The 60948-nt window shown below is 47.5% G+C and overlaps 1 long non-coding RNA gene and 1 pseudogene across 1 annotated transcript; one reads left to right on the top strand and one right to left on the bottom strand.

The window, feature by feature from the left end:
* Positions 1-408: 408 nt before the first annotated feature.
* On the top strand, positions 409-27996 carry LOC146172132 (uncharacterized; annotated as a pseudogene).
* Positions 27997-46406: 18410 nt separating this feature from the next.
* Positions 46407-47367, bottom strand: LOC146172131 (uncharacterized). Its single transcript, XR_014702518.1, has 2 exons — positions 47020-47367; positions 46407-46531 (listed from the first exon to the last, which is right to left on the bottom strand). It is a non-coding gene; the product is annotated as an uncharacterized LOC146172131 (long non-coding RNA).
* Positions 47368-60948: the final 13581 nt, after the last annotated feature.

Genomic DNA, 60948 nt, shown 5'->3' with positions numbered 1-60948 from the left:
GTGCTGCATACGCTTAGGACGCTGTTATGCTGAGTAATCAAAACGATAAGATGCGCCAACCCAGCCAGCGCTCTCCTTCCGCGTCGTCTGCTTGTCCGTGCCGGCGGCGTCTTGTCCTGGAGTGGTGGCGCCCCCGCGGAGAATGACGGCGGAAACTGTAACTTCTCCCAATACGCGCTTCCCCAGCCATTGAGGCTCGACGCGACGGGCCGCACCAAGTGCGCCTCCATTGAGCGGCCGTGGTTTCGCCCTGGGCGCCGGCTCGACGACAGCGTCTTCGTACTGACGCAGTGTGCGGAAATCGCAAGGAGAGAGGGGCGGTCCCTGCTATGTTGCTTCTTGGGCGTTGAAAAAGCTTATGATTATGTGCCACATACAGCCCTCTTTGAGCGCCTTGAAGCCTTGAATATGCCTAGCGTGGTGCTGAATACCCTTCGAAGATTGTATGCTAACAGCACGGTAACGGCGCGGTTTGGATCCGTGGAATGGGAGTGCATTAGCATCACCAAAGGCCTTCGACAGGGGTGTCCGCTATCACCGCTGCTGTACATACTCTGTGTGGCGGGTCTTGAGCGGGCGCTCATCAGGTCCGGCATTGACTTCAGCCTGAATTTCACCACCGAGGGCGTAGATGAAAGCCGCCGCCTGCCAGGTCTATCATTCGCAGATGATCTCGTGCTGATAGCGGAGTGTCGGAGGGACCTGCAGGCTTTGCTGGAAATTTGCTACGATGAGATCACCAGCCTTGGTCTCAGGTTCAGCGCCAAAAAGTCGGCCGTGGTGCAACTTGCGGGTGAAAGTGAGGGTAACGTGGATTTGACCCTTGGCGGAGGGTGTCTGAGCGTGTGTACAGAATACTAATACCTCGGCGTGCTGCTCTGCACACAACCAGAGATGTACAGCCTGCACGAACGCAAGCTCCGACAGGCAGCGGTCCGCGCCCAGTGAATCCTCCGACGCAGGAGCTTGTGGGGGTGTAATCGATACCACATGGTGCCTCCCGCACCATGTGGTATCGATTACACCCCCACAAGCTCCTGATATGGTTTGCTAATACGCGTGCGGGAGTTGTGGAAGCTGGTCCATGTGCCCTTGTTGACGTTCGCAAACGCGGTGATCTGCTTCTCGGCTGGCACACGTGACTACTTGGAGCGTCGACAGCGTGAAGTGGGACGTGTTGCGCTCGGAGGCCATGGCCGAGTCGCAACGAGGCTGTGCAAGGCGATATGGGCTCGTCGTGCTACGAGGCCCGAGAGGCCTCTGGCAAACTAGCGTAACACGCCCGTCTCCGTTTCTTGCATTGCGACAGGTGGGCACGCCGCGTCTTCGACTACATGGCCGCAACGTGCATCCGCACCTCTTTGGACTCGCCGGATTTACAACCTAGAGCGGAAGTACGGGTTCTTCAAAGAGCATGTGGTAGCAGACACCAGCTCGCGATGGAGAGCTGAGGTGCGGACTCGAGTAGCGGCAGCTGAGGAAGCCATGTGGCTCTCATATGCCAAGGAGCAATCCTGCCTCACAGAATACCCTAGCTAAAAGATCTAATAGAAATCTAATAGCCTATCAGATTATTGATATTGGTTTTATCGGTCTGCCAGAGTATTGGTCGTATGGGTATCCTAGCCTATTGGTTTTACAGGTCTGCTGGAGTATTGGTTTTATAGGTCAATTGTTTACTGGTCGTATAGGTTATGGTTTTATCGGTCCTATGGCATCTGGTAAAACAGATAGGTCTGTAATGCTAGTACACCCATAGCTGTCAATAATCTGATAGACCCACAAAACCAGTAGGCTTCCTATTGGTTTTGTAGGCCCATGGAATATTGGTCTCATCGAGTACCTGCGTGTGTTTACCTCTCCGGACACCTGTTGGGAGAGGGCAGCTATGTTCCATTTTATAGGGATAAGTTACGCAGCAGGTGCATGTATGCACACATTATTCCACAATGACAGTGGCAACGCATACTGGCACATAATCCAAACATTGACTGCATCCAGGTAGCCCTCGATTCCAAGATTTCGGACTTCGGCCCGATGATGTAGTCTCTCCAATAGTAAGGCACCTGAAAGAAATAAACAATTGCGGTAGAGCTTGAAAAAGAAGCGATTTCAAGAGCGCGACACCACCACGACTTCAAAAAATCGGCGCACATATATACCGGCAACCGCGATTGCGCGCGTATTCATGCGGAGGCAGATAGGGGATGCGCCGAGGTATCTGCTGAACCAACATTCCGTCTTGCGCCTCACCACAGGTTCTGTCACTTGAACACAGTCTGCACAACATTAAAAAACAGATTAACGCTAAAAAGTTCCATCAATACTTTCAAGAAATCGTGCCGACAACTTTCAAACTCGGCGCTGCGTTATATCACGCGATTCAAATTCCTTTGTTGGCGTGCAGGCAACGGCATTCTGCAACGCAAAGCCACATCATACACTGACAAAGTATAAACGTCAGCCCGAAGTTGCAAGTGATGCACACGCACCTGATCAAAAGCTGAACGTGCGCTGGAACGTTGATATCCTTGAGAAGCACCCCGAAAAACGGCGAAAACTTATAAACACAGGGCACCGACCGAACTGCCGCCAGCCCGATCAGCGATCGCGCCAGCGCCAATGCCTCTACGGAGCTGCGCATGCGCGCCCAAAGGAGAGGTGGAGAGGAGGATGGGAGAGGCCAGCACGGGAACGCTTGCGCGGGAGTAGGAGTGAGAGAAAGAAAACCTACCTCTCCGCTGCGAAGCACCGCCGGCCTCGCGCTACCGCGGCGGCAGCTGGAGCCGTATTCGGCGCGTGCTCGATGTCGACTCCTCTCGCTTCGGCGGCGGTTGGACTAATATAGAGGCTAGAACATTTGCGCTAACACCGTGGTTGCAGTTGCTTGGACGCGCGCCTCTCAGTCCATTTCACTGCCATTCAGTGATCCAGTAGCAACAGCGTCGCGCGTCTTGCGGCTCCAACCGTACGTAGTTTGTTGAGACCTCGCGCAGAATTAAGTGAGAATATTTTGTGTCGCGGCGTCCTCAATTGTTATTACGGCTAATATTGTACGTTACGGCAACACTCAATAAACGGGATGAATGCGTGAGTTTTGGGGATGTGTCCGAGATGGAAAAGGAAACAATGAAAAAGACCTAAAATCTCCAACTGACTGATCCTGCATGTAAGACCCATAAACAAAGGGATACTGATGTATCAGACACATGAAATAATATGTAGTGGTCTATAAGACAAGCATGTGTCAGCCTATAAGTTGTATGGGCTTCTGCACTGGTCTGATACTTTTCTTATACAACCCACAGATAAACCTATGAAACCAATACTATTGCAAATATGTGCCAGTCTATAAGATTTATGAGTTTCTGCATAATACAGATACAACACATAGAATACCTACAGAACCAACACCGATTCTTATAGAACCAATAACGCTCCCTATTGGTCTTTTTGCTAGGGTATGTGCAGCACAAAAAGTCGATTAGCTGCATCGGGTGGCACAATAACACTGTCGGCAGCAGCCTCCTCTTTGAGGCACGAGCAGGTGCTCTCTGGACCCTGTAGTACTGCACACTGCAGCAAGTATGACCCGCCAGTGCAGTGTGTGTTGTGTAGGGTGTGCGGCAAGGAACGCGAAACAATGACGCACATCGTGCAACAGTGCACGAGCCTCCGGACGCCGCCGCTGGAGACCGCCACGTTACCGCAGTCGCTGGGTTTTTGGCCGCGCTCGGCGCCCAACTTCGCCACTGCAGAAGGTGGTTTAAGTAAGTCCAATGGCAGTGACAAAAAGGCGTCTAACTGAGTGGATGACTGTGGTGCGGCGTGGTGTAGGAGTGCAGTGGGGAGCCAGCTACCCCACCCCGAACTTCACCTGGGAGGGTGTGGCATCATCCTAGTTCGTGCTTCTCTTCTCCCAGTCCTGTCTTTTGTTTGTTTGTTCTTCCGTTTTTTAACTTTCTTCTTTCTCCCTTTCACTTTTGGCCTGCGCACCAGTTTTGGTGCCGACCCGTTTGAAAGGGTATGGCCCTGAGCTTCATCATCATCATCAGCTCCACGCCGACTACGCGCCGATACGGCAGCGCGGCCGATGCTGCGGTAGCATGCGTGCACCAATTTAGTTTTTTTTTTCGTACAATAATCTTGTTTTTCTGTGTTAGTGTCTGCGAATCCTCAGCTGTACTGCACATGTTACCTTGCAGTTCAATGTGGGCGCCGGCATTGGTCATGAATTATTAATCGATTTACAATTACCGCGCGCTGCCAGACGTTTATTGAGCGCAAAAATTTCAAAATATTCATTCAGAGGGTAGGTGGTGATTTTCAGTTATTTTTTTTTCAGAATGTGTCAGGACTGAGAAAACATTATAATGCGTTTTGAGCCATAATATTTCAGCAGGAACCGCCGTAACTGGGAGAAGAGAAACTTCTCTCCGCCGCCAAATGACCGTGTGTCATGCAACTGGGAGACAACGGTACCGCCTAGAGCGAAATTGTTGCGAACAACATGAAGCGTGTGCAACACATACTTCTGGGAAGAGGTTATATTACTAAATTCTACAAACATGCGTTCACCGAAGAAGTGGTCAAAACCTAGCGACCGGCACGGTCCCTCAGGTGTCATAAATTTCCTAGCATATGACCTAATCATCTATATTATACATCTGTCTACATCAGGAACGGCAAAAATTTAAACATAAAAACCACCAAAGTTGCACTCAGTGACACAACACAAAGCGATGTGCGAAAGATAACGAGTAAATCAGACGAATGAAATTTAATCAACTAACTGGGAAAAAAATTTGCATTTTATGGTTACATAGAGATCGGCAGCTCTGGACGAAAATGTGCATTGATCATAGGCTGTTTTTTTTTCATACAGGAATATTACTAAGAGCTAGCGCCGCAGTCCGTGAAGTCAGTTGTGGAATATCTGGCCGCGGGTGTCGACATTGCCCATATAGATCTGACAATCACTTCGCTAAGAGATGAAGAGGCGATTGTGCACGTGTTGGAAACTATGTAAGGCTCGTTGGACCTTTACCAGCAGAGGGACTGTCTGCTACAAACAGGACGAATTTTTTTTTAAAGATAAAAGGGGTCTAAAGCTTTTCAAAGGGATGAAAGTTCAGAAAACATAAAGTGCACTACGTGAACCCATGAGAAAAGTGCGCTTCGCGGCTGTAATTTGAAGAGGCTGGCTAATTCGTGCTGTTTTAGCAAGCAGAAAAAACAAGCAAATTAACCACCTCAGAAAAGGGGCGAAGAAAGCGCCAAAAACCCTTATGAAAGTATACAAGACCTGTCAGGTTAAAATATATACCAATAATAGGAGTGTTGTGTTGGCCGGCGCACGACCGCGGGAATAGATCACTCAGCTCATGCCACACGAGACTTTTTATTCAAGCGTGCAGCAGTTTATATACAAATCTTAGCGCCATCTGTTGATGGTTATTGACGACACTTATTAACTAAGGGCACCTAGTGTTGTCCATGAACACTACATCTATTCCTCCCTAAAAGGAAACAGATATATGTACAAGTATTAAGGAGGTGCCAAGCATATACAGATATGTACAAGCAGAAAAAGTCACTGCACATAGTCTTGAAATCTTGCGGGTGGCCTCCGATTTCTTGAAGATCCGACGGAGTGTTGGTAGCTCGGCATCAGGCTCATTACAAGCACTGTAACTACCAGCACTATCGCCACTCTCACCATCAGCACCAGCACTATCACCACCATAACCATCACTTGAATCATGTCGCGTGTGTTGTGAACTCTGTTGTAGTTGACCTGGTGATGTTGACTGACGGCTCAAACGGCAGTGATGTTTCGACAGATGTCTGTGCAGTTCGGTCACTGTGGGCCTCGTCTAGCACCGCATGCTGTGGCGATGCCTCCATTGGTACTGCGGTCAACTGCGTGGCGTTCCAGGTGTGCCCATCCTCCAGGACGAAGGACCAACGTCCTATTCGCTTGAGGATTTTCAGCGGTGGTCCATAACTTGGAGATCATTTCGGGCCGGGGACCGATTTCTTAACTCTCACATACTTTCCGACTTGGAACTTTGGTACTCGGGCCCCTCTTCGTTGGTCAGCATACACCTTATTTTTGCGCTGGTACTCCTTTACCCTCTTCCGAAGCGAGCACATTTCCTGAGCGGGGTCTGCGAATAAAGTCGGAGTGGGATGTACAATCACGTCCAAGGATGTCCTCATGTGCCGGCCATGCAGAAGCGCAGCAGGAGAGACTCCAGTGGCACTATGAGGGGTGGCTCTATAGATGCCCAAGTACTGTGTGACAGTTGTTTTTACTGGTTGCTGTTTCAATATGGCAACCTGGACATATGATTTGAGCACACAGTCTAACCTTTCCACCTGGCCATTTGCTTGCGGGTGATACACAGCAGAAAATATGTGCTTAATTCCTCTGTCTTGAAGAAATGACTCAAATTCTCGAGATGTAAACTGTGGTCCATGATCTGAGACCAACTCATCAGGGTATCCTTCCCGGGCAAATATCGATAGGAGAAAATCCACTACTGTACGGGAGGTCACATCCCTGCAGAAAGCAACTTCTGCCCATTTAGAAAAGTAATCAACTAAAGATATTACAAATCGACAGTCTGCTGATGCACGCTCAAATGGGCCAGCAATGCCAATTGCTATCTTGCTCCATGGTCTATCTGGAAGGGGCACTGGTTGCAGTGGAGCAAAATACGTTTTGACACTTTTGTCTGCGGCTTGGCAGATCATGCATCTGCGGATAGCAGTCTCAACCTGTTTGTCTAGGCCTGGCCACCAGTACTTCTCCCGAAGACGTTGTTTTGTCTTCACTATTCCCGGGTGCGATTCATAGGCCAGCTGAACAAGCGTAGCTCTGAGCTTCGGTGGAACTACAATACGTTCCGAGCGCATGAGGAGGCCGTCGGCGATGGAGAGTTCCTCACGAACCTCATAATAAGGAGACAACTCTGTTGTCAATCTTTTCTTGGGTGGCCATGATGTCTGGACAAAATGAGCAACTTCTTGTAGCTCGCAATCCTCGGTTGTAGCAAGTTGAAGGTCATTTTTGTGAATCAAGGATGTTACGAGGGACACTATTTCCTCTTCAATTTGAACGCCATTTTCTGTGTCTGCAATAGGTAACCGGGACAAGGCATCCGCTATCGTGTTGTGTTGCCCACGTCTGTACTGAACAGTGAAGTTGTAACGTAGCAAACGAGCAGTCCACCTTGTGATGCGAAGTGGTCGCTGTCCTGTGCTTTGTGTCGAAAGCAAAGACAATAGTGCTTGATGATCCGTTACTAAAGTGAATGGTCGTCCCCACAGATAAATATGCCATTTCTCACACGCCCACAGACAGGCCAAGGCCTCCCGCTCTCCTGCCGAGTACTTTCGCTCTGTCTCTGTGAGCGTTCGGGATGCGAAAGCAACAGTCCGAATATGTGGGCCGTCAGCTTGCTATAGTACTGCCCCCAAGCCATACGCAGACGCATCTGTAGCCACAATAACTGGGAGCGTCGGGTCGAACATTCGCAGAACTTTTTGTGAAGCAACAAGCTTCTTTATTTTCTTAAAACTCTTTGCGGCAGCGTCATCCCATTCAAAACGAATGTTCTTGCGAAGTAGCCTACGCATAAGTTCTACCTCTTCAGCCAGGTGAGGGATAAACTTGGCATAGTACTCTATCAGACCCAACAACGAACGCAGCATGCCTGCATCTGTGGAGGTTATTCCCTCCGCACTGATTCGATGCCCAAGGAACGGTAGCTCAGATGCATTAAAGATGCACTTTTCATTAAGTTTAATTCCAGTTTCGGATATACGCTGGAGAACTTGCTCCAGGTTCCTCAAGTGTTCTGCCTCAGTTCTGCCAAAAACGATGATATCGTCTAGATAGCAGAGGACACCTTTGCATCCTTGCAGGACTGTCGTCATGAGTTTCTGAAACGCAGCTGGAGCCGATGCTAGTCCGAAGCACACCCTTTTAAAACGAAAAAGGCCATCGTGCGTTATAAATGCAGTGAGGTCTCTGCTGTTGGGGTGAAGTAAGACTTGATGATAGGCAGAGGCCAAATCGAGCTTCGAGCGTGCTCCATTCAGCGAGTGTAATAGCTCTTCCATATGAGTCAGCGGAAAGCTGTCGACAACAATAGCTTTGTTTGTCTCCCTCAAGTCAACGCAAAGGCGGATGCTGCCGTCTTTCTTGCGGACTACAACGATAGGAGAGATCCACTCAGAGGCATTAACCCTTTCGATGACATCGTCAGAAAAAAGGCGCTCAAGCTTGTCGCTAACAGGTTTGCGCAGAGAAAGTGGCAAACGTCTGAGCTTCTGCACAACTGGAGGGACAGAAGACTTCATTTTGACTTCGTGTTGAACGCCCTTGGCCAGTCCAAGGCCTGGTGAGAACAAATGATAAAACTTTGACCATAACAGAGCTGGCATACCGAATTTTGGAGGGCCTGCCATCTCATTGCTGATAGGTTCTGAACCTTCTTCGGCAGCCATGTTCAGGCAACGTAGCTGCGTGCCCAGAATACAAAGTCCTAAAGCTTGCACAGCGTCCAAACGAACAAGGGAAGTCCGCCCGGGTGTGACATGAATTGTTATCCCAGCTGTTTTTTTCTTGAAAGACACGCTAGCCCTAAACTGGCCCAGTACAGGAATCTTCCTGCGTTGGAAGTCCAGCAACGTAAGTTTTGAGCTAGTCAAGGGTATTTTGTCTTCGAACATGCTTTGAAATTCTTCCTCTCCCATAATTGACACAGCTGATCCAGTGTCGACTAAAAAATTCACAGCGCCCGGTTGCGAACTGGAAGTGATTGGCGCGACTGTCACGTCAATGTAAACACCAATGCTCTTGTTTCCGTGAACAGTGAGAATGCTTACGAGTCCTGGTGCATCTTGTTCAAGTACCACTTCGCGGACCTGAGCTGGGCGTCGTCCTTGTGCGCTGCGGGGATTACGGCAGACTTGCATGAAGTGGCCACGGCGGCCGCATGCGAAGCAGGTTTTACCGCGAGCGGGACAAACTGACGGATCGCAACCAATCATGTAATACCAATTGAACAATTGCCTAATTTCCTTTACATTAACATCAGAAGTGTTGTATCGAGGGTCGTTGCAATATCTTCCCTGATCGACTCCTGCTCTGCATCAGTAATAGCGATCACCAAAACATGACGCACTGACTTAATTCCAGATAACACCCTTTTTGTCACCGAAACATGTTCCAGTATCTTTCAAAATGACAGACAAAATCGTAGAGGAGGTAGTGCACTCTTAGCGGTAAATAGTTGTTGGCTGTGCCTGGGATGATTAGTTCTTTACTTGAATGTGTAAGGGTTTCTTTGAAGTGTTCTTCACTTGATGTAATCATTGCTGCTCTCTACCATCCTCCTAATATGAATGATTGCTTTTCTTTTGAATTTAATCGAATATTGTGCTAAATTTCTACGTGTTTCTTTAGGTCTGTTCTACTCATATTTGGAGACTTCAAATTCCCTAGTATAAGCTGGTTCACACAATCCGTCACAGCGAGTGAAACCGAAGCTGATATGTTTCTTCAGTCATGTCTTGATTTCACGTTATCACAACTTATCACCAATCCCACGTGTCGCACATCGAGCACCGCCAACATTCTTGAAATAATAACAATTTTTTTAGTCGATATTTATTGCCTCAGGGCATCAGTAGGTTATGAGATGAAGGATGAAAAAATGATTAAATGAATGGAAAAAGGTTGGCTGATTTTATGAAGTCCAGAAGTGAGCGATGATGAGGTCCCTGCGTCCAAGTGACGTATGAGGCAGAATTGGTTGCTGAAAGGCCAGCTATGCTCAGGTGCCGGATTCGTGTTGGCTTGAGTACTGGGCAGTCCCACAGCAAGTGGTGGATGTCGGCCTCGACATCTTCGTTGTTACAGATCGGGCATCCTGGGCGAGGATATAAGTGTTGGAAGTATGACCACGTCCTAGTTACAGCTGGTGTAAGGGCAACACCGACCCGGATCCTCCTAAGCGCAACCTCCTCTGCACGGATGAGACCGCGGGGAAGGGATATCGCACACGGAGGGATAAGTGCACGTGTGCGGCGCCGGAGGTGCTCCTTTCTTGACAAAAGGAGGGTAGCGTCGTCGACTTCGAGAAGCCGTGGGATTGATGCGTCTTGGTTCACGAGGCGGGTTGCAAAATCTGCTTGACTTTGGGAAGGCAGCAGATCTCGTGGGACCCACTCAATGCGTATTGATTGTGGGATGCGCGCCGCAAGCTGGTGGATGTCCTGGCAAATTTTAGGGCAGCGGCTGACACGTCGGAGCAGACGTACTGCTTGAAGTGCGTCAGTGCGGATGACAACGTGGGCTGTAGGGAGCATGGTTATAGAAGTCACGGAGCAGAGTGCCTCCTGAACTGCCACAAGCTCAGCGCAGAAAGATGTAAGTGGTTCCGAAAGCTGAAACGTAGTTGTCTGATTCAGGCGAGGTCTCCGTGGACAGTAGATTGCCGTTTTGGCTTCACAGCCTTGCAGGCTTCCATCTACGTACACTACTATGGATTCTTGAGGCGGGTTAGTATCTTGCTCTTCAAATCTCTGGCGTAGCAACGATGCCGAGTTGGCAGACGTCGGTCTGCGGATGTCAGTTGGCTTGTTGTCTCCTAACTGTATAAATTTCCAGGGAGGGAGAACTGGCGCAGGTGGCTGAAGAATAATGTGTGACGTTGCATACGCCCTCAGTGCTTGCGTGGAATGTGACAAAGTGGCCTTGAGTCTGCGAGCATCACGGCGCTGCTGCATCAGTTCATCGATGGTGTTGAGCTGCGCATTCTCCTGTAACGCTACGACCGGTGTGATTCGTGGAAGGCATGTTATGGCCCTCATAGCTTCTCGATTTACGGCTTCAAGGCGATCCCATTGTGACCTTGTAGGATGCTGGAACTGGGCCTGATAAACAATACGGGGCTGCAGAACCGCCCTCACTAACTGGCGTGCAACAGACGAGCCAGCGCCACCCGTTTTAGGTGCAATTCTTCTTATTAAACTTATAGTTTGAAGTGCTTGCTTTTCTGCCTGAGAGAGCCAAGCAGTCGCTGATCCGGATTGGTGAATTGTTAAGCCCAGAATTTGCAGGCTCGAACTTTCTTGTATTGGGGTGCCTGATAGAGAGAGACGAATTGGATTTGAGGCAAGTTTACGGCGTCCCCAGCGGTTGGCGACTGACGTGTATGAAGTTTTACAGACAGAAAGTTGAAGGCCAATGGAGGATGCGTAATCAGAGGTTACGTCTAATGCTGACTGAAGGGCGGCCTCTTGAGTGAGAAGATCATGGTGAGTGCTCCATACCGTGATATCATCTGCGTACTGCAAAAACTTGATTTCAGGAATATCATGTAAGCGCCACGCCAATGGGATGAAAGTAATATTGAACAACGTCGGAGACAATACTGATCCCTGGGGCACGCCACGTAGTGAAACGAATGAGCCAACAGTGTCACGGCTGAGGCGTATTGCAAATTTTCTTCCGTCCGAAAATGATGCGACAAAAGTGCGTACTCTCGGAGGGAGATGAAGCATGTCAATGGCATTCAGGATTGCAGCATGACTGATGTTGTCATATGGCTTTTCAACATCCATTGCTAATATGGTACGTACATTGCGGCTGCGGGTAGATGATAGAACTGCTGATGCCAAGACAGCCAACCCGTCCTCTGTACCTATGTATGGACGAAATCCAATTTGAGCAGGGTGATAAAAACCGTGCTGTTCAAGCCATCAAGAAAGTCGTGTGGCTAGCATTTTCTCTGCAAGCTTGCAAAGCGTTGATGTTAAGGAGATTGGTCGTAAGTTGGCGAAGTCCATTGGAGGCTTCCCAGGTTTGCGAATAGAGATCACGACAGCGGTTTTCCAGCTCTCGGGTACGACACCATCAAGCCACACTTTGTTTATGGTGTCTAGTAGTTGAGGGAGTGCAGCAGTACTGAGGTTCTTGTAAACCTCATACTGAATTTTGTCCAGGCCGGGCGCTGTTTTCCGTTTCGCATCGTCAATTGCAGCCAGCAGCTCGCACATCGAAAAGGGGCTCGCAATTCCATCTGCGTCGGCAGCAGATGGTAGTTTCCATGCGTCTGCAGGGATACCTGCCAAATTAAGGTTTACAGCTGAAGGAGGCAGTATATCGTATTTTGGGAAAAATTTTCAAGCAGCTTCTTTGGCGAAATCGCCCGGCGACAGATTAGCCGCAAAGCATGCTGTTGCTGCTGCGTCAGTAGAACGACGACCATGTTCCATTGCACGAAACGTTCGCCATAGTCAGGCATTCGATGATTTATCAGAAAACTGTTCACACCATGCATGCCACTGGCGTCGCGAGAGATCGCGTTCATATCCCCGAGCCTTCGCGGTAAGATAATTCAGTCGTGTACGTGCCTGCCCCGAAGTAGGGTCTCGCGTAGCAGCCAGCTCAGCTTGACGGCGGGCTGCCCACAAGTTAAGCAGGCCGGGATCTTGTGCCGGTCGACCTACATCAATCCAGGTAGTAGTCGTAGCGCTGTTTAGTGCTCTCTGTATACGGCCAACAAGGAGTGACGGCGAATCTGTAGACATACTGTCGAGACATGAGCGAAAGCTGTCCCAGTTTATCACAGAACATTTGCGGCGTAAAGGGCGGAGACGGGAGGGATGGAGACCGATGAGGATAGGGTGGTGATCACTTCCCCAGCAGTCCGGCTCCATGTGCCATGAGGGAGTTCCTGCGCCCAACCACCACGTCAAGTCTGGAGCATAGGCAGCACTACGTATGTGACGCACAGGCCGTGTTGCTGTCCGAGGGTGATTAAGCAGAACTAACAGGGCATCAGTGAAGGCGTCCCGCACACGCCTACCACGAGGGCTTGCAGTCGGATACCCCCAATCTGGGTGAGGGGCGTTAAAGTCGCCTCCGACTAAAATTGGACACCCGGGGTATTGCCGACGAACACTTAATAACCAGCCAAGATTAATACGGGAAGAGGCGCCTCCAGCTAGTCGAACGTAATAAGAAACAAGAACAACGGTTCCTTTCAGAAATTTCGCAGCAACTGCTACTACCTCTTGGTATGATGTGCACCAGTTTTCGAGAGAGAGGCGTACATGAGGAATACGCGTTTCAACATATATCGCCGCCTTTCCCGGGGGAGAAGCAGTCTGCACGCGACGGTCGGTCATTGAAGGAGACACGTAGCCGCTGAAGCCCGGAATGGATGGCAAGGCGTTCGTTTCCTGAAGTAACATAGCCCACACCCGAAGCTTGTTAAATCGCAGTCGGGTCTTGAGCTCGGCCACCTTCGTGGAAATGCCTCTACAGTTCCACTGTAGTACACCAGGACGACCGGATTTCGCCATTTTTGTGTGCTAGTCCAAGCGCTGTAGTATCATAGATGTCAGGTTGGACAACTGGTTGACCATATAGCGGAGCAGCGATGTTGCAGAGTTATCATTGGGCGTTGTGGTACTCTGGGAAGAGGCAGCAAATGGCCCTGTTGCGCAGGATGAAGGCGGTTGTGTTGGGCAATTACTAGATTTGGCGGCTACTTCTGCAGCTCGCTGACGTCGAGCAAGCATTTCGCGGTGTTGTCGGAGCTTAGAGACCTCTGCTAAGAGACGATTGATTTGCTCATCCACTACAGCCATATCGTCGTCTGGTAGATCAGTACGCTGCTGTATTGGCTGTTGTCGACGGCGTTTCTTGAGCACCGTATCATTAGACTTTGTCTTAGCTGGAGGTGCATTCGAAGCGGGCTCAGGAAGCTCTGGCCACTCGTCATCATTCCACTGAAGAGCTGCAAAGCGATTGGATGTCTGCACCGGTGTCATGTCCTCTGTTGGCCAACGCTTAGTGTTCCGAAGACGAGCCTTCTGCCTTGCCTTTTGCTTTGTCGGACAACTTGGAGATGTTATCTCGTGGTCGTCCGATTTGCAGAGGCTGCATCGGTACGTAACTTTTCCTTCAGACGCACCTTCATCGGCAGTAGCAAAGGGGCAAGATTTGCGCATGTGCCCTGCCCGAAAACAGTTATAACAGTAAACCACACTCGGTTTATACGGCCGTGGCCTTAATATGCAGCCGTAGTAGTACAGACAGGCTGGGAGTGTCGGAGGGCCTTGCAAGGTGATCATGCAGGAACGCCCCTTTCCTATGTGTCGGGCCTGTATGACTCGGTGCGTTGGGCAGCACAGCTCACGTTGAAGGGTGGTTTGATCTTCGTTTATGTCGACGTTGTAAACGACGCAACGCTGCAAGTCGGAGCCTTCAACTAGATACACTTGCACAGGCACTGAGATCTCACTTGTGACTGAAATATAACTAAGCGTTTGGACACGTTCCACCGCAGTAAGTGTCGGGAGCCACACAGCTATAGGCTCCCAAAGCATCGCTGGGCGGCGCTGCGGCTCCTGATGTGCAACGCCATCTGTGGCAGAAAAACACACACTGGGGCGCCGCTGGCTCGGCTCGCTGCCTTCGCGACGTGCGCCGCGCGCTTTCTCTCGAACGAGCACGCGCCCTGACGCGCCCCCGCAGGCGCATCGCGACATGCCGCCTGCATTCCGTCTTGATGATTGGACAACCTGCCGCGTACTTCCATGGAGGAAACGTAATTATAGGCGAGAAAATTTTTATTTACGTCTGCACTGTAGAGCAGACGACAGACGGCGATGAGTAAATATTGATTGTGAATGCGTTTCCCACGTTAGCGAAAACGTAGGAAGTTTATCTCGAGGTAAGTCAGCTATGTAACTATATTGTCGTATATATTATGTTTAAAAACTGCGGAAGTATTATCAGTACTCTGAGATAAAGTTGCTCGCTTGTTGATTATTGTTTTGGCCTGTAGCATGAGATCTATATACGGTTTTGTTTTTATTATTACGATGTTACTAAAGCAAATCTTGCAGTAGAAGAATAAGCTATAGTCCGAAGGAGATGTTTCTTCAAAGGCACGAACGTCAGCAGTCTTTTGAGACTGCTGACGTTCGTGCCTTTGAAGAAACATCTCCTTCGGAGCACATGCGTGCTCCGCGCGCTGCACGCGACATAACCGGCTCGCTAGCTCGGAAGGAAGGTGAAATCCAAGCTTGTACTACAATCGGGCTTTATTTCGGTTCTTACTAAATGGTTGTGCTTCATTTATATTTGGTTTGCATTTACGAAACCTGTGACGCGAATAGGGTGCTTCGTGCGAGTAGTGTCAATCGAGCCATAACTAGGATGGCTTTTGTATTGCACTTCCAACATATTTTGGTTATGAATAATAATAATGTTGGTTCATTTATTGGCCTGTTTGCGGAAATCTGTAAAAGCGGCTCAGCCAAGCATATTTTCCACTCCCCCCCCCCGAAAAAAAAACAAACAAAAAACAAAAAAAGCCTCGTTCCTTGATATTTTCTTGGTCGTAGGGCACATTCACGCATCATTATCGATCGCGGACGTCGCACGCTGGATATCTGTTGATTTGGTTGCTTTCAGAGCACTCGCAAAGCAGGGAGAGAGCACAGAAAATCGGCAAAGCAAGACACGCGCGGAGCGAAGAGCAGGATAATCATCTACCCCCTTCACTTCGTATAGAGGGTGTTAAACCATTGCACTCTTTTGATGCCTCTCTAAGACGTCTTTGTCAACTGTCGAACATTTCTGAGTTTATGGAGAAGGGGAAAATTGGCCCTTTTCGCTTCCACAAAGAACGCGAGACTTCTCAGAATGCTGTCATGCGGTTGGAAAACAGGTCTTGTGGAAACGCTTCCAATGAAATCTGCAAAGTTCCGCACGTGAGCCTCGTCTTTTGGCGCTTCGCCTACTATTGTGGCTACCCATGACACAATGCTACTTAGTACCTCCGTTTCGCATCAGCGGAAGCGTTTTTGTATCGCCAATTAACCGCCAGGCGCAACTCGATCGCCGCACATGCACAGGAAGCTAGCGGAGCGTCTGCTCCGGCGACGTCCCATCGTTTCACATTTCGCCACCATGCCAGGAATGCGGCGCTGCCAACGCGCGGCGAAACTTGAGCTTGGGTTCCCTATAGTGTTTGACTTCTTCCTTGCCGTGAAGCCCCGAAAACCTCTGGTTCCGAGACACGCGTCCAAGTTGGCCTGGATGTTCCTGTTTGGTATAACGGTGAGGCTTTTGTTGGCTAGAGATTTAATCGCCACTTTATAAGATGACGATCCCAATGTAGGTGCAACCTGGTTTTCGATAGTTAAACAGGAGCGCTTTCCTTGATAGCCACCACTTGCCGAGGACGAATTCGATTGATTATCTTCCGAAGGACGCTTGTGAGGGGCACGGGTGCTCGTTGATACGGATGGTGGAGCCGATAGGTCCATTGGAGAGCTTGTCTCCTCAGGTCGCACTGTTGGATGTGCATCTCGTCGTGTTAGCTGAATGGCCATAGCCGTGCTCCCCCAGAGAACAGTTCACTTACGGGCTGTTGTCCATTTTGGGAAGGCTGATGGGCGCTGGGGCTGAAGAACCGGGAGCACCAAGCTGGACCTGAGGCCGATGGTCAGGGTGAGGTGTCGACGGCAGGGCAGGAGTTGCAGCGAGCAACTCCGGCGAAGGTACCTCTGCCAGCGTGGCAGCGGCAGCACTAGGCCTAGCCTCCGTGCCGACCTGAGCTGCAATCATGCATGAGTAGCATGCGCCGGAGATCTCGCAACCTGACGCGGAGAGGACGCCTGGAGCTTCCTCGGAAATAGTAGATCCACTTCTCTGGAGACAGGGCAGGTGCTTACGAGAACGGCAAGAATTTTCAGAGGAGCGATGAAGCCACCTTAGCAGGAAGATTAACAATTAATCTTGATATTTGTACAGACATAATTCATTTAGACGGTATCTCGGAAAACGCCGTAATAACAAGACACATTACAGGTTATTTTAACAAAAACAAAATTACTGTTAAATAAACCAGATGTTACAACAGAACTAACTATAAAAAGACACTTAACTGCATTATTTATCTACCCAGTTAGTGAACATCTTTTCGTGGTCCTTGAAGTTGTTGTTTTTTTCTCGTTGTAGGTTCCGTCTCCTTGCTTCGTCGAAGGCTGTCGTTCAAATGAACCGAATTAAAATAGAAGACAGGTTTAATTAAAACAACTGATTAGGCAGATGAACAGTATAGCACAAAAAAAAAAAAACGAAGACAGATCAGACGCACTGAGCTGGGTCGCCCTCCGGTTCAGGGCGGTCCGTTGTTCGAAGCGAGCATACCAGATAACGTCCGCCTCCTCCCTTGCTCAAGCCGTAACTCCGGGGTTCCCCCCTGAACTGACCATTGTCGCTCAGTCCTACTTCTCAGAAGCCATACTTGGTGCCCCATTGCCACCGTTTACACAGTTTCGCGGAATCTATACAGTAGCCTGGATCGAGTTCGCCGAAGCGCCTCAACCACGGCCGTTCCGCCACTGGCATACCACTCTTGCGGATGCGCATGCATGGCATTTACGACGAGGTCAGCCGTTACGCAAACGTACAGATACCCAACAAGCTTCTGAAGGGGTCCGCTTATGGTATTTTGACTGGTGCGCACTAAGGGACCGGCCAAACACACAGCGGTCCAGCACTATTCAGTGCAAGAACTCACCCACCACTCAGGAAAAGAACAGACAGTGCGGACACGTAGGAATACGTAACACCGAAAACATGTCTCTCTCAAGCAAAAATTTAAAGTTAGGCGGGTGACGAGGCGGGTGGCGAGAGTCGTCTCCCCGCCGAATCTCCGCACCGGAAACAAAAACAAGAAAAAGGACCCCCTTAGATACGAACGGCGCTCCGTCCACGAGCCTTGCGGGACGACTCTTTGAAACCGCGAAAAAAAAAACGAATAAACATGCGCACTACACTCTATCTCGTTGTCGGTCTGTTGCCGAATCTTTCGTTTGCGGCCCCAATAACATCCTCTGGTCTCCTGTTTCTCTCGGCGTTTCTCCACGTGGGAGGTTTAACATCCCTTCGAGTTACTTGCTTCTAAGCCGACATCCGGCTGCTTGCTCATGCCGGGTACCTCGCAAACGCCACTGTGTGCGTGCTTTAGCCTCATTCAAATCCCGGTGGAGAGCAAACAATCTATCTCCCTGGACGCCAACTGCCTAGTTACAGCCCACAACAAGACTGATTTTTTCTGATGTGCCGATCCTGACCTGCTGCTAACCTGAGCGTCACCCGAACGAGTTTTGCCAGCATTTTTGCACCGAAAGCGTCTGCAAGCGTGACGTCACCCACCTTCTCCATCAGGTTGCTACGTAGACACCCTCTTTTATGACCGCTACTTCGGTGTCCGTATCAATTAGCGCTCTCAGAACCACGTCACCGCATCTCAGGTGAACGGGCTCTATTGAGGCTACTCCTTCAGTCTTCAGTGGCGGCGCACTGGACTCAAAGTCGGTGGCATTGCCCTCTGAGGCGCGGGCCGCTCCCACGCCTTGACCATTACCGGTATCACGTTTCCTCTGCACAATCTTGTTCATTGTTTTCACGAGCGTGTCGCCAGTTTCCTGGTTTTTAGGGTTTTCAGGACATGAACGCGTAAGATGTAGCCCATCTAAAATGAAGCACACCAGAGGTATCGGAAAGCCTGGCTTTTTTTGTTCAGCTAGGGAGAGTTTTGCGAAGTTATTCATTGCTTGCCAGGGGGGCTTCTGCCTGCAAATGTTTGCTTCCTTCCAGACCCCTCACTTCGCAATCCTCGAAAGCCTCCATCAATTTTGCTATTTCTTGTGGCTTCACCCAGGCATTCCCTTCCTTTCGCTTGACATACTTGAGAGCATCAGTGCTCAGCGCATGCTTCATCTGATCTGCCAATTCAGAGCAGTAAGCTCCTCGAGTATTTTTGATGCGCCGCATGTAAAAAGCATAGTAGCTTTCAGTTCGTGACGCGAAGTGTTCCAAGTTTCATCTCCGGCCTGAAGCGCACAGTGGAACTGCCTGAGGTAGTCGCCTGTAGACAGTCGGTGCTCGGACAGAATCCTCTTTTTACCTAATTGCAGCTGTCGAGCTCTCTGATAGACAGCTTCGAGAAAAGGCGCGGTATTCTGTCCGTTAGAAGAGACAAACGTAAATGTCTCTTAACATTTTCTGACACCTTATATGAACAAAACTTCCCTCGATTCCCTCGAGCCATACCAGCACTCCTGGGTCTGTTGGAATCAGAATGAACAAACTCTTAAGACGTTTAGGGAAATAAGCTAGCCTCTCTTCGCGCGTTTTTTGCCTTCTATCTGTATGCGAGCCCTCCATTACGTCGCTCTGCAGCACCAACTGCTACGTTGTTTTCTTGCTCGATAAGCAGCGTGCTTTTCCTCAGCTCCCATTCCGTTACTAGCCGTCGCACAGCCGAAGTCGAGATTGCGGCCTCGGCGGCTTCTTTATTTGCTTTCGTTACTCTTTTTGCTCCACTCATTTCATCGGTCCCCGTCGCCTTCCCTGCTCGCTGCTCTCTGATATCTCTGCCGCTCTCTTCCGAACTCATTTCTGCGAATAATACGCCGCTACGCAGCATCATGAAGCAGTGACGTACCTCGCTCCGAAGCCCCGCAGGGCTATCGGGTTCCGAGGACCAGCACAAGAATCACTCACCTTGCCACTGGAGTACCACCCCCTGCTTTCCACGACAACCTCGTCTAGTCTGCTTTTCTTGCTCCAGGTCGAGCTTCTGCGCAGACCTCTTTGTTTGCGTTTGTGGCTTTTGCTCCTCTCCGCTCCTAACCCTCGATGTAATGCTAGGTACACGCGAAAGTCCATCGCTAGCCTATCAGCGGCCGATGTCACTTTCGTTGTTTGATCCCTTGGCTGGTGTGCTGGAGTCAGTCCTTTGACGCAATCAGCACCGCTGGCTCGGTCCGTTAGCCTTAATGCGGGGCATCTTTCGGTGCTACGCGGCTCGCACCTTACACGCAGTGATGGCTCAGTCCGTTGGCGACTATGCTGCAGTCTTCCTTGCGGTCTTCGTCAGGTGCAGACCTTCCTCTCAGGTCTTGTCCGTCGGCCCGGATGTCTTTCTGTTCGAAATGTACATACTGTGATCTCCGAAGCCTGACACAAGGTGGTGATCCTATCGTCGACAGCGCCAGTGAACTTCTTTTCGTGGTCTTTGAAGTAGCTTTTTTCTCGATGTTGCATGTTCCCTTCCCTTGCTTCGTCGAAAAGCTGTTTGAGTTTGAGTTTGAGTTTATTTTGATTTAGACAAAACTGTCTGGGTGAAGAGGGCTAAAGGTGACACGCGTGGTCACCTGACTGGGCCCTAGACACCCTACATTCATGCAGACAGAGTTTGGAACACAGCAAGAACACAGCAAGTTTGGAGCATAGCAAGAACACAGCAAACGATTTCATGTTGCAATATATACATAGGAAAAAAACACACCTTTGTTACAAAACAAACAATATCCACAGATAGGTTTGCTTGACAAAAAAAACACCTTTGTTCCAAAAAAAAAATAATACAAACAGATACGTTAATTTGACAGAGCGAAAAGAAAGACATTCCAGAAGAACTTGATCTTCCAAACAGTGTATAATATGCGAACATTGCATTGCTTACACTCACCAGCTGGTTTAAACTTATTCACGTGGCATTCACTGAAGAAAATAACTAAAGAAGAAAATCTTTGCCTGTTTCCGGAAGGCAGGCAGAGAGGAACAGGTTTTCATGATATCAATCAGGTCAGGATAGAGGTTCAGGAGGTTAGGAATTTGCCAACTGAATAATTGTCTACCATAATTCGTCCGGCAGTTGTTCTTGATAAAAATGGTTTTCCTGAATTCGTAATGTGGCTCATGTTTTGTATATTTGAATATGAATAGTGCTGGATTGCTTTTAAAATCTGAAAAGGCAACCTCTGACAATCGCAGCTTAAATAATGATTCAATGTCCAGAATTCGATTTGGCCTAAAATGTAATGATGTCGAGTCACGTCGTGATAGATTTTCAATAAAGCGGACACCTTTCTTCTGTAATAAATAGAGGCTTTCCATGTTTGTCCTCGAAGTGCTGCCCCATACAAGCAGGCAGTAATGTAGCCGCGAGTGAACAGTGCTGAAATAGAGCTGATGCCGGAGATAACGAGGCAACAGTAAACGGAACCGATTGAGCATACCAATGCATTGTGCAACACTGCGTTTAATGAAGCGAACATGACAAGACCAACTCAGGTTTTCCTGAAACTGAACGCCTAAAAATTTGATTTCTGAAACCCGTTCTAGTGGTCGCGACTGAAGTATCACTTCATTACTAATATGAACAGCCTTGTTAACTGGAGTAAACACAATGTACTTTGTTTTGTCAACATTTAATGCTAGCTCATTTGCAATAAGCCAATCAGATAAATTCTCAAGCCATAAATTTACATGTGGAATTAAGGAGTCTAAGTTTTCTGCTGAAAAAAATACACTTGTATCGTCGGCGTAAAGGATGATAGGAGGAGTTTCTGGTAGAGATACAATGTCGTTAATGTACAGAAGAAACAAGGTAGGTCCTAAAATTGACCCTTGGGGAACCCCAAATTTAATCAACTCAGACTCGGAGGTGAAACCATTGACAACAACATACTGAGAGCGGCATGAAAGGTAATTCTGCAATAGTTTAAGTGGAACCCCTCGTATTCCATAAAATGGCAGTTTGTTAAGAAGTATATCATGCTTAATTGAATCGAATGCTTTACTAAAATCTAGAAAAACACCTAATGTGTACAGATGATTTTCTGTTTTTGATAAGCTTTTCCTTGATACCAAGCAAAGCAGATTCAGTCGATTTATTTCTTTGAAATCCGTATTGGCTAGAAGAGATTAACTCATGTTTATTAAGGTAGTTAGTGATTCTAATATTAATCACTTTCTCTACTAATTTAGAAAACAACGGGAGAACTGATATAGGTCGGTAATTACTGATGATATTTGCAGCACCGCCTTTAAACAAAACAGCCACTCTTGCTATCTTCATTTTGTCGGGGAAAACACCTGTTGTTAAGATTAGATTTGTCAGATGACAGAGTAGATTAACTATTAAGTCAGCAATTGCTTTAATTGGTGCTACCTTAATGCCATCAAAACCACAGGAACAGCTGTTTTTGAGGCCAAGTATTATGTCATTAACCTCTGAAGGAGTTGTGGGATATAGGAAAAGGCTATGTTGTACATTAGATTCTACGTATTGTCCAGTATTTCTGGACGTTGTTGCACGAAAGGCTCCAAGTGCCAAAAAGCGCCTGTTAAACTCATTAGCAAGATCTTTACCACTAAGATCAGTTCCTCCAATTGTCATTTGAGTTGGTACGTTCTTCTCCGGTTTCTGTAGAAGATCTTTTACTGTACGCCAGGTTTTTTGAGGGTCAAAATAAACATCCGAGAACTTCTGAGCGTAATAGTTAATTCTAGACTTTTTTATATCAGCACCTAACTTATTTCTAATTTTTCTATACTCTTTCAGGACTGACAAATCTTTCGATTTTATAAACTGGCTGAAAAGTCTATTTCGTGCATTGATTCGTCTAAGCAGGTCTCGCGTAATCCAAGGCTTCCTTCCTTTTCTGCATTTGGCTGTTGCTACAACTGGGAAAGCACATTCATATAACTTTATTATTTTATCCAAGAATCTGTCGTACAAAATATTAGGATCCTCCTCGCATAGTAATTCGCTCCAGTCTATAGAGGAAACGAGTTGACGAAAATGGTCAATTTTGATCTTGCTTATAATCCGGAAATTCTGTGGTTGATCGGTACGTTCGACGATCTGTTTATATGACCTTTGAATGAAGCAGAAAGTTGATAGGTGACCACTGACGTCACTCAGGAGTACTCCTGCTATTGTACCGAAAATATCGCTGTTTGTTATACAAAGATCAATAAGTGTTTCGCTGGAGTGTGTGATGCGGGTAGGTTTTGTGATTATGTTATAAAACCCATTGGCCGATACTATATCAACGAATTCATTCACAGAATGTGACTGTTCTAGCATGTTAATATTGAAATCACCCATTATTACCACAGGTTTACTTTGCAAGGCAAAATCATCTAATACAGCGTCGAAAAAATGAAAAAACTCTTGAAGGGACGAAGAAGGTGGCCGATAAATTACGCCAAAGATGAATGCACCTGTCTGAATAAAAAGTGACTCGTATGCGGGGCTCAAAACTGTGCATTGCGGGAGCAGTTCATAAGGAATACTGTTTTTCATGTACAAAGCTACACCACCCCCTTTTTTGTTTTTCCTGAACAGTGCTTCACATCTGTAACCCGGAAAGCAGACAACATCGTTCAAATCAGTGTACCACGTTTCAGTGAAAGAAAGCACGTCGAAATCATGATCTAATGTCGACAAAAAAGTACCTACTTCTTCTTCTTTGTTCTTTAAGCTACATGCATTCAGATGATAAAAAGAAAAGCATCCAGATTTAGTTTTTGCAATCTTGATACATCTAAAGGAGTTGGCATCGTGATAACGGCTGCTCTCCATTGCGACTGTCATTCACAGTAGAAATTCACTATCGATGCAGCAAATCATGTCATCTTATCAAAGTCACTTTCATCACGGATGCGGATTGCACTGACGCCCTCGGTTTTCCGCACAAAAATGTGACCATTTTTTTGCCATACAAAGCGATAGTTCTTTTCTTTGCCTTTTCCATTCGCCAACCAAAGAAGGCGCTTATTGAAAGGGGTGAGGTTGTCCAAAAATTTCAGGTCAAGTGCTTCATCCTCAAGGCGTGAGCGGTTCCGCATCCACTCTTCTTTTAGTCGGACAGATGCAAACCGAGCAAGAACGATCGACTTTTTCCCCTTTCGTGCTGGTAGCCTATGAAGTGCGTCCAGGTTACTGTTTTCAAGCAGGGGTAGCTGAAGTTTGCAAGCCAGGTCATTCATTTTTCTTAGCAGGTTTTCATTTGCTTCCTCTGCGAGTCCATGTACCTCCATGTTTTGCCTCCGACTGTACTGTTCAAGTTCATTTTGCTTTAGTTTGACTTCGTTCGTTCTCGGTGACGTTCCTGACTCTATGCTCTCGACTCTACTTTCTAAGGCTGCAATGTCAGAGTCCTGCTTGTCTAACTTGTTCAAAATCGTGTTGTATTTGTCAGAAAGCAATTCTATCGAGGTTTCAATGTCACTGACTGTTTTCAATAGCTGTGTCAAATTGTCAACTTTGGACACGAGGGGGAGGATAAGGGTAACCTTTTCATCTAACTCTTTTAACCTCTTCAAAATATTTGAGTCTTCAGTTGGCGTGAGGACGGTGCTACATCTTTTCTGTCCAAGTTCACAGGTTGGACAGATCCAACTAGACGTCAGTGAAGCACCCTTGGTACGGAAGTTAGTGGTCTTCACCCCAGAGCATTTGCCTAGATGGTACGAGTATTTGCAACCAGTGCACGTAATATACATGCCATCTTCAGGCAACGGGCCATGACATGACAAACACTCTTTTGCATCTTCATCCGGCATCGTCAAGAATTCTAAAAAAACCCTTCAAAGTGGCAGCAGTGGACAAGATAAAATTTGTTTTTTTTTAAGAAAGGCTAGAAGCACCACCAACCTGTGAACAAGTGCAGAAAAACTTAAAAGACGCGTTCTGGTTGCTGTCCACTGCTGCCGCGTGAATGACAGCAGGCCTGTAGTGTCGGTCCTTTTTGTAGCCAACTTGTGGTCACGTGGCTCCGTGGCTATCGATGCGAAGATCGACACGATGGTCTTTCGACTGTCAGCCGGACGTACTGGCGCAGATCAGACGATCAGTCGTTCAAAGGGCCGAATTAAAATATAAAACTTGTTTATATAATAGAACTTATTAGGCAGATGAACAGTACAGCACAATCAAAACGAAGACAGGTCATACTCATTGAGCTGGGCCGCCATTCCGGTTTAGGATGGTCCATTGTCCCAAGCCAGCATACGGGAGAACGTTCGCCTCCTCCCTTGCTCGGGCTGAAACACCGGGGCTACCCCCCGCAACTCGCCGTTGTCGCTCAGTCCCTCCTCCCAGAAGCCTTCTTTGGTGCCAAACAGCCGCCGTTCACACATCTTCGCGTAAACCGTACAGTAGCCGGGATCGAGTTCGCCGAAGCACCTCAACCACGGCCGTTTCGACGCTGACATACCACTCTCGCGGATGCGCATGCATGAAATTTACGACAAGGCCGCCTGTTACACACAAAGTACACACACCCAACGGGCTCCTGAAGGGCGTTTGGAGTGGCGCGCACTAAGCTGCCAAACACACAGCGGCTAAGCACTCTACAATGCAAAACCCCCACCCACCAAGAAAGAACTAAAACAACAACACGGAAACGCAGAAACACTATACACCGAAAAGATATCCCCCTCAAGGATCTAAGAATTGGTGGGTTACAAATACGCGGGCCGTCTCGCCGCTGGATATCCGCACCTGAAATAAAAACAAGAAAAACTTCCCCCTTGGGTACGGACGACCATTCGTCCACGCGCCTTGCGTGACGACTCTTTGAAACCGTGCAGAAGAAACAAAGCTGGAAATGCCCACTTGACGACCTTGCATAGCTCAGGAATCAATATTCATTGCGTACTGTTGAGTGAAATTGCGATTTTTTTTTCAAAACACCCTTACTAACCTCGCCGACAAATTTGTACCTCATATGTCCATTAGATGCAGCAGCAATACGCCATGGTTTAATCAGAAGCTGCGGCGTATGCATAAGAAAAAAAGCGACTTTACCAGCAGGCAAGAAAAAATGCCAGTTAGGCACATGGGAAAAGTTTAAGAAATGCTACGAGGAATACCATTGATTATTAAAATCTATTCGATGTCCGTTTTTCACTAATGACTTGTCCTCTCTGGTAACCAATAACTCTCGCAAATTTTGGCGCACGTAAATCCTTGCTTTCATCCTGACATTTTGCTTCACGAAAGCAACAGCGTCGTAATCAATGAATCTGATCGTGCTCAGGTTTTTAACGTTATCTTCGCATCAGTTTTACCCAACGAAGACATTAACTTATCTCTTGTAATAAAAACATTTTATGCTTGAAATAGTTTTTAACGAAGCAGGTGTTTTAGCTTTTTTAAACAATCTTAAAGTTGCAAGTAGCTAGGACCACCTTGGCTTTAACAATAAGGTATTAGAGAATACATCCCAAAGCATCTCAGCTATCTTGTTCTGTGTGAATAATTCCTATTTACTGGCTTGTAGCCAAGGTGATACGTATATTCAAATTAGGTGAACTACGCTCCCCACTTAACTATTGACTCATGTCATTGACCAGGAACTTTTGGAAGCTTCATATCAATAATAGCCAAATAATTAACTACCTTGAAGATGATAACATTATTTCAAATGTCAGCACGACTTTCGCCATGATCGTACAGCTTACATTTCAACTACTTACATGCTTAACGTCAATTCTGCAAAATAACAAAGACTTACAAATACCTTGAGGTGCCTCTTCTGTTCTATTTAACGTGGCATCACCATGTCGACCTCACCCTAGCTGCTGTTAACCGTTCACTTGGTCTTTTTAAACCTACCCTCAAACACGGTCCTATCTACGTTTAAAAACTTGCCTATATCACTCTAATACGCCCTAAATTTGAATATGCTGCGGCTATTTGTGCCCTAACCAAGCCTATTTTATTGCCAACATCGAATCGTTGGCGAATCGCGCAGTGCATTTTATGGTTTCAGACACTCAACTTTCACAATCGTTACAACATTCAAAAACGCGATAAGCTGGAAGTCTTATCACATCATCGTAAACACGTTCGGTTAACACTTTTCTATAAGCTTTATCAAATCCCATTACTTCACAATAATTTGTTTCAGTCACCTCATATCATACCTCCATGACTTGGTCATGCTTTCAGTGTTAAACCAGCAAAGTTTCATTCACCCTCTTATGCCAGTTCATGCATACCTCCCAGCATCATTGAATACAATAACTTGTCATTCGACATTGCTACAGAAATTGACTTAAAATATTCCAAGAGCTACTTCGCTGTGACGGAAATGTGTATAATACTATGCTGCTGTTTTTATTTGCTCCTTTTAATGTTATGCCTAAATTTTATTAAATTTTTCTTGTTACACTTGTTCCTGCTAATTATATAGCGATTATTATGATTTTATCATTTCCTGCCCTCTCTGTAATACCATTCTCGGAGGACCTTTAGGGCTATTTTCAATAAATAATTTCATAAAGTATAAAACTGCTCAGTCGTACAGCATCTGGAGCCCTGCTAGTGCTGTTCTTTTTACAAGCGCCACGATGAAGAGGATGCAGAATAGAACCTTGCGGCGCATTGCGAGGACGAAGCGATCGGTTCCGAGAAACTCGCTCAGTAACACTCCTGCGCTGGAAGGAAAGGAACTGTCGTTAGAAAAGCAAGAAGTGCAAGTGAAATCTGCACTACAAGCTGCCGTAGGAGAAACGTCAATAGCGGGAGGAACGTGAGTCCCGTCGCGCCAAACGGCTGCGTCAAATCTTATTCGCACACGGGCAGTCTGTGTCGTCCCACAACAGGACCCTGTTTTCCATGGAGGACCACTCCGTTCAGGAGCGCGACTAGGAGGGCATAACCGGCCACCACTGGTACCGCGAGAACAGCCCCAAAGACAGTGTGGACACCACGGACGAGTTATGGAGCTCGCCCGAGTACGAAGCGGACTTCCTGCAGAATCATCCGAAGCCTACGACAATGTGCACGCTAAGCGGCTCAACGCTATAAGCAAAGTAGAACGTGTTCAGGGTACCTGTCGGTAGAGGAACATGTTCAGGAGCTTGAACTCAAGCTGAGCGCCGCGCGGAAAGCTCGCGCCGCTGCACCGACCAAGACGGGTAGCGACGCGCGCCCGGCGACTGCCTCAGAGGAACAGGCCCAGCTGAAGATGGCCGTGTCCCGCGAAGAGATCCGCAAGCTGGCCAATGAGAATGCGCTAGTGCGAGAGCACAACCGGGCGCTCCGGGAAGCACTGGACGCGACCCTAGTCGAACTGTAGCCGTCGTGATAGTGGTTGTTTTCCACTGCCTTCTGTGTACAAGCGCACCTGCCACACAAACATGTACTCTTTCGATGCTTTCATAAAATTATCCTTTTGTTCGCGCGCTTTGTCTAAAAAGTGGCACGTACGGGCTTCTGCCGCATAAGGCGGATGTATGGTTGTCGGATGGCGGGACGAATCACTGACCCATCGGCGAAGCGTTTTGGTTAGTGACCATTTTCCCCAGCATTCTAACCTCTAAGGATCCGATAGCCATGCCCTGGCGAAATATTGTACCCTTTGAAAAATGGGTGGGTACACGACGGTGCCGGGTTATGAACCGGGTACCTCCCGATTGTGAGTCAGAGGCTCCACTATGCATCTACCGCGTCGATGGCCTTTCTTTGGGACGGAAGACTGTGTTGCTTAAGATCTTCCTACTATAGACAGGCCCATCTCGGGCGCGGTCCCGTAAGTTAAAGACTTGGGGCGGCTGTTGAAGGATCTCAGCATGAGTGAACCCTCGCACAAGAACCCCTTTGCGTAATCAGGGGGGCTAGGAGACTATTGAAGAAGGATCGGTCCGCCTGGTGACATTTTGTTCTCCCGGGTAAACTAAATTTCCTCCTGTAACCGAGTGGACTGCAGCCTCTGGCGATGAAATGTGTACAAATAATGTGAAAGAACTTGAGCGCTCTAATCCAATCAGTGGAAGGTCATGCTGATCATGCTAAGGTGGTCGTCTGGTACTTTAGAGACTGACCATCTCTGAGGATACCGAAATTGCTCACGCGCATTAGAACGTTGGAATCATGGACCGTTCAGCGGTGCCATGGGCCCTTATAAAAAATTTGGATGTGTGTCTGATGAGAATATGTTGCTCTTTCACAATAAATACACCAGAGTCTCTTGTGAGTTTCAAATGAATTTAATTTTGAGCTCTTACAGTGTGTCTAAAACAAATTGGCCACAGTGTTTTTGGTTGGTACCTAATATGTGAATTTCTTGTGAGTTCTTCATGACTTGATCAATGAGCGTCTGGTGGCTTTCACTTTGGTTTTTGATGTGATCTTGGTTCCCGACACTACATGCAGCTGAGTTAGTGCCGGTAATTTTAATTACAGAAACCAAAACCGACATTGTATTTCGCGAAAATGTTTCTCTTTTATTCACAACGTGCAGCACAGCTCGGATGCCATTCGCATGCTTGTTTTCTATGCTATGCAAGGAAATTAACTTTATTTCCCTGCACAGCATAGAAGATAGGCTGTTTTTGAGGTAAAGCGGCATTGTCGTGAACTAGTCGCACGTGTACCCTGAAAAGCACCAAAAGAAATTGCTTTGTATTACTGCTGACAATACTTAAATTAATTCAAGCCTCATTTCCAACTCATGGATAGGAAGCTGATCTTCACAAAAAAATCTGCCATATGCAGCTATCCCACTTTAGCAGCCCAGGACATTGGAAACCCAGCCCAACCCAAGATGTTGGACAACAAAATTGCTTTTCACTGGTGTGCTCTCCCTGATGGCCACTTTGCTCGTGTAGTGAGCAAGAGATGCTAAGCCATCAGCTGGTTACATCGGAACTCTCTGTTAATGCTGTTAAATAAAGCTGCGCAAATGGCCCCTTAGTGCAAACACTGCAGACAGTTGTATTTAAAGACGACCAAAACTCTTTCTACGCTTATTTTGTTGCTAAAACCAACTAATAAAACGTTTGCTAATGAGGTTTAATAATTGATAAACATTAGAATATGAAAACAAAAACTGGAGATGAAGCTATACAACTCATGAGGTGTCTGATTCTAGTGGACTACAACACTCAGTCTTTTTAAAAGCTAGATAACATTTAGCTGCGACACCTTGATGTATATTATGTTGACTGGTGTGGACTGAACCTTGTTGACTAGTCAACAGCGTTTCCCAATATTGAAGTGGGAGCAATAAAAGCCTTTTATTTATTTTATCAAATTGAATTCCGTACTTTCCTCCAGATTGTTTTCATGTGCGATGTGGTAAGTGTAGAGGAAAATAGGGCAGGCATAAGGACGACTATACATTTCTCATTTGCAAATCCTAAACAGGTGACCACACTAGGAGTGTCAAGCATCTGTTACTGCTCTGAAGTTTTTTTTTACTGCAGTGTCAACCGATACCTAACACCATACCTCTGAACAGACAAATCTGAAATGATTGTGCTCCCTAGATTTGGGATGTGAAGCTTGCTTCCAAAAATCTATCAGACACTCAACGTCTAGCTATCAATAGTGCAGACCATGAAAGGAACGTACTGCTGTCGAGACTGACTGAACAAAGCCAATGTCACAAAGTACAACACTGCTACAGGAAAAAATCGACAGAGATTTTGTGTACACCAAAATGCTACAGCAGTTGCGTCTGTAATAATATAAAGCACAACTCTGTTATACAGACCTTTGTTATATTTTACCTAACAAATCTTAGGAGGAACCTTACACATACTTCAGCACATGCCGCTGAAGCGCTCACATGTGGAACCAAGTTACTATCACATGTTCTCTACAAAACTCATGAGATAATTTTAAACACAAGAGGCATGCCTCACAGTGTTTTCCTGGCACCTGTATATTTCAAACCCTCATAGTTAACAGTTTGTGGGAAAAAACATGCTGTAACATTCACAGGGAAAACACAAAACCATAACTTTCAGATGCATAACACATTGAACGAGGTTTGGTTTTGCTATTCATAAAAATGGAAACAAATTTTCTTCAGAATGATTTTTTTCACTGACTATACCAGTATTAAAACAAAGACTTGTATGCACAGTTGCCAGATAATTGCACGGTATATACTGCTTTGGACGAATAAATGCTTTCGGGACTAACCAGGGCCGGGTAGGACTCGGACCTCGATCTATTCAACGGTCTCCTCCCCCTCCGAGCTCAGCCACCAACCTCGTTGCTGCTGCTGCTGTAGGCTTTGCTGCCCGCCGCCGCCTCGACTCTTGGTAACACTCCTGCCCCTGTCGCCGCCTCCGTTAGTTGCCCCGACCTTAACTAGGGTACGTTGCTTGACGTTCTTGAGTCGGTTTCGGCATTCCTTGGCTCTCGTCAGGTGCGCCTCACCGCATATCCCGCACTTGGGCGAGCACTCGTGTCCTTGTTGTGGGTCTTGTGCCCCGCACTCCCAGCAGCTTGGAACATCAGGGTTGGGGCACATGTCACAGCGGTGTCCTGCCTGCAGACACTCCCGGCAAATTTGCCTCATGGGTCGGTAGTGGTTGCAGCACCTCTCCGCCGTAGTAATAAACTACTTTCGAAACTTTGGGGCCCTCAAAAGTAATGACGACAGTCTTGGACTTACCAAGCATTCTTGCCTGCAGAATCTTTTGTTGTTGGTGATTTCCGTCCCCCGCAGGCGGAACCAGGTGTCGCGCGCTATCGTGGCGGCATGCGGACACAACCCTCAATGCAAGGACGGAGACTTTATAACGAGGCTCCGCAACGGCTCTAACATTATCATTGTGAGTACGCCTCACGAACATAAGGCGGAGCTCCTGCGGAGGATTACACACCTCAACCTGGAGGCAAAGCGTACGAAATGAATACCTACGTGGCCGCACCGGAGAAATTGTTGCGCGGAGTGATTCACGGTATCGACCCGGGCACCTCCTCCAAAGCATTCGAGCAACACTTGAGGATCAGAACACAAGGCGTGAGGACGTTTTGGGACCTAAAGGCGCCGCTTACCCACTGCCATCAGCTGCCCGCCGCGGCTGAATATTTGTAGAGTGAATAAGCACCGCACATGCACTCTTCTTAATCTTTGGTGCACGGAACAAGTGCCTTGCAAAAGGATTTTGCGCTGGCGCTGGTTGCTTGTGAAACCCAACGGCGGTGCAGTGTCATCCAGAAGAATAACTTCCGTACATTTCTGGTTGCACCCGAAAAAGCCAAAACCATGCATCAGCACGGCATTGAGAACGCTTGTCGCAGTCCCCACTAAGAGATGGCGCCTGGCATCGAGAGTAGCGCGCCTCTTCGTGCGTTGCTAGCGAGGCTAAGAAAATATGGTCCTTTATCTAGTGTCTTGAACAGCTGCCGCATCCATACAGATCTCTGCGAAACCCGTTCGGATAAAACCTCTGAATTAACTAATATTAGTAGAAAACCTTTGAACTCGCCTGCTTTCACTTTTCCCGCGCCGCGGCAGGAGAAAGCCACTTGTTGGCTGCGGTCATGTGTCAGCACGGGGTTTTTTTCCTCGCAGCAGATTCCGGCGCCATTACCAGGGTTCCCGCTTTGCTCACGCAGGTAAACGTCTTGGCCTGAAGCCTTTTCGTGTCACAGTGATGCCAAGCTTCTGTTGAGTTTTGGCTTCAACAATCGGGAAGGCGGGGGTGGTGGTGAGGGTGAAAGTTTATTTCGAGCGGATACAGAGAAGCGGACTCAATTGCCGCCCTAACTTAGACGACTGCCGCACCTCTTGGCTGTGTTTACCAACGTCGGTGCACGCAAATACATTTGTTTGGTGCCTTTCCGGCTGTCAGTATATGAGGATGTTAATTAACGCCGTCCGTGACCCTGAGGCAATACGCACGTTTCAAAACAGGAGAGGGCTTATGATTAACACTCCGTTCAAAGTGCACAAAAAGCGCAATAACTTGTATTAGCAGAACTTACAACAGGAAAACGGCCAAACTGACTTGCCAACACACTTGAAGGCGTCCGAAATCGCGACAAATGTGCGGATACAAACAGAAGCGTGCCCAAAAGCGAAAAAATGGCGTCGCTCTGGTATATCACTTGAGATAATGCTTGCAGGCGAAACAGGTATTCCTCCTCGCTCGGGAATTAATTGTAGCAGGCTGGCAGATTGCTGTGCATCGCAGGGAACTATGGATACAACGGAAATGGCTGGATACAACTCGCTTGCTCCGTTTCCTGCAGCCAACAGACCTAAGAGGCCAAAAATGGTTTGGTTTGTGGGGTTTAACGTCCCAAAGCGACTCAGGGTATGAAAGACACCGTAGTGGAGCATGCCAAAAATTTCGACCACCTGTGGTTCTTTAACGTGCGCTGACATCGCAAATCACACGGGCGCCTTGCTTTTCGCCTCCATGGCAAAGCGGCCGCCGAGGCCGGGATTCGATTCCGCACCCTTCGGAACAGTAGTCGAGGCCGTAACCACTGCGCCACCCGGCGGGCCAAAAGTGGTTACGTGATAGGTTCTGTGCTTCTTTAGTCTTGTCATAAAAGTTTTGATAAACGCCAGTTCCACTCACACGATAAAGGTACAAGGTTACCGTAGGAAGAAACAAAAATACCTTTTGTCCAGCGTAACGGACTTACCTTACAGTAGTATGCTGCTATTTGGCTGTGCTTGCGAAGCAGAATAATTACAAAAGAGATTTTAGAAAATTATTGTTCCTGAGCCTACACTGACCACTTTTGCGCACAAAAATCCCACCATCGGCACGTTGTTTTTTCTTCTACTTTGTGTTTAATTATCTTTCCCCTGAACAGATTACATTACTAATTTATGTAATTATCGAAGTAAAAATTAAAAAAAAATAAGACAAAATACAATCCCCAATGCTTTCCTTGGCCTCGCCGACTGTTGGCTTCTTTCCTTCATATATATATATATATATATATATATATATATATATATATATATATATATATGTGTGTGTGTGTGTGTGTGTGTGTCAGGTGGCGCATGACAGAGTGAAGGCCAAAGTTGAAATTAAAAGGACGACGACGTATCGCTTGCGCATTTGCGTCTGTGCTGCTGCCGTTGTGTCTGAGCTACCCCCTGCTATCCTTGGTATCCTTAATCACCGTGTACGTGACATTCTGGTGGAGCTGCTGGGCAAAACGATCACCTATGCAAGAGTCTCCATCTGAAAGGCGTCGCGCCAGCCCTGTGCCATTAGACATCCCAGTGCATCGCTCCAGTCGACGGCTCCAGGGACTGTCTCCGGAGCTTCAGCCATTAGCCGCCGCCATGTCATCGAGTGCTTCTGCTCAGCAAGTAACGGGCGTCACACCGGCCTGCAACTACACCTTGCAGGCCCCTCGGGTACCGAAGTCTTTCAATGGGGACCTCTTTGAGGATGTAGAGGACTAGTTCCTTCAATTTCAACACGTCGTTGCTTTTAACCAGTGGGACAATGCTGCGAAACTAAGGAACGTCTACTTCAGCCTTGAGGATGGCGTCCATACCTGGTTCGAGAACCGAGGGTAAGTGTTAACATCGTGGCCGGAATTCCGTCGTAAACTGCTCGAGGCTTACACTAGCACGGATCGTCACGAACATGCAGAACGTGCCCTTCACTCTCGAATCCAGATGTTGAATGAGAGTGTCCAAGCGTACGTCGAGGACATGACGCGTCTCTTCAGGCGAGCCGATCCCACCATGTCCGAAGATAAAATGGTCAGGCATTTGATGCAGGGTTTGAACTTGTGTGCAACCCACCATCGACTGTGAACGGATTCCTTGCGGAGGCCACCACAATGAAAAGGGTGCTACAGCAACATGCCGTGGCTTATGAATGACCTTTCCATACTGGCACAATCGGGGAATCATTCGCATCTTCCGAGCGGCATCCTGATGCTTTGCGAGAACTGATTTGCAGCATCGTGCGCGAAGAACTCAGCAAGTTCTGCACCCCTCTGCAGCCATCGCTAGCTTCCGTTTCTGCTATAGTGCGGGAGGAGATGCGACAGGCGCTCAAGAACCCTTTTCCGCCTGTAGTTACGAGCCCGCCATTGCTGTCGGGGGACGACAACCGTCCCACATATGCGGAAGTCACGGCAGAGTAAGGCTCCCCCTTCACCGCCGTCCACTCTCGCGCCGTCTATAGTGCCGCTGCCCTCTGTGCAGCCAGTGCAGTATTTCGACGATCGTCCCCTGCCCCGACGCAAAGCCGACATTTGGCGCACGCCTGACCGCAGTCCGCTCTGCTTCCACTGCGGTGAACCAGACCATCTCTGCTTGGATGGTCCGCATCAACGCCTCGGTTTTCACGGCTTCCGCATCGACTCGCCTCATCCCCGGTTTGGTGAACGACCCCGAGTTATAGAAGAGTACCTGACGGAGCAACGTGCTTTATCTCGTTCGCAGCGTCATACCCGCTTCCCTTCACCAAGGCGCTCCTCGACGTCCACCCACTGTTTCTCGCGAGAGGGGCGCGGCCTCTTGTCTAGCCCTCGTCCGGAAGACTGAAAACAGCGACCTTCGAGGGCGAGGCCACTGGTAGTCGCTGCGTTGAAGACCTCCTGTCGTCGCCGCTTCGATCCGACCGAGAGCTGCTGGTACCGTCGCCTAGGGAAGCCAAAACTGTTTCTCTGGACATTCGTGTTATTTTAGACAGACGTACTACAGTCAATGCATTAATGCATTAGTGGACACTGGGGCCGATTATTCGATTTTGAATGGCCGCATGGCGACTGTTTTGAGGAAAGTACTCACTGCTCGGCCAGGTGTGTACCTTCGAACCGCCGGCGGTCATATAGTTACTCCAAAGGGGATGTGCACGGCTCGCATTCAGATTAACGGATATACGTACGTCGTTAGTTGCGTCGTTTTGAGTGACTGCTCCCGCGACCTTATCCTCGGCATGACCTTTCTGCGAGAGTACGGAGCAGTTATCGACCTGCGAAATAGACTCGTCACATTTTCGATAGGACAATCTGCCGAACAAGACAGTAGCAGTCCTTGCAATGCCGCGCTTCGCGTTTCCGCCGAGAGCATGCCGCTGCCGCCGCAAAGCAGTGTTCTTGTAGAAGTTACCTGTGGCGATTTCTGTACAGGCGATGCTGTAGAGGAAGCGAACCATTCACTCCTGCTTGCTCAAGGCATCTGCCCTGCTCGAAGTTTATTGTCGCTTCACAATGGCCGGGCTGCACTTCTTGCGATAAATTTTTCTAATGAGCACCGGCACTTGTTTTTGGGAACTGCTATCGCTTTCGATGACCCTGTTATGCACGATCCTGTCTGTTTTGCATCCACGGCAGTCGAAACTAACCAGCCATCTCTTAACAACATCGACATTAACTGCCACTTGTCGAAGGAGGAACGGCGGGCCTTAGAGCAACTGTTGCTGGGCTTCAAGCACTGTTTTGCTTCTTCCGCGAAGGTTCGTCCAACACCCATCACACAACATCGCATCATTACTTATGACGACACTCGCCCTATACGAAAGCAGCCTTATCGTGTGTCTGCCAAAGAATGGGAGGTGATCCAGACGCAAGCTCAGGAGATGCTAGATGATGGTGTTGTGCAGCTTTCACAAAATTTGTGGTCTTCTCCAGTAGTCCTGGTCAAGAAGGACGGCACTCGCCGATTTTACGTCGACTATAGGAAATTGAATAATGTGACAAAGAAAGATGTATACCCGTTGCCGCGCACTGATGACTCCCTGGACAGATTGCGACGTGCTAAGAATTTTTCATCTATTGATTAGAAAAGCGGCTATTGGCAAATCGAAGTAGACAAAGGAGAGCGAGAAAAAACTGCATTTGTCACTCCAGATGGCCTCTATGAATTCACAGTACTCCCATTTGGAGTGGGCTCTGCCCCAGCTACATTCCAAAGGATGATGGACACCGTCCTCACTGGCCTCAAGTGGCAGATCTGTCTTGTGTACTTGGACGATGTAGTTGTTTTTTCCGAAACATTTGACCAACACCTCGAACGCCTTCGAGCTGCACTCGAAGCCCTCCATTCTGCTGATCTCACGCTGAAGCCCCAGAAATGCCACTTCGGGTATACAGAACTTAAGTTCCTTGGCCATGTTGGGAGCGCTGATGGGGTGCGCCCGGATCCCGATAAGACTGCTGCCGTCGCACGGTTTCCCGTTCCAGCTAACAAGAGGGCTGTAGAGAGCTTTCTCTGCCTGTGCGCATGTTATCGGCGGTTAATTGCGGACTTTTTTGATTGCGGAACCTCTGACGCGCCTCACAAGGAAGGACACCTCCTTTGTGTGGAACTCTGAGCAGCAGACGGCCTCCTCTTTGCTTCGCGAGCGCCTTCAAACATCCTCTGTTCTGGCGCACTTCGATGAAGCGGCTGTCACAGAGGTGCACACTGACGCCAGTAGTATCGGTCTTGGCGGGGTTCTTGTTCAACATCAAGACGGAATTGTGCGAGTAATAGCCTATGCTAGCCTCACTCTTTCTCGTGCCGAAACGAACTACTCCATTTCGTAAAAGGAATGCCCGGCGGGCATGTGGGCCCCTATGAAGTTTCGCCCCTATCTTTACGGCCGACCATTTAAAGTCGTCACGGACCATCATTCTTTGTGCTGGTTGACAAATCTGCGAGTCCCATCTGGATGACTTGCACGCTGAAGTTTACTGCTTCATGAGTTTGACATAACTATTGTTTATAAGTCAGGCCGCAAACACGAAGACGCTGACACGCTGCCACAAGCACCCGTTGACACTGGCGATGCTGCAGCAGATGACGACAGCGGCTTTTTAGGAGCTCTCAGGGATCGACAAAAAGCTGATCCAGACATCCTTCCGCTCACCGATTATCTGTTACGGCATGATACGACTCCCAGCCCCCTCGACACCTATCTCGGCACCTTGGGTCTTTCTGTATGCAGCAAGGCGTCTTCTATAAAGGGAACTTCCAAGGCCAAGAAAGGGCTTACCTTCTGGTAGTGCAATGCGAGCGCCGTGCGGATATTCTTCTTGCTTTCCACGACGAACCGACTTCTGGTCATTTGGGTTTTTCACGGACACTTGCTCGAGAGCGGAACATGCATTACTGGCCAGGACTCTCCGAAACTGTGAAACGCTCTGTAAGAAGCTGTCGCGAATGCCAGCGCCGTAAAACATTCCCCCCCCCCCCCCCCTGAAGCCTACCGAATTTCTCAAGCCCGTTTAAGCACCACGTATTCCATTCGACCAAATTGGCATGGAACTCCTTGGCCCTTTCCTTTTGTCGCAGGCGGGAAACAGATGGATAGTAGTCGCTACTGACTACTTGACTCGATACGCTGAGACAAAGGCAACCCCTCATGCACACATATTTCGAAGTAGCCGAGTTTTTCATGCACAAAATAGTCTTGCGGCATGCGCCCCTTCGTACGTCATTACCGACAGAAGGAAAGCTTTCAGGCCCCAGCTCACCGACCACATATTTGAGCTGAGTTACACAACCCATCGCAGGACCACAGCGTACCAGCGTACATTGTCTTACCGAAAGGTTGAATAAGACGGTTGCGGACATCTCAATGTACATCGATGTGCAGCACAAGACCTGGGACGAGCTGCTGCCGTACCTCCCATTTGCGTATAATACAGCCTTGCAAGAAACAACGCGCTTCACACCATTTCGACTTGTGTATGGACGTGAAGCTCAGAGCATGCTCGATTCCATGCTCCCGTGCCCAGATGATGACCAGGTTTCCCTAGATTCCCAGCAGTATGCCATCCGCACTGAGGAAGCCAGCCAGCTCGCCCGTGTGCACATCGGGCGGCAGCAGACCTCTGATGCGCAGCGCTACAATCTCCGGCACCGCCAGGTTGACTACAAACCTGGGGGCCAAGTCTGGGTGTGGACACCAGTTCGCTGTCCAGGCTTATCAGAGAAACTCATTTCCCGCTACTTCGGGCCGTAGAAAGTGTTGCGTCGTGTGAGTGACCTCAGTTACGAGCTTATTCTAGACAATGCTGCACTTCCAAAACGTCGAAAGTCCAACTCCGACATCGTGCATATTGTGCGGCTGAAGCCCTACTACCAACGATAACGTACGGCCACCCCCAGTGACCACTCTCTTACTTTTTACACCGTTCTCACCAGCCATCTCCATTTTTTTTTTAATTTTTTTTTCGGAAGAGGGGGGTAATGCCACCTAGCGTTGCCAGGTGGCGCATGACTGAGTGAAGGCCGTAGTTGATAGGACGACGAAGTGGCACTTGCGCGTTTGCGTCTAAGCTGCTTGCTGCCGTTTTGTCTGGGGTATCTCCTGCTATCCTTGGTATCCTTAATAACCGTATATGTGACTGTATTTTTTTTTATTTCTAAAGAAAGGGGCAGCCGAGGCAAAAGGGTGAAAAACCTGATGAGGCCTCGGCACCCAAGCAAAGTTTGACAGACCAGTGAAATAATACATTATCAATCTAGGCATTACAACCAACACAGATATTAAACGGATATGCCGCAAAAAGACTGTTACACACGTGAAATCACAGCAGGAAAAGAAGTGCAAAAGACAAAACAAAATAAACCGCATTACTGACATATACAATGGAATCATAATTGGCCATCCAATCATAAGCTGCTAACATAGGCGATTGATTTATTTGCTTCAACCAAGAAAATTCAACCAAAGTGTTAAGATCAATATATAGAAATCTTGAAATGTTAAATTGGAGAAAATACAATATTGTTTGCAATATATATATATATATATATATATATATATATATATATATATATATATATATATATAACATATTTTCGTATCTAATATTTTATATTCTTGAAAAATCAAAATTATGGTACTGAAGGTGTCAATACACAGTGGTGGTTCTGTGCAGCTGATATGACATCAACTGGCGAGCGAGTGTTTCACAATTGGGTAAGTTGCCTATGCACTGCAAATTGTGTCCATTTGGTTTGGCTTGGTTTTGGAGTTTAACGTACCAAAGCAACTCAAGATATGAGAGACGCCGTAGTGGAGGACTCCGGAAATTTTGACCACCTGGGGTTCTTCAACGTGCACTGACATGGCACAGCAAACGGGCGCCTTGCTTTTCACCGGCAACGAAAAACAGCCGCTGAGGCCGGGATTCAATCCCGCGTCCTCGGGAAGAGTAGTCGAATATCGTAGCCACTGCGCCACCCCTGCGGGGTACATTGTGTCCATTAAGAAAGCTATATTATGCCACATTGATGTATTTGATATTGAGTGAATGAATCTAACATGTTTAGGCACTGCTAAGCAAGTTGCACAAAGATTACCCGCAGAGGTGTTGGTTACTGCTTTTCATAAAAAAACTTTTATGACCTATACATCGTATAGCCGCGTATACCTATAGCCATACACACGTGTACAAGTATACGTATAGCCAATGTTAGGCAGGATAGAGCTGAACAGCCTCGCAAGTGAATCCTTGCTATTGTAGGATGCCTGGGGTGGAGAGAAAGGGGTAGTCAAGAAGTGGACTCATGAAAAAAGCCCAGTAGTTTGGGTTGCATGGTGATAAAAGAATGTCTCCCCCTGCCTGATTCCAGCCTGTTCGTCATTCTATTACTGCAAGGCGTTTACGCTGTCTTATGGAAGAGAGGAAAACTTTACCGAAAACATGTTACTGCGACCTGGAAACCATGAGAAGCCTACTTCGTTCACATTTTAGTGACGTGCTCATGTAAGCTGTTTTGATTGGTCCCTCCGCGTGTCTTCAGTGGGCAAGTGAAATGGGAAAGCGAATGAACAATTTATTCCTTAATACCTCCTGTTACAGTGTACAGATTTCCGCACTTAATTTTGATTTGGTATCACCGTGATGCAAAGAATTCGTCTTAAGCATAGCGGACAAGTTTGGACGGCCCTTTAAGGAAGAGGTGCTCTTCCTGTCTTCACTGAACTATGGAGCGAAGCTCCACATCTCGGATGCTGAGCTGAAGGTCGCACAAGGCTTGGAAATGACCTCGAATCAGAGCCGGGCCGCTGCCACAGCTGTGCTCTTCCCAGTCACGTCCGCTGCTCTGCTGACCGTCGCACTGCCCACTCCTTCTCTCCAGATGTTCACGTCAAGCATCACTGGACTAGCCGCCGCCAAGGCATGGTTTTGCAGCCGTGTCCGCCGCGCTTCAGCCGCTCACTCTCGCCAGTTGCGTCATGTGGTTCACACTGTCGTTCACTTTTTCTTGATAAAAGAGCAGCGCTCGCCGCCTGGGCAACCCGAAACGGACAGCGGAGGAGGATGACTGCTCCTAACGCCAAGAGGCTGAGAATCCCAAGGGCCCTCGCCTCAGCCATTTCGGCGGTTAGACAATATTTGTCCGCGCTCCAGAAGAGTACGAATACGGGCTGGTTGGTACATGTTGAAGAAGGGAATAAAACAGCACGATGCAAGACAGAACACGTGAAGGGCAGACACATGCACCATGTGTAATGGGTAGACACACTTAAGGACAGACGCATGTGTCTATCATTCGCGTGTTTTGTCTTGCCTCAAGCTGTTTTATTCCCTTCTTTAACAGAGCTTTCGCTCAGTATAAGCTGTCTCAGCTGAGTTGAGCCACAGAAATCTTTTTCATTTATGTGTCTTATGTATGTGCAGCTGAGTGTGAACAAAGCTTACACTTTTGAACTTCTGAAATCGTATTCACTTGTAACATGCAGGCAGCAGCACTTACGCTCCCAAATTCAAAATTTATGAAAGGTGAGGAGCAGCTTCATCCTCACGCTTCACCCGAAATCAGGTTAGTAGCTTCATAGGGATTTCTCGTGTCGGACTATGCTGCTCAGACTAGAACTTATAGCCTTCGACCTTTTGTCCGACCTACATGTTGGCTACATTGAGACAAAATGACTTAGTTACTACCGTGAACACACTGTGCCCCCTCCCCCTTCTCGCAATCAGCTTTAGCTGACATCCACGCTTCAAGTGGTATCCGTCCTGTAAAAAGTTTCGTCGATTCGACAGAAGCGGTGTCAAGCTGCTCTCTGTCTTAAAAATGATTTCACGAAGGTGGGTGGTGCTGCATTTTCCTAATTGTACAAAATAAAATAGCCGAGCCGCATCTTTATTCTGGTTCCACAAACGTGTAAAAACGTTTCAGTTATAAGTGGTACATTTTAACGCGTGTGCTGAAACGCAGTACACTGGTACAGCCAGTGTAGCTCACCCTTCACTTTGAACCGCACCATTAGGAAAGTGATGAAGAGGTAGAGAAAGAGTTACCCATTGCAGTTCAATTTCAAATCTTTAAATTCAAAACCTTTTCTATTACTGTTGACTCACTCCCTTGTTCATGTTCTAAACAAGCAGCAAAAAGTTTTCAGAAGTTAGTTTGGGCCATAGAGTTTCTTACTCTTACCTAGAGGGAAAGCTGTGCTGCCGTCTATGGGAGTTTACATGGGTTTTCCAGACGACCAGTTCAGCCATCATGGGCGCTCAAAACATCATGGGCCGGACAGTTACCGAGTGCAGAACTACAACTTTTGGCCAAAACTAATGCAAATATAAACGTTGCTCTACCGTAAATAATCTTCTAACATTAAATAATGTGACTATAAATTGCAAAAAGAGAGAGAAACAGCATGTCAGTGTGAGATTTATCGAATATAAGCGATGGCTCTTTCTCCTATTGGCTTAGTTTTGAGCAGCACAAATACCAATATTTCGCACTTAATAGGCAAACTTCGAAAGAAAAAAACGTTATGAAAATATCTATGGTTGTGCAATTACTTAAGAAAGTTTTTAGTGGTATTTCGGGAAACATAAACCTTTTATTGATACGTCTGCTTTTGTGCCTTCTCTACTATGGCTTTTGCGGTCTATGTACGCACCTTGAGATGATGATGATGATGAAAAAGAAACATCGCAGTAACGCCACTCCACGCACCCGAGAAAAACCGACTGTCCCGCACCAAGAAGCACACCGGCCCATGATTCTTAGCGCGCCCATGGTGGCTGAAGTACAGCGCCCTCAGCTTTCCCTCTAGTTAGTGTAAGAAACTCTATGGTTTGGGCTAAGTCTGGAATTATTGGCGTGAGGTAATACCGTAGTGCCACCTCTCGGAAGCTCCCACATGGAAAACTAAGTTGCATAACGTGCGTTGAACTAGCTGCTGCTGTGTGGTGTTTTCCTAGATAGTGTAGTTGCGCGTTGACAGTTTATTTACTTATGCATATTGCAGCGAAACCTTCAAACTGTGTTTGTTGTATTTTTAACAGCCGCCGGCATGCGGCCTTATCGCTGTGATTCTAGCACGCGTATCAATTCTATATCTCGTGTTTGTTCATGCTCGTTGTCGCGATACGACGCGTTATCATTTTCTTTGTCGCGAACGATGCGCCGAGATCTGTCTCGAAGATTCTGATCATTTGCTTATGTCTCTACAATGTTCCAGGTTGTGCTACTAGCAGTTGAGCAGCCTTTAAATTTAGCGTTGACGAGTGCGACGGGGACTCTTAGTTCGACGATTGATGAGCACGTTTGTTGCTATCGCCACCGCCGAGTTGCTTAGTTCTTTTGCGGGCGCAAGTCCGCCCAATAAAGAGTTAATTTCAGTACCATCAAGCCTGTGTCTTTTTTGATGTCTACAGCCTTGTCACCACTACGTGACATCTGGGGGAGGTGCTGCCTTGATCCTTCATGCGAAGACCCCAGCCTTGTTCCTGTCCCCTGGGGGACCAGCCTACAGGTCACCGAACCAGCCGCCGACTCCAAGGCCTACAACCCGAACACTGTCTGCTGCCTGACCACGTTCGACTGCGGAAGGCACCAACTTTTGGAATGGCCCAGTCAACAGCCCGTCGTCTTCGTGCAGGCCCGGGAGCCCCCATCTTCGAACGACTGCCCAATGAAGATGCGAAAGATTGAATGGACCTTTTCGACCGTGTGGCAGAATTCAACGGCTGGAACGACACTACGAAACTCAGGAAGGTCTATTTTGTTCTTCAAGGACATGCTCGAGTTTGGTACAAAAATCACAAGAATTCTTTAAAGGATTGGGAGATATTCAAAGTAAAGTTTTTCATGGGCTTCGCAAGTTCTGTCCGAAAAGAAAAAGCTCCAACTCCCAAACGAGCCCGTCCTGGTCTGCGTAGAGGAGATGAAGCGCCTGTTTCGCCGCCCCGACCCTAACATGACAGAAGGTGAGAGAGTGAAATTTGTAATGCGGGGTGCTAAAGAGTCGCTTTTTGCAGGGCTTGTCCGGAACTCGCCTAAACCTGTGGACGAATATGAAAGCGAAGCATCGACCATTGAGAAGACATTGAACACCCGGATGCGCCACTACGAGCGACCACTTCAACCGGACTACTCAAGCCACTACCCAAGCGCATCTGCAAGCGGATAGAACCTTCGGGACTTCATCCGGCAGATTGTGCTAGAGGAGCTCCGCCGATTGCTGCCATCATCGCAAACACCCCAGGTAGCGACGCTTACGGTCGTCGTCCGTGAAGAAGTCCAGCAGGCGCTGGGCGTAATGACGGGGTGACGTAATGCAGGGTGACATAATGCAGCAGCGATGAACACGCTGCTGCATTACGTCACCCTGCGCCCCGATGTGATGACTTTACAAGCCCTCGCCGCTACCGTCCTTTTCCTGAAAGCAGCCCCTTGGCCCCCGCCCGCCAAGCCTACCAACCACCCCCAAGCCCCAGGAAGTGCGACGCCTGGAGGGCAGCGAACAACCGGCCATTGTGCTTTCACTGCGGTGAGGCCGGCCACATTCTGCGCCACTGCCCGCACCAACAAATCGGTCTCCGCGGATTTGCAGTCAACGCTCCATGACCACGCCCAGGTGAACGACCGCAAGAAATTGACAACCATCTGCGTAGCGGTGAGATTGCGCCACCAAGCCGTCGGTTCAGGTCTCCATCGCCGTACAGGGCCCGCTTTGTGTCGCCAGGCCGTGACTACGATGAGAGTGTGCGCGGAAGGTCCCCAAGCCCGCGCAGGGGAAACTAAACACCTTTGGAGGTGAGGTTGCGAAAACAAGATCATCCATCGCCGACGATGAGTGACGACGACGCAGCCATTAAATCACCGATCCAGAAGACGACAACGTCGACGAGATCACGACCAGACTTCAAGTATCGCCACCCAGCGACGTTACGACGGTGTGCACCGGCCGCGACCTCAGCACAAGACGCAGCAGAGATCGAACACCGAAGCCAACGCGCAATACTAGGACGCGAACAAGTGACCTTGAGGTTGCTGTCGATGAACGCACGGTTACCGCCCTAGTGGACACCGATGCCGACTACTCTGTCATCAGTGGAGCTTTCGCCGCCCAGCTCAAAAACGTGATGAGCACTTTGGACGGCCCGCTAATCCGCACCGCAGGTGGTAACCTTATTACGCCGTCGGGGCGATGCACAGAAATGATTACAGTAAATGGACGTACCTACCCTACCACCTTCATCGTCCAACGGAACTGTTCCCGCGATGTGATTCTGTTCATGCATTTTCTGAACGCACATTGAGCGATCATCGACTTCCGATCCAAACTCATCAAGCTCTTGGGCGACAAAGCCATACCTGCTACGAGAAATTCGACGCATCACGTCGCCCTCAGCATCCTCGACGGAGAATTGACCATACCGCCCCAATCAAGCGTCATCGTCCCTGTCGTTACAACAGAAGTCGAAATCACGGAAAGGGTTGTCGAAGGAAACACTCAGTTGTTATGTATAGAGGACTTGGTATCGCAAGACGCATCGTCCGTTTCTGTCATGGACAAGCTGACGTGCTCGTCACGAACTTCACCGATGAATACCGGCACCTGAACAAGGGCATGACGATTGCTTTACTTGACAAGCTAGCGGCCATCCGAGAAGTCTTCGCCCTCCACAGAAACTTGAAGACGATGCACCCAACCGAGCCAAGCAGCCCAATTTCGAAATTAACCTAGCGCTCCCCCGAGCCCAACAGCAAGTGTTGCTCCCCTGAGACAGACAAGACTGCATTCGCACTCTTGAAAACTACAGCGAGTGCTTTTCTTAGCGTCGAAAGTGCGCCCTTACAAAAATGCATGTAGGGTTTCTATAGAAATTCGAAAGCGTTGTGTCAATACACGCTGTTGAAAGTCTGTTGATAATCGGCAACATCTTGGATGATGCAGTGTTGACCTCTTGTTGAGCGCTTATGAAATAGTGGCCCATGTGTTTCTTAAGAGCGCTTTTGGAATTCGCGCAACTGAAATTCTGTTGATTTCAGGCTCAAATGCTTCAGAAACTCTGCAAGTGACGCTTTTTGATTTTCTGCTACCTTTCCACTCCTGAACAACAGAAAATAGTACACGACCATCGGTTTGCCAGGAGCAGACACGGGGTGATTTTCATTAATGCAAAAGTAGTACAGTACATCTCCTAGCTGCGATAAGTCACCACATTCTATGTTCTGCCCGACCAATCAACAATCCTGTCTGATCAGTGCTGGTTAATGATAAGCATAGTGAGGCATAAAAGAACAAAACAGATCTTGATCTTTTAAGCCCCATTATACTTACTCACTCATTAACCTACACTAAACTGACTAAATTGTTGATTGATCGAGCAGAACATAGAATGTGTTGACTGACCGCAGCAAGGATATGTGCTGTTCTACTTTTGCATTAATGTAAACCACCTCGTGCCTGCTCCCGGCTAACCGTTGATCACGCAGCATTTTCTGTTAATCCGCAGCGGAAAGGGAACACAGAATAAAAAATGCGCGTTAATGAGAAAGAAAAAATATGCATCTTTGGTGAACCCATAACATGAGCTGGGCTGTTTATTTGCTTTATTTCAATTCATATGCAAGGTATGACGCCAGGCTATTCTTTGCGTAAAACGCTGATACGTCCGGGAACTCCTCGCATGTGATGCTGAAATAAACAATATAAATCATAATTAAGTTGCGGTATATACTAACTTAAAAATAGAGGAAAGGCATTTGTGCGCTGCTCCACGTCATAGCTCAAGAAATTTCTTGTCTAAAATGAGTTGTCACTGTCTTTCACTGCTTAGACGGCATCGACCGCCGCTTCCACAGCTCGGCAGCACTGCCACATCGTTCATTTCTCCCTGATAAACAATATATGCTGCCGTCAAAGATCCTATTGTGAATATAAATAGCAAAGTGCAAGTCACAAGCATTACTACCCAGAAAACTTGAAGCAGAATTACCAACTATAGGCACCAAAATGAGTGGAAACAAAAACAAACACTGCAAAAATGGTGGAGCTGCACAGATTCAATAATCCACAATGTGTGACAGAGGCATATTATGATCTCGATAATGTGTCCGTCTCAGCGCGAGTAGCGTATCGAAAGAGTACAGCACTGTGCCGAACAATCCGTCAAAAACGGTCACCTTGTAAAAGAAAGAAAATGTCGCCATCCCAACTGGCGTTCCATCGGCCCCAGCGTCCGCGTTAGAGACAAGCCTGGTTCTCTCTCTCTCCCTCCTTTTTTTCCGACGAGGCTGGCTTGCCTGCTAGAAATATTTACATGCTCGCTTCCCCTTGTAGCACACACTGTACAAGACTGGCACAAACACGAATAGGAAAAAGTAAAACTCTCACCAAAGTGCAGACGCTCCCTCCGCCCGTGCCGGCTTTTCGCCCAGAATCCAAAACGCCTGCGACTGTTGAACTTCTTAAACACGTCCTCCTTGCGCAGAAGCTGCCACCCAAGAGCGGATTCCTCCGAAGACTTAAATGCGTACGTTCGCGCTCAAATTTGAACAAAACGATCTTCGTGATAATCACCAGCGAAAAACCTACATACGGTGCTTCGCTCACAGTGCAAGATGCGACCACGGTGGCGGGAAAACGCCAACTGAACTGGCACATCGCCGCACTCAGCGTACCCGCGTCCGCGTGCAAAGAAAACAGGGCGCGGAAGAACAGCTTCGGTGAAAAGGGGGAGCCGCCGCCCCCGCTGCGCGAGCTATGCTGCAGCCAAGGTCATCTCCGTGAAGACAAACCACGGAGAAGGCAGAGAGCAGAGACCCAGAGGGAGCAACCCCTCCCCCCCTCCCCCTTTTTCCCCCCAGCCGACAGGAAGTAACTCTCGACCCTCCGGACATGCTGGCGCCGTTCGCGGCACGGGGGAAAGATGGGTGTGGACAGTAGCAAGGCAGTGGCCGAATGCTTCTTTGAAAAGACGAGTCGCGGATAGAAGACGCGTGTAATCCTATTTTTTTTTTCTTTTTATTTCATACGCGAATGTTTTTGCTATGCGTGTTAACTCTATAGTATGCGTGGGATCAATCCGTCATTATTAGAACCCCTCAATGTTTAAAGTGACTTCATTTTAGCATGGTGTCCACTTTAAGAAAGGAAGGAAAAGAAAAAAATAACAGTTAAATTCTCCAAAGACATACAGGATTCCAATACAGACTGCACCTCATTTTGCGGCAAAAGCTACGGGCAAAAATACCTAGGCTTGGGCAGAATGTCAGACCCTGAAGCATATATATAGTGAACTTTGCAACTGGTTTAAAAAAGCTTTGTCCTGCCCTACATGGTAGGTTCAATCTAGGATCCTGTTTGTTAGTATGATGACTCACTGAACTTGTTTTATGATAAATATAAAATATGTCCTACCACTAAAGTTACCTTCTGCGACATACAGAAGCTGATTCATTACGGATTCTGACTGACATTCAACGATGTATTTGCATTATTAGTGGAGGCTTTGCCATCATGAAGTTTTTAGGGCATATTTTCACTGTGTTGCGAAGCTTGAGCTAAGTGTGCACCGTTAATATGTACTTTTATATAACATGAACGAGCACGCAACTGCATGCTGCTCTTATATTTCCCTTTGCAGAATGTGGCCAATAGTTGATTACAAGTGAGACCAAAAATTCATAACGAAATTGTCACATCATGTTCTTATCATTTGTGCCTAAAACTACTTAAAAACATGGGTCAGCTTGAACAGTACACGCTAATTGTTCGTGAACGTTGAAAACTGACAACAAAAAGCACATAGAAAAAATAGCACAAAAAGTCTATTGGGTAGAACACAATGAAAATTCTGTGGGCCCTGTAAAGATTGCACTCAGCTGGGGTTGAATGTCTATCGAAATTCAATAAATTCAAAAGGCGGTCAATAGTCCAACAATAGAGTTTCAAAACTCATTTTTGTAAGGGCGGCAAACTCCGTTGGCAAAGCATCGCATCATCATGGACGAAAACGCTCGACTGCAACGTCAAAGCCCCTACCGTGTATCGCCGTGAGAACGCTAGGCAATACGCGACCAAGTTCAGGAAATGCTGCGTGATGACGTGATCTAGTCATCCAAGAGCCTCTGGGCGGCACTAGTCATTTTGGTGAAGATGGCACACTTCGCTTCTGCATTGATTACCGCCGCTTGAATTGTATAACTAAGAAGGATGTCTACCCGCTTCCCCGATATCGATGACACTCTGCAGCGGCTCTGTAATGCTAAGTACTTCTCGTCGATGGACCTGAAAAACGGGTACTGGCAAATTGCGGTCGACGAAAGAGACCGCGAGAAGACGGCGTTCATAACAACGGACGGCCTCTTCGAATTCATGGTAATGCCGTTTGGCTTGTGCTCCGCTCCAGCCGCATTTCAAAGGGTAATGGACACTGTCCTGGCGGGCTTAAAGTGGCAGATTTGTTTGGTATACTTGGAGGACGTCGTTGTGTTCTCGTCAGACTTTGAAGACCATCTGAGAAGGCTTCGAACAGTACTTGACGCAATCAATGTCCTCAGGTTTAACTTTGAAAGCAGAGAAATGTCACTTCGTCTAAAATGAGATGTTGTTTCTTGGTGATAGAGCAAGGAAGGAGTTCGCCCCGACCCACAGAAAACAGCTGCAATCGAACAGTTTCCACATCCAGGTGACAAGAAAGTGGTGCGCCGCTTCCTCGGACTGTGCGCATATTACCGAGGATTCGTCAAGAACTTTTCATGCCTCTCCGAACCTTTGACGCAGCTTACAAAGGCAGACTTGCAATTTCATTGGGAAGTACCAAAAGCGGAAGCCTTCGAGGAACATAAGCGCCGGCTAGTGTCACTTCCTGTGCTAGACCAGGTCGATGAGAACGCCGAGACTGAGATACATACCGACGTGAGTAGTCAGGGCCTAGGCGGCGTTCTCATTCAGAAGAATTCCGGACAGGAGAAAGTAATCGCGCTAGCAGGTCCCTCTCGAAAGCCGAAGCGAACTACTCGACCACCGAGGAGTGCCTGGCGATCATCTGGGCCACTTTTCCGCCCGTACATATACGGCCGACCATTCAAGGTGCCCTATTGCAAAACCCAGTGCCACTGGGTGCCAGCGCTCCAGCGCCATACCTGATTATGGTCCCAGTATGACGCTGGAAACTGGGCTCACAGGGACGCGGCATACTGGGACGCTCCGCACTGGCGGCACTGTTCGCACGGAGAAAAAAAGGCGTGGGATAAAAATTAAAAAGTAAAAAGTAACGAAACAAGCTAGGTACATAAAAAAACCTAAAAAGTAAAAAAATAAAAAAATTAGTGCACCAAGCGCGCCTCGAACTACGTCCCTAGGTACATATCAATCACTAGCTGAGCACGCTAACCACTCGGCCACGCCAAGGAGCCCACGACGACGTCCGACGCAATGCTGCCGCACGCAATCAACGAGACAACTTTGACATCGCCGCCTACCTGCAGCGTGTAAAGGATGCCCGACGCCTCGCACGGCTGCGTATAAAAGACCAACAGCGCACCGACACCCGACGATACAAGATACGACGACGCCACGCAGAGTACAATCCAGGAGACCAAATGTGGGTTTGGACTCCAATTCGCCGCAGTGGACTAAGTGAAACGCTGCTGCGTCGATACTTTGGGGTGTACAAAATCCTCAGCTGCGTCGGACAACTGGACTATGAAGTCATTCCCGACGGTACGACAGCATCACAACGGCGACGAGCGTGCCCAGAAGCCTTATTACGCGCGTTAAACAATTCGTGGTGTTTAAACTTTGTAATTGTTGTATTGAAGTTGCTTTGTTTATTTTGGAACATCGAGGTGATGTTTTTAAAGGATGGAGTAATGCAGCGAAACATTCAAAACTGTATTTGTTGTTTTTCAACAGCCGCCGGTATGTGGCCTTATCGTTGTGATTCTGGTACGTGTATGAATTCTGTATCCCGTGTTTGTTCATGCTCGTTAACGCGATACGACGCGTTATCATTTTCCTTTGTCGAGAACGATGCGCCGAAATCTATCTCGAAGATTCCGATCATTTGCGTATGTTTCTACAATGTTCCAGGTTGTGCTAGTAGCAGTTGAGCAGCCTTTAAATTGAGCGTTGACGAGTGTGACGGGCATTTGTTCGACGATCGACGAGCACGTTTGTTGCTATCGCCGCAGCCGAGTTGCTTAGTTCTTCTAAGGGCGCAAGTCACCTAAATAAAGAGTTGATTTCAGTACCATCAAGCCTGTGTCTTCTTTTTGTGTCTACGGCCTTGTCACCACTACCTGACAATATATTACACCTGTCAGCCTGGTCTTGTTTAAGCTTAATTTGTAGTATTAAGAGCTATAATTCCGTAAGCAAGCAGTTCGTAGAGTCAGCGAGGTGTCGAAGAGTTGTCCGACGTTTTTTAACTACTGCCATGCCAACTTGAGTAGTTCATTATTGCAGTTGCTTGAAAATAACTGAAGATGCTACAATCCATTCAGAGGTGACCGGTCGTTCAACCTCGCTGCGAGATGAGCGGGACTGTCAGGTGGCTGATTGCAGATGCAGTGTCGGAAGAAGCGACTTTATTTGACAACTTTTCTGAGCGCATAGATTTGGCATGTTTTGCCACTGGAACTATGTGGAGACACCTTTTAAGGCAACTATTCAGAGGTGTGTTTCAAGCAGTGAATTCTTGCCTAGTGACCGCAATAATTACCACTCGAGACGGGTGGATATTTGTTTTCACCGCGCGGAGCAGTCTTCTTTATCCTTACATCAGCAGATCACTACTTTTAATTCTCTTCCTCATGCCTATTCGCTTCTTCTGTTATTTGAAATTAGTGCTTCAGTGCTGCTGAAGCTTTCTAGCACGATCTGTTACGCATACCACTGTACATGACGGCAGAATCATTTAGTTTGTTTCAATGAAATTTTCGTCTTGGGCATCAATCATCACAGGAAACAAATTGAGACCTACTCGCTTTCGGGCAAACCTTCCCTAGTTTGGGAGGATACTGATGCTTGGAGACGCCACATCTTCCACCAATTAGTCTTCGCCGGCTCCACATGTGATATGCGCAAGAAAGTAAACGCGTGCATGTCCTTTCGCCGCTACCCACCAAACTCTGCAGAAACTCCAAAGACGAAGTCTTGTTCGCTGAAATGCTTCCTGCACACATGAGAATGGCCGCTCACTTTTTCATCGATTTGAAGCCTTATTAGGCAAGCTTCTCTCAATTTATTATTCGGGAAGAGATGGGAGCTTACGCCGGGTTTTGTTGCATACCTACTTCGTTCAGGTAAAAAAGGCGTTACGGACCATGACCACTGCTTAATTAAACTCTAGCAACCGCCTCGAAGACAAAAGATCAAACTTTGAAATTCTTGTACTCACAAACTGAGACGTTCATCTTTTAAAACGCTAGAATTTAATAGAGCGTCTGCTCCCGGATCAGTACGATGGGTCATATGATCCCACTTGCTCTTCTTTATCGACGCTAGCGCAGCTCGCTCCAAATGTGAGGCTCACGACCATGTTCAGTTTGCGTGGATACCTTCACGAAGACAAAGAAGACGCTTCCGTATCCTGGCTCGTGAAAGAGCGTGCAAGGAGCAGCGGCGGTTAACTGGTCCGGGTGCTCTCGCCTTCCAGCCCGTAAGTGCATTTTCTCGCTGAACGGCGTTTTTACGAACCTTTATTCTTCCGCTGCTTCCGCTGTCAGCTAGACTGGGAGTTGGAGAGATAGGCAGGGCATGTTACGGTAGGCTGGTTCGTCAATCAGCCCAGTGCGGTTTAGGCCCCTGCTTTGTACGTTGTCGGGCAGCACGTCGAGCGGCCATGCTGGTGGTTGATGAGGTGGGAAAATGCTAGCGTACCAAACCATTTTCGCACAACTGAATCATGGCGCGGTGGTGAGCCCGGAACTCAAAGTGACTCAGGTGTAGCGTTTCGGCTGAGAATTTCTGCTCGGAGTCCTCTGACTTTGCAAAAATGTCAAGGCCGGCCTTTCCAGCAGAGCCATTATCTGCGTAGCGTTAGTCTCTTCGGCTTATGGGCCCGCCACCGAGATGTTGGTCCATTTTAGATTACTGCCACTGCTGATGGTAACTGATAATATGTTTCAATTTTGAACGTGTGGTAAAAGTGTCAAACGCGTCTCTGCCTTGTAAGGTGAAGGCGGCGTCACGGCGCGGAGTTGAAAATACCTTATGCCATTTTTTTCTTTTACTGTGAAATGTTTGCGCTTCGGCGTCAGCACCACAATGATGGTTCTGTGCGCTTAGAGCATCTGGTTCTTCTGGCAACCGATAAGCGCTCGTGTTGGCGCGTGCTAGCTTTTTTTTTACGCGACGTGTTCTGGGCTCATATTGTGCTGAAAAGCCAACCTTGTAGCCCGGCTTGAGATGGAGCTCTCAAGGAGGAATCGGAAGCTTGCCGGTGCTAACATTTGAGTGGCGCCATCACGTGTTGCGGCAGCCATCAGAAGTACAGGCCTCATACATCTTTGCATTGCTTTTGCGCCTGCATCAAGGTCGACGTGAGAGAGATGACGAAAGAAAGTATATATGCAGGGTTGGCTGATAAATTTAGAGGTTGGTAGTGTGATTGGTTGATTGATTGATTAGTTTTTACTGTAGGCATTAGTGACTGTCAAAGAAACCAGAGATGTGCAGATGAATGTTCTCAAGTATGTGTCGCTGAGTTTGAACACGTGCGGTGACGTGTGGCTGGTACTAGTGCGATATGTTGTCTGAAAATGTACCGGATGCGTTTAATAATGTGGGGGCTTCGTTTGAGGATGTGATTTGTGATGATGGTGATGGGGATCTGCGACCAGGCAGAATTCGTAGGAAAGACGCCGAGAAGGCTGAGAGGAACGCTGCATATGAGGAAGCTAGACGGTTGAAGCGAAAGCGGTATGTCAAGGTAAAAACGATAGAAACGGAAGCACAGCACTGAAAGTGTGTGGGCTAAAACGTCAGCAGGCTGCCAATGATCCTAAACGCACGGCTGAGTGAAGCTCAGTTTGTCCGTAAGGCAAAGATGCTGAGCTGAAACGTGCACGTCGCTTAAAGTAGGGATAGAAGCGCGTGAGATCTGAGTGACCCCAAAGTTGGAACATCTGAGGCAATGAATGCACACGCTCTCGCGTCTGCTCTTAAGGTGAAGGCCACGCGTCCTCCAAATTCAGAAGATCTTTCCATTCTCTCTAAAGAGAAAAACATTTACGACATAACATTCGTCTTCTGTTACTGCAAAAAAGGAACTGCGAAAATTGCATCAAACTTATCTTGCTAATACATACAAAGCAATTGACAAACAGGAAATGCATACCTGCACCCTCACACAATGCAAGTTGTAAGCCGTCCAGAGTACTGACACAGAGAAAGCAAACGCCACATAAAACAATGGCAATTGCAACGCTTACAAGCACCAGAATATAAAACAAACAATACGAAAAATGGCGATTTAGTTAATAATAAGCACAAATGCAATTATAATCCAATTTTTCCTTCAGAGCATGCAGTTGATATAGACCATGTGGTAACCCCAAACTGCGACGATGCTTTTCTGCTAATGCAATTCTGAACTTTGTTGATCATTTGAACTTTGATTTTTCTAGCTTGTTTTAATGCTTTAAAGCAGGCGTCTGCGCGATTTTGATGCAACATGACCAAGGGCCCCCTTACAACATCTTCATAAAACGATCTCTCGTTCAACGAAACGTAAAAGCTGTCATACACGCATGTCATAACACATTGTAGGTCTCGACTTTGTCTTCATGATAGCTAGTTTTGAAAACATTTTCTCGCATGAGCCTGCAGTGGCAAGGAATAATGATAAATATGTTGAAGTGATAAAAGACTGCATTCAAGGACTTCTAAATTTATAATAAACTGATGCTCCTAGCCCATTTTCCTGCAAGTACTCTAGACACTCATTACAATAACCAAGCTTCACATGCAGTATGCTGACCTGCGACTTCAATAAACAGAGTTGACGACGCAAACTGTCAAGCTTCGCATAAAAATAATCAGCAATAACTTCTATCCTTTCATTAGTGTCGGTTAGGCGTGGGGGTGTTTATGATGGCGGATATAAATGGCAACCGTTTCCTGCGTGAATCGGGCCGCCATTCCTCCGAGAAAAGCATCAAGCATGGTGCCAAAGAATGGTGACGCGGGGCTCTATCTTCCCTTTTTATTCAGTGAAAAAAAAATTGACTAGCGTAATTCAAGCCTAAGCATCTAGACATCGTTCTCTGTACCACATTCAGAATTCCAGTCTCGTGTGGCTAGAATATCCTGTGGTACGGTGAAACACCTTAGCAAAGGCACTGTCGTCCAGCAGCTTCATTTCTTTTACAGCTTGTTAGAGTTCTCACTGCCTGGAATGCCGTGAGGAGATTCATTTTCTGACCTTCGGGGAAGCAGCTAACCTTCAGGACCTTCTGCAGCACAAGACGGGCTATTTTCATGCAGAATAGATGGCGCCAGCTATGGCTTTGAAAAGAGAAACAAGCTTTGACATGGATGTGGTAATGAGAATGACAACATGACGCGCTTCTAACTGCCTGCCTTTGACTACCGGCTTTCCTAGCGTCATGGTGGCAAGTCAACTGTTGTTGGACGGGACCTAGGCTACTAGTATTGTCAAAAAAACCTACATAGATAACCCTACATGTTGAAAAATGACGACTCAGGCCCCCAAAAGAAACGGTATTAGACAGTTTTGGTGCCCCCTTAGATAATAAGGGGGCGAAAGTTGCCCCCCCCCCCTCCTACACCCCTGTGCGTATGTCAACTTTGTAACTCGCGTTGACACATTGCGTGTCGTATCCACGAAAGAACGACCGCCACGTCCAGATACAAGACCGGGTTTTCCAACTTCCTGAATGAGCGTCAAACTATTTAGCTACCTGGATGGGGTCTTTCCACACTGCGATGGGATACAGATAAACCTTAAGAGTAATTGTGCACGTAATAATGCGCAATCTTGACACATTGAAGACAGGGATTCTTTAAATGAATAACAGGGAACGCCTGTTAAGCTTCTCATGACGCTAGGGACGCTTGTCGTGGTCACAACTTTGCTGCTCGCATTATTCGTGGTACCGCAGTAGTCATGGCATTCAGCCTTATCAGCAATAGGTGAAGGGACCGAATCCTGGCCTCGGAAGGCCTAGTTTAATAAAAGCGAAATGTAAATACACCCGTGTCCTGTGCAATGTTCGAGCCCAATCAATAACCACCTAAATACCCCTAGTGGTCGAAATTATTTCATGTTTTCATTCTTCCCTTGTCACCATTTTAATCTTTCACTCCTTTCGTCCTTGTACAAATACTGCGAACACCAAATAAAGCGTTTAGTGGATGTAAGCATTTATGTCTATTGTCACTTGTCTTCTTGTTGCGCTATGAGTCATCATTATTCGCAGTGCCTCCACTGTGGCATCCTCTGGTTGCATTTCGTCACTGTTGCGAGATCGTCCCTTCCCTGACTGCTTGCTTCTACTGCGCAGTTACGATGAGCCAGTTATAATGTAATTCCTCTTGCAGCGGAACTTTTGCGCTTCAATGTTTGCTTTAAGTGCTGAACGCGTTTCACTCAAGGATTCTGCTTCTGTAGAGACTGCCGCATCAGATACGTATACGTATGCCAATTTCGGAGGCTCCAGTGAAGCATCTTTGGAAATTTATCATCTTTACGCTTTTTCACACCTCGTCATGACGTATTTTGGTCGTGCGCACATTGCAAGTAATTACACTTCGACATGCGTAGAATGTAGTGCACTGTCAGTGTTGACTTCGAGTTGTCAGGCGCGTTGCTTCAGTTGCGACACTACGTCTATATTATATCAGTTATGGAGTAGTCAGCTAAACTATGGATAAAGGCCTGTGCTTCCTGGGAAGACACTCTTGGTCGCATGGATAGAGGGTCGATGAAAAATGTTGTTAAAGCAGCCCCTTTCTTCCAAGACATTTGTAGCAAACTTTTCTCAAGGTAAGCTGCGTAAATATTAAGAAAACACTAGAAGTAGTAGGACTGGTGGGGATTTTCAAGTTTGTTGTAGGCGCCACGAAGACACTTGTTACGTGTTAATTCATTCAGCAAAGCGTGGGCGCTCGAGCCTAGATGCAGGAGAATGCAGGCTGCGGGGCAAAACAGTGGCGGGTTTACTGAGAGGTGAAGTCGCTAGGCAACGCTGCATTTTTTTACCTTTCGCTGGGATACGTATTGTAGCGCTCTTGTTTACTGTATTGAAATGCTTCAGAGATCCAGAAAATAGGCTGGGCATGTGTCACTAAGGACTTTTTATTTTAATTACAAACGAATCAGGTACAGCTATAGTACCATATTACGCGTGTCATGATCGCCACACAAGTTTTTTTTTTTTTTTGGCACGTGACCGTCCCGTTTAAAATTCGATTATATTTCAGCGCTACGCTTAGTGGATGGTGGTGGTAGTGGTGCTGTGTGTCGTTTAAGAGTTTAAAACTGCTCATTTTCGTAGTTAGTGGAGTGTTCCGGGCTACTTTCGACTGCCTAGTGTTCTACTTTGCTCTGCACTCTGGCAGCATGCGGACATTTTCGCATTTCGCCTCCGCAGGAATGGAGCAGCCACCACGACCGGGACTCGGCCATGCGACTCCGTTCTGAAGTCGAATGCCACACGATGTAAGCCTCTGCAGCAGATGCATGGTTAATGCATTTTTAACTGAAAATAATGTGACGGCGACATTAAGACGGGACAGGGGAGAGCCACCCAGACCATTCAGTGCAATTGTCTGCATCCTTCTCATTCCTTCAGTCTTTGTAGCGCTGTGCCATCCTTCTCCGCCAATAGGCCCGTACTAAGAAGAAACACCCAGTTCCCTCGGAAGCCCGGCGTTAGTAATCTAAGCGAGAAATATTACGTTTTCCTCTGGGCGGTGAAACTTCGCAATGGTATATATGGCCGGGCACTGATCGGTCGGCGGATTGTGTGACACTACGAAACCATGTGAGAATTGCCAGCTGGCAATAGCTGCAAACTCACTTTTCGCCTTTACTGTGTGAGGGTGAGATGGGAATCGAATTCAGAACCTTTCGATCCCGATTTACTCAAGCTGCCCTACTTGGTACGGCTTGGTTAAAGTGAGGCTTTCTATGTCGAGTGGTGTGTGACGTACATAATGTGGCAGCTTACGACTGTATTCTAAGTAATGTTGTCAGGAGGCGAAAATTAACGTATTAGTGACTGAGCGAATAGCAATATTCATATACGCGAACGAGGATCCTCAAAAGGAGCCGCACAAGGAAGCCGTTAATGATATCGTGCCATACCCTTACAAGCGAAGCGTGTGTCTCCTAAATAATTAGTCCCCTCGTGGCATCTTTTCATGCATTAGCTGCTATACTATGCATGTAGTTTGTTGATGCACACGCGCACGAGTCGCAGAAAAGCCAATTTACTGGCATCATGACCGCCACCACGGTAGAGGAGGCGGACAAACTTTCGTCTGATGAGAATGAAAGACCGCGTTCTTCTTGTCAGAGAGGAATGCAAGCTCTCCGAACCTGTGTCGCAGGTATGATGCATGCTCAGCGTTTCTCCGCGAATCCACTACCTGCGCTGCAAGTTTCCGCGCTTCTGAAGCGTCATCACAGAAGCAACCGAGTGGTGTATTTTCCGAGGCATTTAAAAGGCATTAAAACTTGGTAGGTCCATACAAGCGGCCGCTTTCATCTTATATCTGCATGGGCTTCTTTTCAGACACCGACGAGAGTACGGTACGATAACCCTCGCCCGCCTACATCATCGGTGAAGCTCTTACCCGAAAACTAGCACAACACTGCTCTCAACTATACCAGTCACTGTCGCCATGTCACAAGTGCGGATGGCTAGTCGTCTCTGAGAGCTGTGAGCTCGCGGAGTCGGTGAGTGCGTTTTACCGATTCCCTTCCCCATGAAATTTGGTGCGCTACCATAACCCCCATCGCATAGCACACGTACGCAACGCGTCGGAAGTAATTTATTTTTGCTAATAATACATGTTTTTTTTTTTTCAAAATTGTTTAGTTAGTCGGTTGCTTTTTGCAGCGTATAACACTCTCAGTAATGCCGTTATATTTTACTTTAACGGATTACTAGTAACCTGTGCCATTTTATCAAAAACAACCTGTAAGGATTTGTTTAATACCGAAGCCCTAACTTAGTGGCAAATACCGGTGTAGCACAGAATTGTTTCACCTTGTGGACTGGTACCACTCTAGCTGCTGAGGAGCTGCGTGCTTGGAAATCTCCGCACTCGCGAATACGGACAGTCTCCTTGGGATTAGCCTCCGGTCAGGCATTTGGCATTTCATGATGACTGCTCAACAGAATGTCACATTCAATAAAATTACACTTTATCCCTCCATAGCACGAACAGGGAAGTGCATTAAAGGTTCCGTTTTCCAGAAAATCCGGCGCCAGTATTGTCGATGTCGGCTCTATGAGCAAAGAATCACGGAAATGGATCTGGCAGCTGACATAGACGAGCACTCCTTGGTCGTCGGGTTGTGTGACGCTCTTCGTTCAGAAGGGAGGGTGAGATTTAAATGCAACTTTCCAGGGCCCTTTAATTCCATGTCAGACATGCTACCCTTGGACAACGCAGGCACGTCGCTACGGCATGGTTAGGTGGGGCTTTATATCCATGTTTGGAGGTCTCTAAGACAATTTGGTAGCGTGATGCTGTATGTGTAAAGAGTGTGTGCGAGGTAACGAAGCGCCAATTATGGGTCAAGTGATATACGACTAACAAAGTTTTCGTACCCTAACAGGGGCTCCCAAATATAGCCGCTCACGTCCGCGTTATGCCTTTCAAAGGCTTAGTTTAACTCCACCTCACCGTCTCCCCACACTCCAAAGTTTTTTGTAGGCCAAATTCAGATGATGCGCAAGATCTTAGTACTTTTAAACAGTGTGTTAACATCTGGCTCGTACTTCGAGTTACTCTTCAGAGCCCCTACAGAAGCGTTCACAAAGAAACGTAGAAAAAAACTACGACATGCCAACTTACCAATGCATGTACTGTAGCAGACTAAAGTTCAAGCAAGGGGTCTAGATCATACTCATCCGTGCGTATTTCTGAGAAACTAATTAAAAATGGAAATGTCAAAGGAGTGCAGCGTATAGAACAGCCATTTGTTAGGAATCTGAAACATGTCTACAGCGACTGCACAGCCGCCATAATCCTAAATAAAAAAAAAGTAATAATATTTCGGTAAAAATACTGGTAGGCAGGAAGATGTACACGACCTGAAGTGCTAATAAATGCTTGTTGTGCGATGTTGGATGGATAAAATGGGGATATTTGGCACGTACTCTACGATCGTGAATGGCAGTTTACCACTATCCCTGAAGAAAGAAGCAAATAAATTCATCCTACTGGTTTTCTACTATCAAACTGAACAGACTAAAGCAAGGCATTTTAATTATTCATGGCAACGCACCGAACTACGAATAGGTAAATGAAACATGTAACGTTAAGAGACAGAACGGTATAGCAGAGTCCACAAGGGAACAAATGCGAGTTAACATCCTAGTCGCAATCAAAACGAAATGCACATGGAGCAGCGAACGTAATGCGAAGGTAAGAAACGTATGCTGGCAAAGGGTAGCTGTATGCATTTGAAAAGAGGGAAAGCGTAGCACGCAGTGGCACAAAGTTTAGGTAGAAAGATGAGATTAAAAAGCTTGCGGGGGCCGGGTGGTCGCTTCTGGCGCAAAGCAGGCATAACTGTAGATTTATGGGAGGGCTCTTTGCTCTGCTGTGGGTGTAGCCAGGCTGAAGATGATGCAGGAATAATTGTCGGAGAAAAAACAAAAACAAATTTTAGCAGCAATGAGATGGTGGCGAGTTAGTAGTGCATCTTGAAAGAACATAACAGCGCACCTGAAACGAAAGGCCTACATTTGCTTTCCCTCTCCTTCGTTTATTTTGCGCTGTTTTGTTTCTTTAAAAAAATTCCATTAATTCCCTGTAATTGTTACTTTTCAGGGCAGTGACTGACGAATGAAATAATATATTGTCACGTAGTGGGGACAAGGTCGTTGGCGACAAATGAGGAG

This window comes from Amblyomma maculatum, unplaced genomic scaffold (genome assembly GCF_055883805.1).
Source record: "Amblyomma maculatum isolate TAMU_Amacu unplaced genomic scaffold, ASM5588380v1 scaffold_13, whole genome shotgun sequence".
Taxonomy (NCBI): domain Eukaryota; kingdom Metazoa; phylum Arthropoda; class Arachnida; order Ixodida; family Ixodidae; genus Amblyomma; species Amblyomma maculatum.
This window is presented reverse-complemented; position numbering and strand designations above follow the sequence as displayed.